Source organism: Thalia democratica, chromosome 2 (assembly GCF_965202585.1).
Source record: "Thalia democratica chromosome 2, ktThaDemo2.hap1.1, whole genome shotgun sequence".
Taxonomy (NCBI): domain Eukaryota; kingdom Metazoa; phylum Chordata; class Thaliacea; order Salpida; family Salpidae; genus Thalia; species Thalia democratica.
In genome coordinates, this window is record NC_139166.1 from 27281152 (window position 1) to 27353240 (window position 72089).

The 72089-nt window shown below is 25.1% G+C and overlaps 3 protein-coding genes across 6 annotated transcripts; 2 read left to right on the top strand and 1 right to left on the bottom strand.

Annotated features, from left to right (window-relative positions):
- Window positions 1-7558: 7558 nt before the first annotated feature.
- LOC145849810 (neurabin-1-like) lies at window positions 7559-27489 on the top strand. 2 transcript variants are annotated; one of them, XM_082954873.1, is made up of 21 exons: window positions 7559-7652; window positions 8207-8312; window positions 8384-8474; window positions 10257-10513; window positions 10795-10934; window positions 11154-11258; window positions 12072-12590; window positions 13023-13155; window positions 13737-13857; window positions 15870-16014; window positions 17052-17186; window positions 17483-17635; window positions 22268-22425; window positions 22748-22832; window positions 23398-23464; window positions 23759-23859; window positions 24438-24481; window positions 24730-24805; window positions 25071-25145; window positions 26569-26739; window positions 27144-27489. In XM_082954873.1, the coding sequence occupies exons 1-21, from the start codon at window positions 7572-7574 to the stop codon at window positions 27288-27290; spliced, it is 2910 nt and encodes a 969-aa protein (XP_082810999.1). In that variant the 5' UTR covers window positions 7559-7571; the 3' UTR covers window positions 27291-27489. The 2 variants fall into 2 exon arrangements, with proteins under 2 accessions (XP_082810999.1, XP_082811000.1); XM_082954874.1 differs by having other exon boundaries at window positions 10260-10513.
- Window positions 27490-39752: 12263 nt separating this feature from the next.
- On the bottom strand, window positions 39753-54284 carry LOC145829299 (uncharacterized). Of its 3 annotated transcripts, none has more exons than XM_082937060.1 (10): window positions 54055-54284; window positions 48667-48784; window positions 48285-48374; window positions 47884-48014; window positions 47296-47434; window positions 45113-45200; window positions 41912-42114; window positions 41316-41378; window positions 40980-41035; window positions 39753-40678 (listed from the first exon to the last, which is right to left on the bottom strand). In XM_082937060.1, exons 1-10 carry the CDS (start codon window positions 54247-54249, stop codon window positions 40628-40630), a joined length of 1134 nt encoding a protein of 377 aa, XP_082793186.1. In that variant the 5' UTR covers window positions 54250-54284; the 3' UTR covers window positions 39753-40627. The 3 variants fall into 3 exon arrangements, with proteins under 3 accessions (XP_082793186.1, XP_082793185.1, XP_082793187.1); XM_082937059.1 differs by having other exon boundaries at window positions 41912-42120; XM_082937061.1 differs by lacking the exon at window positions 41316-41378 and having other exon boundaries at window positions 41912-42120.
- Window positions 54285-64562: 10278 nt separating this feature from the next.
- LOC145829628 (uncharacterized) lies at window positions 64563-69543 on the top strand. The gene is made up of 6 exons (XM_082937476.1): window positions 64563-64745; window positions 65493-65659; window positions 66368-66571; window positions 66964-67028; window positions 67271-67437; window positions 68513-69543. The coding sequence occupies exons 1-6, from the start codon at window positions 64596-64598 to the stop codon at window positions 68654-68656; spliced, it is 897 nt and encodes a 298-aa protein (XP_082793602.1). The 5' UTR covers window positions 64563-64595; the 3' UTR covers window positions 68657-69543.
- The last annotated feature ends 2546 nt before the right edge of the window (window positions 69544-72089 follow it).

The following is a 72089-nucleotide window of genomic DNA, read 5'->3' on the forward strand; positions in this document are numbered from 1 at the left end:
TAAGAAAACAAAGTTTTTCACGTTTGAACTTAATCAAACGAAATCATCAGTGGAAAAAGTTCTGTAGTTTCTTTTTAATATAAACATGCAAGAAGGCATTAGGCTAAACTATTCATATAAAATATAAACCGTCAACCTTTGTTACAATATACTTTAACAAACTATATTTTATTGAAGTATATTAAAGGGGATAACATATACAAAGTACAATTAATACTATCTAAAAACTAAAGCTTAAATTATGTTTTTTAAAATTAAGTTCATAAAAGTCTTCACATGATAAAGATTACTCGAATGAAACTTAAACAACATTATTTAATGTATGATTCAATCTGGTACATTTACGGTGAATAAAAGTACACATTGTTGGGTCTATTTTTAGTTTTAAGTCAATTTCTTTATAAGAAACTGTGTTAAATAGTACAAAAATTTTGAAAAGATTTTTTTAAGTTACTTTAAATGTGTTTTTTAATAAATCTTTTTTTGATGATGTCAAAAATTCATTTTTATATGATAGATATTTCGTGTCAAACCGAAATTTTGCTACTGAAATTGTTAAAAGTTCCAGGTTTTTTGATATAAATTCCAGGTTTTTCCAAATTTTTTTTGCCTAAATTTTCGAATTCTAGGTTTTTCCAGGTAAAGTGGCAACCCTGTATAAATATTTTTTAATTGCAATATATCATAAAACATATGCTAAAATAGCTAGTCAACAAAATTAAAAAAATTGAATTAAATTTATATTTATTATAACAAGTCATTATTGATATTAAAAAATGTTTTCAAAATAACAATTTGACGTAAACTAATTTACGTTATTTGCTTATCAAATTTAAAATTTATGTTTAATATGCGTTGTATAATAATATTATATTGTTCGTTTCGTATTAACTTAAAGTGCAATATTGAGTTTTATTGCAATATGTTAATAGGAATACGATTATAAAACATTTGTAATTAAATATTTATTAGTTACATAATATTGTATATTTATTTTGTATATAATTATAGTGTTATTAGTATATTTTGTTTAAATTGCAACATTTTGTATAATTAATTAGATAAAAAAACTTAACTTTCGTTCTATTTAAACTGATAGAATTGAAATATGTTGTAAAAATTACGGGCATATTATTTTTTAATATAAGAACTTTGAATTGTATATTCTTTTACATGTTAATGTAATATAAAATATATTATACTAATATGTAAACTTTAACTTTAAATTTATGATTGGTATATAAATAATTTGAATATGAATTTGAAAAATTTTTGATATTGAAAAAGCGTTTTTCTCTGAAGATGGCCATAAGATAGGGGTGGGGAGAAGGCTAATTTCAGCTTGATATTGGTAAAAATCATTATTAATTCAGGAAATATTACCAATATTTTATATTTAATGTAACAAAATTGTTTTTAATACGCTAAAATCTAAATTAATAGTTTACTTTCCACATGTGATGATGTGACAAAACAGAGTGCTTGTATTCAAAAAATATTTTACACAAAAATAAGTTATGAACACAATGCAGCTTGAATTATCATGTAATAGTGTAACGGTAATCTAACTAAAAATTCCTTAGGATTAATTTTATTTTTGTACTTACAAAATATAAATTTTTATACACTTTAATTATGATTGAAAATATATCAAATATAATTTCAGCTTGATATTAGTTCAACATCATTCTAGGCAATTACTAATATTATAGTTTCTAATCAATATAATTAATTCTGGTTATGGTTGACTTTAGGTGAGCACCAATACAAAATTGAAAATATAATACATTCAATGTCTAATTGAACCATAATTTTTGACTAAAATAATGATACTTTGTTTCAAACAATTTATATAAATACATAGAATGAAAACTAAAATAAAATATTATAGACTTAAATCTTTGACCAATTTTATTTAACAATATCATAATCAATATAAATTATGTATTGATATAATCATTTTATATTGTAAAAAATAAGCAATTAAATTTTTAAGTTTATTAGTTCATGATATATAAGTTTAATTTTATTCATGTATTTCTAAAAGATTAATTTTAATGACATCAAATGTATTATAACTTCAGCTTGATATTGGTGTTCATCTAAAGTTAACCATAACCTTAACTCTTCCTATGTATTTATATAGCTTGTTTAAAACAAAGTACCTTTTAATATTAAACATCTAAGTCTAAAATTTTTAATTTTTAGCTTGAAATTATGGTAAAAAAAGATATTGATTATTATCGAATTTCAGTTTAATATTGGTGCAACATAGTACTAGGCTAGGTAAATACTGGAACATTTCCTAAAAAATTGATCTTTAACAAAACACTTTGAAAATAGTTACTCTGACCTGCAACAGTGTTACAAAAGTTTCTGTGAAAATTATTATTGATGTGTGGTCTGATGGCATAGGGGCCCTAATGACAACTTTAAAACTCTCTGAGTTGAACTGGAAAATTGAAACCTAGTGGTTGAGACATATACAATAAAAAAATTTGTAGTATCTTGTCTATTCAAAGAATTAAAGTGATTTTCAACTAACATCAAAAAAAAAAAAGTATTTAACATTTGGTTATGCTCTTCAGGTCATCACCAATATCAAACTGAAAATACTATCCATTTGATGTGTTATTTAACCATAGTTTTAGGCTAAAAAAACAATACTTTGTTTTAAACAAGCTATATAAATAAATAGAAAGAACTAGACTAATATATTATAAACTAAAATATTCAATTAATTATATTTTACAGTATCATAATCAATATAAATTATTGAATTGATATAAATTAATTGTAATAATTAATTATAATAAATTGTAAAATAAAAGCAATTAAATACTTTAGTTTATTAGTTTATGATATATAGATTAATTTTATTCATGTATTTACAAAAGATAAATTTTTATCCAAAAATTATGATTATATAAGACATCAAGTGTATTTTGGTTTCAGCTTGATATTGATAGTCTACATAAATTTTTATATTGAAATAATCATTTAATACTGTAAATTAAAAGCAATTAAACATTTAAGTTTTATTGGTTTAAGATTAATATGTTTAATTTTGTTTATTACTTTGCCTTAAATCATGCTTAGAAAACACATTGAATATAATACAATTTCAGATTGATATTGGTGAAACATCATTCTTGGTAATTACCAAACTGCAAATTAAAACCTAGTGGTTGACACATATACAAAAAATTATTTAATTGTATCCTATTTCGAATTTGAAACAATTTTGTGTATGCAAGTGATAATTTAGAACACTTACATATGACTTATAGTAATATTACTATAATATTAGTAATAGTAAACATCACCATAACAGATAAAAAATTAGTAAAAACTAAACACAATATTTAAAACTCTTGTGTATAGCTATTTGTTTCTTATTTCTGTTTTTTTGTTAATTTCTAATTATTTGAATTATGAGCACCTTTCTCTAGCTTGCATTTTTTCAACTGAAAGCGCAGTGTATTACTGACTAAAACTAAAAACAGACAGCGGGTACCCTTTAGTTGCCCGTAAATCTTTATGAAATAAGCAAATTGTTTTAAATATTTTAAAATAGCTTTCATTTTAAGTTGTTTTTTTAAAGTAAATATTATCGAATGGTTTTTATTACTTTAAACCCGCCTTATCAAGGCTTTTTTATGGTAGAAATTTATTTTGCTAAGTCTTTGCTTTGCATACAGTTTAAAAGAGGTGAGTTGAGTTCCTTAAAGTAGACTAGATATAGATGTTTTTCACTGAAAAAATGTCAATGAAATACCATTTAAAACCATACTAAAGAGTTTGAGCAAATACACTTAACAAATTAACTCAACAAATTAGTTTTATAGGCTAGATTAATCGTCAAATGAAAATGAGACATTCGCATTCCTAATCTCTGTTTTCTTTTTTTTAAATTCAGTAAAAAATAAAATAAGTTGTTAACTTTTTATCTCGTAGGTTTTTTTGTTAGTTTTTAAAGTCTTTTTTACATAAATGTTGAATTTCATACAATAATTTTTTAAACAAAACTTGCTCTCATTTATTTTAACTTTACCCAAATAAAGATTTAGTTTAATGTTGTTCTATGCTGTAGCGCTACTGTGTTTATATTACTGGTATCAAATTTTAAGAGAGCCTGAAAAACTTCATTTCTTTGAGGTTTAATTTTTTATTCAAACAAATATTTTTTACAACAAGATGTAGTGTTTTGGTAAATATACTAAAATCAGAGATTTTGCAGTTGTATTTACATCAAGAATACAATTTTTGTTTTTTTCTTAGTTTTGAATACATGGCTTTTTCTAGTTTGACCCATTTTTTTTTCTTTTACTAAGGTAGAAAAAACCTCAGTCAGACTGACTCTCCCCTCTGCAAACGTTTTCTGAAAGTCAAGCAAGTGAGTTTAAGCTCATCATGTGTTATTCTACCTACCCTATCTTTAAATTCATCAAAAAAAAAAAATTACCTTCAAATTAAAAAATAAAACTAATTTTTTCTACAAAAAAAAAAGCAAAACTTTTATTTTTAACTACCCAAAATAAAAACTTATCCTAACCCTTTATTGAAAAAAAACCGCTGGTGAAATGTCATTTGGCAAACACTCACAAGGTTAAAATCTCAACACTAAAAAACACAAAGTGTGGGAAAATCATGAAGCTCAAATCCCCAAGCAACAATGCAGACGTTCTGAACAAAACAACAATAACAACAATCCAATTATGTTATCACTGCCACCAAAGTTATTCCACAATTAGCTGTTAGAAATTAAATTAGTAAATACCATTAAGCAGTACAAAAGTTCTTATCTGCATGTTTTCAATTAGTTAGTTACAAACGTTTTATGTTTTTTTATAAATATTAAGTTGCTTAGAAATTTTGTTTAAATAAGATAAAATATGATATACTGTTCAATATAACACTGTTCATTAAAGAAAAGCTGCTAAAACTTCTATCTGTCTTTTTTTCAAAAAAGTCTATTAAAAATATAGTTTAGTTTAGCAGGCCATATTTACATGCTTCACGCTGGCTGCAGCTTTTTATTTTGCAGGCTGCATTCCATTTTAGTTTGCATTCCATCCAAGTTTAAAAAAATGCCTGATGCTTGCGGGCCACAGATTTACACTTTGAGGGCCGCAGTTTGCCAACCCCTGGATTAAATGGATTAACTTGTAGTAGAAGTGGTAGCTTTCACTTGTTTCATTATTATCAAAATGGTATTTGATTCAAAAAGAAATAAATAAGGGGAAGTGAATGTTTTGACTTGGTGGATTTTGACTCGGGTTGACTTTGATCAGGTGGATTATGACTCAGGTGGATTATGATCCGGTGAATATTGAACGCAGGTGGATTTTGATAGTATACCAAGGCCACTTACCAGATTAAAAAAGCTTCAAACCTTAAATAAGTAGGTTTAGATAATTAACTTTCTTTGTCGGAATAGCAAAATTTAGTCTGTACAATAGTGTATTTAGTTCTTTCTCATCTAAATTATAAGTGGACAAGTTTGTCACACATAGTTTGGAGCAAGATCCATTTTTCAAAGAAAAACTTAAAAAGATAAGTTAGACCAAAGTGTCTTTGTGCCAAAGTGCTCCCTCGTGCAAAAGTGACCCTTTTTGCAAAAATGTCCCTTTGTGCAAAAGTGTCTTTGTGCATATTAGACCTGTTTCCCTCAAAAGTTACTTTAAATTTTTTTAAGTGGCTAAAAATTTATGATAGCTCAGATAAAACTCTACAAAATAAGATCAACTTGTAAAATTCAAAACACCCCTATGCCCTTAAGCAATATCTGCATGTAACATAAATTAAACAATTGAAGCATTCTAAACTTACTCATTATACTGGCTCAACAAGAATATTTTGTAACTTTTTTTTAACTAATATTTATTTAGGTATTTTAAAATTTATGAAATACTACATCACAACTTAAGATCCAAATACCTGAAGGAGTTTAGGCCAATCCCTGTTCTGGGTCTTTCAAGTACTAAACACTTATTTTTTGAATGTCTGGTATGGTGTGTATGAACCATGCTTACTGGAGTAAAGCAAGTGTGGTCAAACTTAAATCCTCTGATAGTATTCAGGATCAATATACAAACTTGCAAACTAAACACCTCATTAAATTTCTGAATATTAGTTTACAGACTATAAGTCTATAATTGGTAGCAGGTTTACCTTACTCCTAACGATAAATTAGTGGCTGTTGATGCCATTGAAATTTGGCAAAGCATTAAATTTTTTTTTGGATGTTTGGCAATCACGTCAAAAGAACAAGTTTCCTGACAGTGGAAAGTCATCAGCTGCAGCATCCCTTGATGGTAAGGGATGCTTTGGCTGATGAATTTTTTCTAGTTATTTTTGTTATGTGGCATCTTTCATGCATTCTTTTTTGACATTGTACCAGACTACCCAGCCTATTGTTGCCCTATGCATGAGGACTTCTTGTGCTTGATGATCAAATTGCTGTGCATCTATGAAAAACGAGAAGGTTTCTAACCTCAGCCTTCATCAATTATCCAAGCTTGATTTGAATAATCACACTTTCCTTCAAATAAAACAGTATATATATAAACAATGCCCACAAGTAATTGTTTAATAACTACTTAGTTACGATAAAGCAAACATATAATTTGAGTTAAAGATACAACCTGACCAATAAATCACTATCAAAAGAAGTGAAAATAGAATGTAGAATGTCTTTACTACTACTAGGGGTGTGCAATATTCCTAACAATTTTATCTAATTTGCTACTTGTTTTAAGTTCGAGTTAGTAATAAAAATTTTAAAAGTTTTTAAAATTAATTACTAGTATTATAAAACAATGCTACAAACAATTAAAATGTTGGTAAACTGTGCTGTTAGTTTTATGATCATTCTGTTATAATTTGGTAGTTAAACAAATAAAATATTGTTTTTAGTATAAGATAAAAAAAAAACAAATAATGTATGTGTCTAGTAAATTTTTCCAATAATGTTTGGCATGTATGTCCTGCCTAATAAAGAAATTACCCACCATTGTCTCATTGTCTAACAAAGAGTTGCCCACTCTCTTCTAGTACATTATAAAATAAAATTTATATTAAAGTCAGCAATTAAAAAAAGAATTTATGGTAACATGTACAGAGAATAAAAAAAAAATCTGTTTACCTGTTTTAATTTTTTATTCTTATATCAATAAGTTTATTTAAGCTATTTTTATTGTTTATAAGTTAGTTGGTAATTTAATTACAGTTTAAAGTTTAGAAGAAGTAAATATGACTAAAACTAAAAGTTTTGCTTCTAACTAATTATCATTTTTAAATTACTGTTTATATCTTATTTTTAGTTATTATGGGTAATGCTAATATAGTAGAAAACATTGTACAAAACTAAATTTGACTCAATTTTTTTGCTTATGTCACTAAAGGTTTTAGACACCAACAATAAATTAGCTCTTATTTAAGAAATATTGACAGTTGTTGAAATTTTGTTATAACTAAAAAATCTTGTTATATCTCAAATCATAAAAGAAAAAAAATATTCACAATAAAGCCTAAACTAAAGTAAAACTGCAGGATTGTTTGTTTTTGTAATGGCAACAGAGTTGAGTTATACCAGGGAAAGTTCAAGACACTCCAAGAATGTTAAAGATAGATTTCTTTTCACTAAGAAGGTAGTTATGAAAGAAAAATCCTTATTATATTTCATTTGAGTTTCTTATTTAAGTTTTTCTCAAAATTTAATGAATTGTAATATTTTAAGTAATAAATAAATAAGTAAAAACAGTTTTAATTAATATGACTATAATAATTCTTACAACCATAGTTGCCATTTGCAAATCCTATTTGCAAGTGGGTTAGTTTTCAAAACAACAAATAAAGTTCTCTTAATCTGGCAGTTATAATTTTATACAACTTTGCAAGTTCTAGACTTTTGTTGAATTAAGTATAAGACATTTAGGTTTAACTAATACTGTTTTAGTTTTTAAATAAATTTTATTGATACAAGTAGTTAGATGGTTAAATGAGAAAAAAAAAAGTTAAACCGATAAATTTCTTACTAACTTGTACACGTACAATGTTTATAATTTTTTTATTAATTAAACTACTACATTTGTAGTACTAGAAAATTCTTTGTAGTTTACAAATTTTATTTAGAACATTTAATTTATTTCAAATAAATTGGCTATAAGTTATTTTTACAATAAACTAATTTTTTTAAATATAGCATTTCGAGAAGCTTGAGTCAACAAGCAGGCCTGTTCAAACAACAAACTCGAAATTGAATGCTTCTAGTCTTCTAAAAACATCTACAAAAGATTTCGCTTCTAATGGTTTAATTTTGATTTTTCATTAAAGTACTTGCAAAAATCTTAGTTTTATTTCTATTTTAATTGTGTAATAGAAAAGAAATGTGGAGTAAGTGCAATCATTAATTTGTTTGAAGCTAGATCTAACCCTGCTCTACAACCAGCTACTAACAGAATTAATCTCAGGTTATTATTATTTTAAGAATAGTTCATCAAGCTTTTTTACCCAAATGTGTACTAAAGTTAGTTTAGTTTCAAACTTAACTTTAACAAAAAATAATGATTATTTAGCAAAAACTTTACCATAAATTGTCTTTAATATTTTTTTTAGTTTCTAAGTTTTTTATATAAGTTTTATTATTTTTTTTTTATCATACAAGTTGAGTGAAAGTATGCATATTGTTTGATTCGAGTTTTTGAAGTAGAACTTTCCATGTTTTATCAAAAAAATTTATTAAATTTGTTCACCTTCACGACACATAAATTTTAAATAAAATAAATCACCTGGATTATAAATTCGGTATTTGCTAAATGATTTTTAACTTAGTCATTAATATTTTTATTTAATTACTAATTAGGTTAAAATATATTAATGCTGTTGGCTGCTCTTACTTAATTAAATTGAGCAAAGTATTTTCTGGTTATAAAAATGAATAGGTGTTTTGAATTATATTAAAAAAAGAAATTTTTTGATATTGTTTATAAAAACAAAAATGTACTAAGAAAAATCACTTAACTAAATATATAAGTTATAAGAACAAGTGTAATAAAGTAGTAAATTAAATTTTATTTTATATCAAATATGTTATTTTTATGTCTTTTTTCTAAAAGGTTAGCAAATAATAATTACAGTTAGCAAACAGAACTAGTTCTAGTTTACAATGTCAATATTTTTTTTTATAAACTTTGGTCATTTTTGAATTAATAAACTGTCAGAAGGAATAAAAAAGTCTCAGAAATAAGTTTATTGTTTTAAATTTATTTGTACATCTAAAAATATTAGCAATACATTGTATAAAAGCAGACAGTGTATAAGCTTTTTAAAGAGGTAGGTGTCAAGTATGCACAAAAGGTCACTTTTGCACAAAGAAACTTTTTGACGGGTTGAAGTTATTGTTATTATTGTTTTTTTTTAATCTTTTTAATTTTCAACATCACTGTTCTGCTAACCCTTACCCTCGATCAATAACTTTTTTTTTCTCTTATCTTTTAATTTTTTATTTCAACTATCACTGTCACCCCTTACCCTTGGTCGGTGTTTTTTATTATTATTGATATTTATTTTTGTTTTTATTTATTTCTTCTTCTTATATTTTATAAACTATCACTGTTACCCCTAACCCTTACCGTTGGTTGGTAATTAATTTTTTATAAATTTATTATTATTGATTTATTATTATTATTTTTACTTTTTTTTTTACTCTTGTGCAAAAATCACCCTAAGTGCAAAAATGTCTTTGTGTATATTTGACCTGTCCCCTTTGTTAACATAGACATAATGCACATAAAAGTAAGCTTGACATCAAATACATAACACTTTAAGTGGTTTTAAAATTTTTGTCTATTTGGCAAACTTGGTATGCACAAAATTAAATAAGTTGTTTTTGGTTTGTTCTGTATATTTTCAAATTATGCTTGTCAAAAAAAAAAATTAAAATAAGGATAAATATTTTTTTTTTAATATCTACTTTTTATTATTTTTTAATTGGGCTAATTTAATAAAAAAGACGGGGTAAACTTGGAGGTAAAGAAACAAAAGTATTCAACTTTTAGGTTTTTAATCTAAGATAAGTTAGTTAAGTTTTTTCTCTTGTTAAGGTTTTTTCATGACTGACTTGTAAAAAGTACGGTATATATTTTAAATTAAATACTAATTAGTTTTTAGTTTATAAGTATTAATTAAATTCTTGGGTGAATTATTAATAAACATGATTTAAGTGGTTTTTATTGAAAAACAATTTTTTTCAGCAGAAGGGAGAGAATTAATAGTGATAGACCAAAGTCGATGCTTACAGCAAAGCAAATAACACATTCCAGCTCACTAGATAGAGTTTCCTCTTCAGAGTCAATCAGTTCCTTGCCTAACAAAGTTCAAGATTTAACTGCAGATTTACCACAAAGTGCAAGCAAGCCTGAAAGTTGCAGAATTAATGTAACAAGAGAACAAACCTCACATGAGTCTGATGAATACCATGAACAGAAGGAAGCTTCGGAAAATGGAGAAGGTTTATAGTTGTTTAATAAAAACTTTGTTTTAAACCTCTTATAAAATTAAACTTGAAGTTGAAAAATTTAAACTACTTAATAGTTTAGTTGTTGTTTTTTTATACTTGATGAAAAATGTTTGGGTGAAAAAAATCTTTTTGTTAGATATATGTATATTTTTTCATAGTACAGTTTTTTAAGGTCTTTTGTTTTGTTAAACAATAATCTGGTAGTTTTTAATGAAATAATGTTAAAGTTTGTTTGTGTTAGTGCTATAGATATAAGTAATTGTGCAAAACAGGTGAATTAACATTCTCCTCTCTCAAGTCCATAGTTGAAAGCTGGGGAAATAAATCAGAAAGCTCTTCTCTTAGTATATCAAATCAGCTGAACTACAAGGATAAACTTCAAAACTTTAAAGAAAGTAGGAAGAAAAATAAGGTTCACTAGTTTATATATGTACCAAGTGAAATATTACTGCATTTATGAGTAGAGTTTTTTTTTTAAATTATAAACTGCAAACTTTGGCCAATTATTATTATCTAGAAAATTGAAGACTAAATAACTAAAAAAGGCATTTTTAATAGATTAGTATTAAAAAAAAGTTGTAAAATTGACTTTAAGTATAAAGCTAGATTAAAGTCGTTTTTATTTTCCAAGGTACAACAAATTTCACAATCGTTTGAGCAACTTTCTACTTCGCAAAGCTTTGAAAAAACTTTGACAGAAGACGAAAAAGAAAATTTTCATAAAATGTCTGCTTCTGTAAGTAATTTTAGTTTAAATTCACAAATTTTTGATTAACAAATATTTCGGTTGATATATATTTCTTGTTTTAATTTTCGTTCTTAAGCTTGATGCTGTAAAATCATGAAAAAAAAATGTTTTGAATAACTTTTATTTATTTATTTTAATGACATAAATCTGTGACTTAATCTTTATATGTAAAAAATTACAAGAATAACAAATTTACAATCAGCGTCATTATTACTTTTCATTAGCAGTATTTAAGTCGTTCATAATCAAATATATTTTCTTATTATAGACTTTTTGAATTTCACTTTTACCTTATAAATTTGTATGATGTTTTTTTTTTTAATCGGATTTCGTTTGTTTAGAATTAAATAAAATACATTTTAATCTTTAGTGATTAAATTTTATTTTGTTTTATATCGAAATAAATCAATTACTTTTAAATGAAATTTTTTATGAAAGCAAGTTATAACAACAAAAAAGTATTAGAAACAGAAGCATACTAAACGTTTAAGTTAAAACCAAAACAAGGTAATAAACTAATTCATTTTAATTTTTAACTATTATATTTGTTGCGTTGTTTCTAAGAGCATTTAATGGTTTACAGTTAGAAATCACTCAAACCTTTTGCTTCTTTACGAAGTTATAAATTTTGTGTAATATTCATTTGATTATAGGTTGTATATAATTTGATTATCCTTAACTGCAGTAGCGAAAAACCATATTTTAAAATAAGAGGTTCTAAGTGGTGAGTTAATGTTATAGTTATAAATTTATATATTGTAAGTGCTTGTTAGTTTTAATAATCAAAAAATAAATCAACAGGTTCCATCAAACTTAGATGACAATCAGCTGCGCATAGGAAAGCTGAACGAAGCGAAAATTTACCAACCAATGACGTCTTCAGAGTGCTTCCCAGGCAGCACCGATTACGGAGATTATGAGGGAAATTTCGATGCCAACGCGGATGCTTTCAGTGCGATGAATGACACGTATAATGCTGATCAACAGCAGGATGAAGTTGACAACCATACTTTTGAAGCCATTAATGAAACATATGATGCGAATAACGCCACGTTTGATGCCAACAACGCCACGTTTGATGGTAATAATGCAACTTTTGAAGCCCAAAATGAAACGTTTGATGCCCAGAACGGAACATTTGAGGCGCAAGAAGCTACCAAAGATAATTATCAGCTTCCAGTGATCGAAGATGAAGACTTCAGTGAACTTTTCTGGTATGAGATGCCTGGAATTCTAGAGCAATGCGAAGACGAAGACTACATAGACGATACTGAAGTTAAGAAGAACAGAATTGTTTCATTCAGCAATCAGCCAATACATGTAAATAATGTTCAACAACTTTCAAATTTTACATAAAAAGTTACATTAACTCTGGTAAATTTATACAAATGACTTTTTTTATTTTAATTTTACAAATGACTTAATTTTAATTAAATTTTTAATACTAACAAGACAACTATATGGAAATAGCCTGATTATAAAAATTGACATATATTAAACAATACGCATAGTTTAGTTTATTTGCACATTTAATTTTAAAAACTGTTACAATGTTATTTTAACGTCAATGAATAAATTTTAAAACTCAAAGTTTGATACATTTTAGCCATAACAACACTTTTTTGAAGTTAACCAATATAAGTCTTAAGTTATATAATTTTTAAGTAAAAGCTTTCTTCTTTGAAATATCTGCCTTAAATTTGTCAGTTAAATAACAATATGACAAGTGATGATGACAAAATTTTAATGAAGGTTTGTCTTACATATACCCATGATGAGTACGATAGAGTAAACGATGACACTGACCCCATTGCTGCTTCTGCCGAGTACGAGCTTGAAAAAAGACTCGACAAAATGAACATATTTGATGTGGATATTGCTAAAGGTTCGGTTTTACAAATAAATATGAGCTTAAATAGCAATAATTTGAAGTTGTTTTTTTAAACTACGTTTAATACTATTACAATTTTTTTCCATCTTGTACAAATTATTTTGCTTGTTATCGGATTTGGTTTTCTGCCATAGTTTTAACTACAAAGTTAGTTCAGTTATTGTATAAAAACGCAATTTAAATGTATTTACTTGTTTTTGCTATGATATTTTGGCAATAGTTATGAAAATATTGAACATTGCATAGTAAAGTAACAGTTTTTTGGTTAAGTGGAGCTATATGTTTTCTGTTTTTATATTTTTGTTAAAAAAATCATTTGTTTTCTATAAAAAATTTCTCATACTAAATCATATATAGCTGTTTAAATAACTTATCAAGCAATAGGTTTAACGCTCTCTAAAATTTTTGTTGTAATAGAAATAAGCATAAAAGTTCAATCAAGCTACCTTTGAATGTTTACTTATCGTTCAGCATACATAATTTTAATTTTGAAATAATAATTTTTGTATATACCATAAACATTTATATTATTTAAAATACAGCGAAATTAAAATTAACAACCTACGTTTCAACAGGCACAATGCCACTCGGGTTGTCGCTGGTCGGCATCGGTGTTGGTGCTGACTCGGGCGTGGAAAAACTCGGCATGTTTGTGAAGAACGTCGTCCCTGGCGGGTCTGTTGACATTGATGGCAGGTGAGATTGCAATGCTTGAAATTATATTGTGCTAACCATAATCGGTTTGAATGAATTAAAGACATCTAGCCTTTGGTGAAACTTTTTGTACCAATAATGCCTAGAAACATAGAAAATACAAAACTTATAAGCAGTGCAGTTTCTGTAAGGTTTGATAGTCAACATTAAATTAAAAACATTTTTTTAAATCTAAGTAATTTCATAAAAACTTAGTTTTAAACTGTATCAGGTAGCAATAAATTATTCTGTTAAGTTGTCATATTCAAACTATAATATAATTTAATAATAACAATTATTTTTGACAATATACTCATCAATTATATCTTACATCCAATAGTAAAGTTTATTAAACAAAATTATTTCAGAAAAAAATACTTACAGTTTTTTTGAATGAGTAAACAAAAATTAAAGGTTCAGAGTTGTATGTACTCTGGCTTGCTAATCTTAATATAATTGACGTTTTTTTGTAAAATGTGTTAATTTTTGATTTGAAAAACCAGAAATAGTTTCATTTCAGTAAGTATTAAGCTGAAAAAATTATGTATTTGCCTTATCTTATTTGATCTACGAATTTCAGTTAACTTTGTATGTTTTAGTCTAAATAAATACACTAAAACATGTTTGAAATGTATTTTAAATAAGTTTACATGATTTGTTGTTTTGCTAACTTAGAAATAACAAATTTGTGGTTTTTTGTTATTATCATTTTTTGCCGTAGGCAGTAATTTAATATCTACTTGATACAGTATAATTGCTGCAATTTGCACATACTCGTTTAAAACATGGCTAGATCAAAAACGAAATGTAAAAACATAATACAATTAAACGTGAAAAATTATAAACAACTTTGTTTTTATGTGCTAAAATGTTTTATTGGAAAAGATCACATAACATTTGAACTTAACAAAAGGGGTTAACATTTTTTTTATTCATTGATCTTTAGCTAGTGATCTTAGCTTAACCATAATTTACTTAAAAATAAATTTAAAGTCTCTTTTTTTTACATTACTTTTTTATAATATAACATAAATATGTATTTTAAATAATATTTTTTTAATGACGTTATTTTAGATCTTATTTAAATAAATTTTAATTTATTTTTAATGACATGAATTTGAAAGTTTATAAACTGTGAAATTAACATTTGAGTTAATTTGTTTTCAATTTAAAAGTATGATTTTTTTTGACTGTCGAAATAAATTTAGTTTTAAATATCAACTAACTGCTAATTGAAATCAACATTGAGAAATTATATTAATTGTGGGAAAGTTATTAAATTTTATATTGATTTGTGGTTACGCAATGTAACGAGATTTAATTGAAAATCGTTTCATTAAAGATTAAAGCCAAGTTTAACTTTAAACTAATGTAATGAAAGTCGTTCATAAAATTTGTTTAATTAAAACTGTTTAAGTTTTAGTTCTAAAATAAGATTTCTCTAAGTAAAGGTTTCAACGAAAAAATATCCAGGTTTATTACAGTAATAAAAATTTTTAAATAAAATTTTGTCATAAAGTTAGTTGTTTTTTAAATATGTAAAAATAGGAGTTTTTCAATAAATGGTAATTCTAGGCAATATAAAGTTATAGTTTCTAATGGAAACTGAAAACAAATAAATATTATAAAATTTACTTTATGTTTGTGCCTAGATAAGAAAGTCAACATATTACGAAAGAAGCTTAAATAGTTTGACATTGCTTATACAAAATTTTCAGTTTTTATTTGTTAAATATTCAGACTTAATTTAAGGTGTTTATAAAGTTTGTTTGTTAAAACTAAAATAAAAAAGTTACTTCATTATTGTAGTTTTTATAATGGTTTTAATTAGTGTTTTTACTTGATATGCTTAAAATAAACGATATGACGTATAAATCAATAATTTCTACCTGTTATGAGCAAATCTTTGATAAATAGGTTTGTTCTTTTTTTACCTGCATAAATTGTAAGAAAATAGTCCCCAAATATGTTGTTATAGTTAATTGTTTTCAAAAACATTTTAAAAATTTACACAGAATTAAGGTGTACGACCAGATAATAGCGGTGGATGGAGTTTCGCTCGTGGGTATTACCCAGAAATTTGCTGCAAAAGTGCTGTCGAACTCAAGTGATGTTATTAGATTTTCAGTGGGAAGGGAAATTGATCAAGAAAATAGTGAGGTACACAATAGTTTTAGCATTATTTATTTCTAATTACTATTTTTAGTAAGTGTTGTACCTCAAAAAAGAACAAAATTTTATATACTTAATGGGTATAAGGTTTGAATCTTTGAATATTGTAAATAAAATGTGGGAAAAGTTTCATAGTTGACTCAAAACCTGAATCCTGGTAAAACCTAGAATTTTGAAAATTTTGAAAGAAAAACCTCGAGTTTTGAACAAAAATCACTAAAAAACCTAAAATGTTGAATAGAAATTCTAGGTTTTTTCAGGTCTTTTAGTGATTTTTATTCAAAATTCCAGGTTTTTCCAGGTCTTTGAGTGATTTTTTTCAAAATTCCAGGTTTTTTAGTGATTTTTGTTCAAAACTCTAGGTTTTGTCATCATCAATTTTTTTATTATTAGAAAACACATATAAATTCGCTTTACAATATGTTTTCTATGTGATTATACTACTTAAAACAGTTTTTAACCTTAAGCTTAACTTTAAACTAAAAATAGACCCAATAACATGTACTTTCAAAAACCTAGAAGAAATTCAGAAACCTGGGTTAAATTTCTAAAAAACCAGTGGCAAACCTGAAGTTTTCTTAATTCGAAAAAAAGTTTGCATAATAAATAATTTTTATTATTTTTGATCTAAAAAACAATATAGATTAAGACTTTCAAATTATAGAAAAGTATGAGTTAAAACACATTTCAGTAGTGCACAAAAATTTGTTCCGTGCAAGTTATGCAGCCTTTCATGTTGATTAGAGAAACGGAGTTTAAAATATACCTAATATGAGAATTTTATCGTTTAAGATTTGATATAAGTTTGAAAATTTTCAAAATAAAACTTTTTTTAGCAGAAGCGATGCATCTTCGTTCATACAAAATCCTAGTTTGTGTATTAAGTCTTAGCTAAATTTTTTGATCATACTTAAAAAATTAAAAAAAAAAAACTAGCTAAATAAATGCACTCATTGTAAGTTGTTAATGCTAACAAGACATGATATTTCTACTTTTTATTATTAATGCTCTACAATTCTACACAGATCAAGAGGCTGATGTGTCCTCAGCCTCCGGAAGAAGAAGAGTCTCAGGAGGAAGAAGGAGATGAATATGAAGATGAGGACATAGATGATGAAAGCGTTGCGTCACAAACACAATACGATTTTCTCAACCAGGCTGTTAGTGATGATAAGTTTGAAATATTTTAAAATTATTAACAATTTCATTGATATTTAACAGTTTACGGTTCTAATTAAAGTGTTGTTTCAGCAATAAATAACGGAAAAATAAACAAAATTAAAAACTTTCAACATTTATACTTATTGAAAATTTTATGATAACTATTATTGTCCATGTACTAATGAATAATGTTATGTTGAGAGAGTTTATTACAAATAACAACCAGATACAATTTTTTTAAACCTTAAAACGTGTCTTTAATATTTTCAATGATATTATTCATTTTGCAACACAGGTGATGGAAGATGAACCGGACGATCGATACGCGTCCGATCCTGAAACTTCCGAACAGCGAACGTCTGAAGCTCCCGAAGACTCCGAAAGAGCCAAGTATCTGACGTACGAAGACACGATCGCCAGCAACGAGGATTCCGGCAGCAGCACCGAAGTTTGTGAATAGTTGCATGCGTCATTCGGTGGCATCACTAACAATTTGCTTCTATTAATTCTGCAACGTTTTAACTAATTAACACGATTGATCAAGTTAATAAACAGTTCTTTACAAAAAAAATAAAAAGATTTACTAAAACCGTTTAAATTTTTACATAAATTAGCTAGTTTGATCTTTTATACTTATACTAGAAGGTTTTTGGATCATAAATTAATTAAAATTTTAGCAACAAATTCAAAATTTCATAAAAAAAAACTATTTTTAAACTTTATGAAATATAAGGTTGTTATTTAAAAAAACCTTTTTTGCTTATTTTTGATGTTTAATGGTGTAATTTCAGCAGTAATATCGCTTTTTTCAATTATAGCTTGCAATTTGGTAGACTTAAATTTTCATTGCAGTAATTGTCGTATAGATTGCTATCAGTATCGTTAATTTAGCTTGCTATACACTTGTGACATCTAACAAATTGATCTTATCACATAAAGTTTAACTACTAGATGATTTTAGTACATTCACTGCTAACTTTTTTACTAACATTTTTGTTAACTTATAAACTTTTAGTTTAAGAAAGTTTTTTATATGGATTTCTTCAAGTTTAAATTTTCACATTATACTAAACGTGCCTTGTAATTGTGTAGTACAAAATTATTGTAATCATTTACTTTCTGAATTTTGTCATTTAACAGTTGTTTTACCAATAAGTGGTTTAAGATTAGTAAAATTATTGCAAAGTTTAGTACTTTACTGCTCTAAACTCTTACTTTTTGCACTCAATGTTATATTGTTTTAAAGCTTTGTTAAATGAATTACAAAGCTGCTGTTGTATTTATTTGTGAAATAAAGTCTATTTTAAACAATCTTTAAGTGTTTGAATATTTAAGTTTTTACAGAGATTCGAAAAATAATAATGAAAATTGCAGTTAAGAGAAATTATTACACTATTCTAAATGACTTCCGCTTTTAATTCATGCTTCAGTTCGACATATGAAAAATCAGTTTAAATTTCTTTGAGCAAAAGCTGCATTTGAATAAACTTTTAATGTTTTTTTTTTCTAATCTTTATGTAAATTAAAGTACAACCTAGAGGTCAAATTTGTTTTTAGATTGAAACACATAAATAGTTGTAGCAATGAGAAAGTAAATATTGTATGTAACGTTTTGCTTCTTTATTCTAAAAATGATAATTTAAAACTGACTCATGAATTTAAATTTAAATTTCACAAAAGTATTATATATAATTTTAAGTAGATTTTTATAAAGCTCAACGTTTTTACATGCAATCGTTAAACTCATTATAGTAAATTTTTATTTTTATTTATAGAACAATAATGAAATTAACTTCGTTTGCTTACACAACTAGGATTTTAACAATGTTGCAAACAAGATCAAACAACAAAATGTATGCATTACTATCATTATATTGTATCTGTGTATAGTCATAACCTAAATGTTTATTTTTAGTTTATTAAAAAAATATATTATTATGGTTATTTTTTAGGTCAAGTCATGGTTTTTATAATTGAAAGTGTATTGCATGACAAATCAATGTCGTTGCTAAAATGTAAATTAAGTCACTTTTAGGTAAATTTATATAGTAAGTAAAAATATAACACATTGTAATCTCAGTGCTAAGGATTAAAATCTCCCTACAACTTGCAAAATTAATTGTTTTTGTTTTTCTAATGTACAAAATAGTTTTTATAAAAAAAATTAAGCAACAATAAAGTAAAGTTTTTATCTTTTTTTAAGTTATTAGAAAAAAGCTTTGACAAGTATTTTTTATAGTTTATTTTTAGTAATTTATTTAAAAAGGTCATTGACTAATGTTATGCATATTTTCCGTGTAATTTTAGTGTACTTGTATACTACATGTGATACTAATTTCACAATAATGCTTCATGTATTTTATACGATTCATTTTAAACTTGAAATAAGTTTACTGATATATTTTATTAACTAGTTTTAGAGTTTGGGTTTTATGTAGACAACACTTTAAATAAAACGGAAATAGTAAAGGTTATATTCAAATATGAAAGGAAATCACTGTCTCAAAAAAAAATTCTGATAAACAGCACGTATAATTTAACGGGACACGTTTAAAATCAACTCAGTCAAATTCGAGAACCGCTTACCGATCGAGAGTAAGGGTTAGGGGTAACAGTGATAGTGAAAAATAAATAAAAAAAAGCAAAAAATATATAAAATAAATTAATAAGTAAGAAAGTATTAAAAAGTCGGGAGGATTTTGGTAGTTCACCAATTTAACTCAAGTCTTATTGACTAAAAAAGTTTTTGCATTTAAGAAGAAAGTTTCTTAATACAAGAATTAAGCCGTTTGATATATTTTTGTTAGTGGTGTAAATAATTTTAATTTAACTTAGAAGATGGTCTCATAGAAACACTGCAAAATTTTTATTTTTAGTTAAAAAATCTTTAGTTTCATAAACAATTAACAGGGTGGCCACTAAACATGGAATCCTGTCAAACCTGGACTTTGACAATTTAGGCTAAAAAAATTTGGATTAAAATCTGGAATTTTAGAAAAATTTTTACGTGCTTAGTAGTGAAATTTCAATTTGAAACAAAAAATATATCACATAGATAAAAATATTTTGTCATCATCAAAAAAATTTTAATTAAAAAACACATTTAAAGTGGCTTTGCAGTATCTTTTCAATGTTTTTATACTATTTAACACAGTTTTTTAACTTTAAAGTAAAAATAGACCCAAAAACGTGTATTTTGAAAAGCCTAAAATTTAGAAAACCTGGATGCAATTTTTATGAAACCAGTGGCCACCCTGAAGTATAACTGAGCCATAGATAAACCTTATAAGTAAATATTTTTATGTTTTTTTTTAATGACACAAGAGTCTTTAGTTTAAAAAATGATAAGCAGTAAATAGTTTAAATCTAGCATAGCGAAATGTTTATATAATGAAAGTTTTTATTTTTTTCTATTTTTTATAGGTAGTTCATAATTTAGTTGTTTTTATAAATTTTAAAAGTTTAGGCGTTGAAATTCCAGCAGTACTAGCCTTGTATTCAAAAAAAAAAAAACACTTAACTACATTTAAAAAAGTTTACTATGCATTAGCTTATAGATTTAACTATAAAACTTCTTATTAAATGAGGAGTTACTAGCACAAAAAACAAAGTTTTAACTAAAGGTATAACGAAAATGTTTTATAAAAGTTAGTTGAAATTTATTCAGGGTTGCCAATTTACCTGGAAAAACCTTGAAAAACCTGGTATTTTACAATTTAGGTAAAAAAAACCTGGAACTTGAGAAATTTTGCAAAAAACATGGAATTTCGAACAAATATCACTAAAAAACTTTGAAAAACCTGGAATTTTAACAATTTTCTCATGTTCAGTAGTAAAATTTTGATTTGACTCAAAATATCTATCATATAAATAAAAAAATTAGGTCATCATCAAAAATTTTTTTCTAGTAAAAAATATATGTTTAGTAGCTATACAGTATCTTTTCAATGTTTTTATATTATTAAACACAGCTTCTTACCTTAAACTTAACTTTAAACTAAAAATAGACCTAAAAATGTTTACTTATAAAAACCAGGAAGAAATTTGGAAAACCTGGAAATTTTTTTGAAGAAACGAGTGGCAACCCTGATTTATTACTTGTATTATTTTCATACAAGGTTTTTCAAAATCGTTTTCACAAAAGCCCAGTTAGAAAAAATTTAAAAAAATAAATATTGCTTTTATTAAATATCGCCCCTAATTTTTTATCGCCCACTTTGGACCCTTTTATAATATACACATTGGGGTGCTTATAAAAACGGCGACCTTTGAGTTTTCAGCTATTTCTTTACATTTGGCAAGTATCACAAAAACACACTGAGCAAAATTGGAAATGATTTGAAAAAAATTTCACCTTGGAAATATTCGGTTTTCAGAAACCTGATAAAAATGTTATTTATCAAACAAGCTCCTTTAATATCTTAAACAAGTGTTTGTTGTATTCATATTTTAGTTTGTGTTTTATTAATAATAAACAATTTTAAAATTTCAAGAAGTATGTTAATGTTTAATCTTTAAATGACTCGATAATGAAAGGCTCCTTCGTACACCAGGTCCTTTGACCAAACTTTTTGAGCGCTTTTTTTTTACTTGATAAACAATTAAAATTTATAAACTACAAACGAATCTCTTAAACAAACTAAATTAAAGGTTAATAAAAGATAACAACAGCTAATAAAACTGTTGATATAACTAAGGATGATTTTTTTTTGTTTATACCACTATTTATTTTGTAAGTTAATAACCTAAAACTGATTAAATTCAATTTTTATACTGTACAGTTATAATGGAAAAAAATAATTTTGTATATAGTTTATTGAACAAAAAGAAAAACGCTCAAAATGTTTGTTCCTAAGACCTTGTGCACAAAGAACCGTTCGGTTATCGAGTCGTACACCACATATACCTTTTAACGTCTTGTCCAGGACATATATACAACTCCAAAGTAAATAAAAAGTTGTAACCATACAAAACTAATTAACAAAAGCATTAGACTTATTAGCCAGCATTGTGTTATAATTTATTTTATAACTGGTTCATAGTTTTATTGATTTTTAAAGAAATTTATTTTGTCACGCAGAGTACAACCAGCATTGATAGTGAAGAAAACGTGATCAGGCAGCTAACTAGCAAAATTGAAAGAGCTCAAAACAAGTTAGATGAATCTTTCAACCAAGTAACAAACTTGGAAAGAAAATACAACAAAGCCAAAATACTTATCAAGCAGTTTCAGTCTAGGTAAAATCTACTACACTTATATGAACTGTTTACAAATAAAGATAAAAAAAAGCTGTTTTGAACTTAATTATTATTGAATAAGTACTATTAAAACTGTGATAAAAATGTTTTTTAATTGCTCGTTTTTTGTATTGTTTGAATTTATCTTTTCACTTTTTTTACAGAAATATAACGAAACATTTTATAAGTAAACTAAAAAAAAGTTTTTCTAAATACATCGAGTTAGTTTATTGAACAAGAATAAAAATGACTTTAAAATATTTTGGCCGAAAAACTTAGTGTATAGAATAATGTTGAAAATAAACCTATTACAACCTTTCAGAGAAGATGAATTTTTGAGAAGAGAAGAAAAGTTTAAAACTCACATAAACAAGTTAGAAGAGGACTTAAACATGATAAAACTAAAAGTAAGAAAAATTTAAAGATCTATAAGAATATAATCCGTTTCGAATTATACAAAAGACTTACTGAAAATTTACTTTCTAAAATGTTTACTCAAATACCTCCTTTTTTGATATTGTTATGTTTAACAAAGAAGAATTCGTTTAAATTTTGTATAAATTAAATGTCAAAAACTACTTAACAACTCTTATGACTTCAAGATTCATGCTTCGATTCAAAATCTGAAGACATTTTTTCGATAGATTTAAATAACCGTTATATTAACCAAAACATATGGAAAGTAAACAAAAACTGTTCAAATAAATACTTTTAATTTTCTACTGTGATAAATTATTAACTTTGGGTTTCTGATACAACTTAGTTAAAGCTTTCATTCAAACATATGATATTAATTTAAGTTTATTAATCTTTAAAGTCTACTTAACCTTTGATTTTAAACTTTACTTTGCAAAAATAAATTCTGAATATAAACAAAATTCAAATAATATACAACACTTAATATAAAGTTTTTTCATAAATGAATATTCATACTAGCTATTTCAATATAACTGAATATTAAATATTATTTAGAAAGCACAAGAAAATCCTGCAGTTGAGAAAATTATGACGTTTATCAACGAAAGTAAAAATTTACCAGGTTTTTTTCTTTTCTAACTATATAAATATATAAAAAACATTTATCACCTTTATTATTCATTAAAAATAAAGATTTAAAAAAAAATTAATAATAAAAACTAAAAAACTAAAATCTAAAATTTAATTTTGTTTTCAGAATTATATACTATGTTATTGTGTATAAAATCTTAATTAATGGTTGATAAGATGTAACAAAAAGTCACAACCAAGTCGTTTGCAATGAAAAAATCCAGAAAACAAATTTTTTCACATGCTTATAAAAACGCTGTTTATGCAAACTATATGTATGTTACAGACCCAGCTGACATGAAAATGCAAAATGAAAATTTAACAAGTAGCATTTTACACGAGCTAGATGATGTTCTTGCTGTCAATAATGAACGTGAAAATCAAGATGTTAGTGAAGTTATTTAATACTTTTTAATCCATACGGTTTGAAATCAGCGATGATTTTAAAGTTTAACTAGCTGTAATTCTTTTTTATATTTAGATTTTTTCGAGATGTGTATAAATGAGTTTTAATTTGTCTTAATTTTTCAATTCAGAATAAGAATAACTGTATTTTTGTACCTTCTAACTGAATAATCAAATGTTGTTTTGACAAAGCCTCTTTCTTTTACACTTGAAAATTCCATTCTATTATCCAATTGTTTTGTTCACAAATTTTTTTACCATTGAATTTTCTTTTCTAATTTTAGCTTTGTTAGTTTGAGACTTGATAATTTTTTTACTTATATAAACTTTTTTATTTTATTTTAATTACTCTAAAGTCAAATATATTTAGAAACATGAATGAAATTTAAATTATTCGTTTAAAAATAGTTTTTAGTCTCTTAATCGATATACAAACTTTTTTTCTACTTAATTTTTTTTAATAATTTGTTTACTAAATGTTTTGTTTTCAGAATTTTTGATATTACCAATTCATTTTGTATAATGCAGTTCGTATAAAAACACTCATAAATAATTTACAGAATGGAGAAACTTCAATTACAAAAGAAAAAGCATCACTTAAATCGTTAGAAATTTCTCTAGTGTTTTATTTTTTTCCAGTTTAAACTTATGTAACCAATATAACAATATGTTTTATAAATAATTAGTTTAAGTAGTGCTTAAATGTTGAACAAGGTCTTGAACCTAATATAAAGTACTTCAGTTTTTCTATTATATATTTGAATTATTCTATTTCGGATGTAACAAAGTTTTCTAAAGAAAACTAGGTAAAAAGTTTGTTAAGTATTTTAATAAAAAACAACTTAATGCAAGTGTCTCAAACGTGAGCAAAAATGAAGCATCAAAGATTTCTGACATGACTGCTTCTATGGATGAAACTTACACTGAGGTTAAATAAACTATTATTTGGTGATTTTTTATAAATTTTATTTTTTTTATATACAAATGTTGTGCAAGTTATTCAATTTTGGGTATACACTGTTGTTATAAAGTTTTTCTTAATTTTCCCACACCTGGTAAAACAAAAAAGTTACTTTTTTTATAACACTTTTTCATAATCAAGTAAAGTTATCAAACATACTGTAAATGTTTCCTTTAATTCTTAACGCTGTATATCACAAAACACAAAGTTTATCTTAGTATTTTGTTTTCAGTCGTTGAAAATAGACAGCTTTAAATTTCGTCCCAATTCAATGACATCCACAACAAACTCAACTTTGTCGTCGGAGGTTTGTTTAAAAAAAGTATGAAAGTAATTTCAAAAACTAACTGCAGTTTTAGTTTAGGAAAATGAAGAAAAAGTTGTTTTAATTCTCCACTTCTTGTTTTGATATCAATAAAAATTTCTTATAACTTTTCTTTTCAGTTTGTTAGTGTTATATTTAAGCTCTGTGAAATTATGAAAATAAAACTATAAGTTAAATGGCTGAAATATTTGCCTTGTTTTAACATTAAAATTAATCAATAAGCTTTATTTGTTTTGTTTTTAGAAACACTTTCACTAAAAATCCGGTACTCTACAAAGACATTTTAATTTTTTTAAAAATTATAGATTTTTTACAAAACGTAAGGTAATCAATAAAAAAAAAAACTTTTTGTTTTAGTAAAGTATACAAGTGATTTCTTTACTTTTTTCAGGTACAAGTTAATACTGTAATTTTTGATAAAATAAGATGATAATTTATTTAGTAGATGCTTGTTTTTTTTTGTTTGTTTAAAGTTCAAAACAGATTGTTTGTCGTACAAACAACATAGATTGACACAACTAACCATATTCACACACGTTTTGATTGCTTCTAATCAAAACAGATTTTGAAAAATTTGAAAATTTTTTAGTGATTTTTAAAGTTTTTTTACAAATGATTTAACATTTTATTAAGTTTTGTAAACCTATAGTTCTAAATGATTTAAGATATAAAACAAAGTTTATGCTGAAGGTTTTAATTGTTGTTTATGTTTAAACGAAAAATTAATGCAACCTTAAGTTTTAGAAACTCAGTTTTAGTAGCCTTAGTTTTATTAAGATAGCTTAGATTAAAAAACATTTCAATTCGTAATTAATTTGTCATTGTACAGAAATTTAAAGACAAATTTATATATTAATATTTTTTTTTCTTAATAGTATCATGTTTAAAACTCATGTTATGTTTAAATTTAATTACAGCAATTGAAACACAATTGAAATATTAAGCTTAACAATTTTTATTCACTAAGATAAAAACGTAAAGTTCTCTTATTACTTTTCTAACAAATAGTTTAAAATATATAAAACTCGGACCAAAATATGTTGAACCAAATAAAAGTTACATTAATAAAAAGTTTTAAATACTACCTATATATATATATATGAATTTTAAAAAGTTTATAAAAACATAGTATTACAAACATATGCCTTACTTTTTTAACTGTAACATTTTCTTAGTTTTTTTAGTATAAATAATCAATATAAAATTCTATTTTATCTAAGTACATTGTACTTGGTTTAACATAGCATGAAAAAATTGAACTGAAACATTAACTTGTTTGAAGTAAATTGCTATACTGTATGATAGATTTATTATTGTAATATTTTAAATTAATTTTTAAGACATTTTAAATAAGTCTTAAAACATAAAAAGTAAACAGTTCATCAATATTCAAGTTATTTGGCAGCTTCCAGCAAACGAATCAGAAGATCCAAACGAAATATTGAAGCTTGCCGATTGGTCGACAATGCAGCTTTGTGATTGGTTGAGATCTTGCAAGCTGGGAGTTCACACTGATGTGTTCAAGCAACACAACATTAGAGGGGAAAATGTAATAAGTATGAATATCAATTTCAAAGTGAGTGTTACTTAGCTATTTAATAATAATTTAGAACAATTTACTTTCAACAAGTTATTTTCAATTATCAATTCAAGTTTAATATTTTAATAACAAACTTTATTTTGTCTCAACAAAATGTATAAAACGCTCTCTGAAATTAATTAGTATAGCGTTTTAAAGTTATTTGATAAAAAAAAAACCCTAAACGTTAAGTTTGAATAAAAAGTTAATGATATAAAAGTTAACTTAGTAAATAATGCAAAAATCATTACTTTTAACAACTAATTTAAGCTCTATGGTGGAGAACTTATTGTAGATATGTTATTTGACTACGATTTCATTTTAAAACACCAAACATTTTTCAACTAGATCATGCTAACTAGAATAAATTAACGCATATCAAAAAAATGTATATATTATAGGAAATGGGAATAACTAATAAACAAGCGAAATCTGAACTTAAGAAAAAGCTGAAAGAACTAAGAACTACACATGAAAAAAGAAAGAAACAAGCTGGAAAAAAGAACAAAAAAATAAGAAGACTAAAGCTTGGAAGAAAATCAGCGTAACATTTTAATAAATTAACAGTTAAAAAAAATTAGATTTGTTCTTAAAATTATCTTTTAAGTAAGTATTACATAGTTTGTTATCTAAGTTAGTATGTTTAATATTTTAAAACACATGCAGATTACAAAAACAATCTTAGTTGAAGTTTTAAACGTAAGACTAATTGCAATTAGTCATTATTTATTCAACAAGTCTCTAAAATCTAAACAATTATAAATTTAAGTTATTAGAATTTAAAGTTAATACTTTTATATAAGTTTTCTATAAATAATATATTATTAGTATTGTATGATTGAATATAGGTTGCTTTGTTTATGATTATATATATATTTTTTAATTTGTCTACTAAATTGACCATAAGTATTATAATACTGTTTTCGGTATAAGAAAAAGTTCCTAACAAAAAACTGTTTTTTAAGTTCAAAAACTAAAGTTAAGAAGTAATAATATTTAAACATAGTTATATTAAAACAACATTTTTATGTTGAAATATTTTGTAAGTTTTTTTATTATACAAGTTTCAAAACTTAAACTATTTTAACACTTAGATTTAGTTTTCTAAAACTTGCCTATTGAAACTAGTTTCAAAACAAATTTTCTTTAAATTTAATTTTTTCGTTTAGTTAATTTTAAGCTTTTAGAAAATTAAATCTTAAATACTTTCCAAATAAATTACTAAACTTTGTTTTAAAATCTATAAAATTTTCATATAAAGTATGTTTGGCCTTAAATTTTGGTGCAGTATAAACTGTTTTTATTCTATGAGTTTTTATAAACTGCCTCAATTTTTACTTTTATTTGTTTGATATTTTTTATTCTAAATTATATTGATGTAACTTAAAAACTTTTCTTAATTTTAAATGTAAAAGTTTTAAAAGCTGCACTACAAGTTGTTTTTCAAGCAAGAAAAACAATATTTATGTTGATGTATATTTTTTTCTCCTTATACTAAATTTATAGTTTGAGTAAATTTAAACAGGATTATTAAATATTAATGCATTTAAGGGCACACAATGTCTTTTTTTAATCTTTTATTTCAACTTTGTCGATAATACTGTAATAAAGTATTTTTAATACTTTTTTTTATGATCTATTTAGGTTTAAAAAAAAGTTTACAGGTGATTCCAATTAATTTTTACTTAAAAATAATCAGCTTAATTCAGTAATATTATAGATAAAAAATAGTTAATGTTTTTTCATACAGAACTGATTCAAGTTTTCCAAGCAGTTTAATTAAGTTAAAATGTGGTTTATCGAATAACGAATAAAATTGTAATCAAAAACTTTTATTTTTTTTCAAGCATCGTTCCTTCAAAAATTATTCACCTTAAAATAGTGGTTAAAGTAAAGTACATAGTTATTCAACACTAACAAACTTTTAAGAATTAAGAATTCTCTGGCTGTAAGATAATTAATTTTTTTGTTTAGGTAGCTAAAACTGACTATTTTCATTTTAATTTAAAAATATATATATTTTAGTTTAAATTGTTTTATTAAACTGAAAAAGCACAAAATAAAAGTATTGTTAAGAGTAAGAAATTACAATTTTTTGCACTATATATAAGTTGTCTAAAAACTTTATTTAGCATGAGTAGCTGTTTTAATTGTTTTATTTCAAAGTATTAATACTATAAATGTATGTAGCAAAGTAAGGTATTCTTTTAAATTTAATAAAGTAACTTTTTACTTGTACCAAATCTGATTTTTTTCACTTAATTGAGAAATTATTTAAGTATCTTAATACGTACGCATCTTGATTTGTTTCAGTTTTTTACTTAAAGTTTTGTTTCAAATCATTATTTTAGTAAAATTGGTCTTTCTTAAACTTTTTAGAATTAGATTAGTATTTTATAATTTTTACGAAGTACTTAACAGCTTATAACTTTTTGAGACATACAGAACATTTAAATTTATTAAGTCAATATCTTTAACTAAAATGTTAGTTGCACATACTTTTATCTATAGTTTATTAAAACAAAATTAGGAAAAAAATCAAAACGCCGTTATAGAATAAGTGATGATTCACAAAAAAATTTATTTTAAAGTTGAAAAAACTAATAACAAAATAATTGCAAATTAGGTTGCATCAGGTTTTTGTTAAGTATTATGAATTTCACACCAGTATCAAAAAACGATAACAGAAAACTTTGTCAAACAAGTCTCGCGACAGTTTTGAAGGAAAACAAATAAATTTTAGAAAGAAGTAGTCGAATGCCTGTTCTAAACATTAATACTCGCAGACATAAAAATACTTTTCTCCTTTATTTTGAATTTTTGTCACTGGATAGGTCCTTCCTTCATAACCATAGCCTTGACGATCAACTTCCACTACTACATAGTTAGGACGGTGGTGCCCTCCTCCTCTTTTAACTCTTTCCAAATTGCTCAGCTTTTCAACCAAGCTTCTCTTGCGACGATGAATTTCACCAACTATGCTCCCATCGACGACTCTTCTCCAGGTATGACCGTCTCCTTCTCTAGTGTGGCCGATCCAGTACCTTTCGTTTGCGAGAAAGTCATAAATATGGTCTTCAATTCTTTCTCTGCAAAGTTATGAACAATTAAAGACGGTTATTTTCTATAAACTTTTAAGCTAGAAGACTTTCTAAGATACTATTAATAATAAAATATATTAACTCTCTGTCTTCCTTAGTTTTCCATTCTCCACGTCCCCACAAGTCACCGTCGGTATCCTTAAATTCTTCTTGGCATTTTCTACGTGCTTCATCAAAAGTTTCTTTTTGGTTTACAACTTTTAAGTTCCAGAAATCCCCTGTTAAAAAAATACTAAAAAAATTAAGAACATTAGTTTTTTTTTTGAGTATCCTTAATTACGTTAAATTATTACGTTTTAAGCGTATAATGGGTTACTTAAGTAAGCAATTTAGTAGTTTATATCATCCTTAAAGTTGGAACTTTAAAATAAAAACGAAAAAGCAATAGGTTTTAAACAAAGTAATTGAATATAATAATTGTACTTATAAAAGAAAAGTTTTGTTCTTTTTATTTTAAAGGTTGATTTTTTTAATGGATAATTCTTAACTAAACTAAGAGTATACTTTTGTATCTGACTAATTTTGGCCAAATTAATAGCCGTAATATAAGTGTCGAAGTTTATGTCAAACGAACTTTTGCAATAAATGTTTTCTTTTTCATCTATTTCTCCGTCGTCACACTTAGTTATGAGTTCGAGTTTGCCACCATACTTGAAACCTTTTTTGCAAGCGAGTTTGATTGTCTGACCGTGATCGAAGTACATCTTATCAACGGCTATTTCCAAATATCTACTTTTTTCAAAGTCTACTTTTTTGCATTCTGCAGTGCAAATTTAATTATCATTGTAAAATACTTGTGATATTTTGTTACTAAATTAAAGTTTAAGGCATTGCTGAAGAAAAAAAAAAAAAAAGGTTTTCATACAACAATTAAAATTAAACTAAAATATTGTTACTTTTTATTTAACTTTGAAGTAAAAGTTTATTTAAAAGTGATTACTATAAATAAAAAGTTTGAACTTTGAAACGAGTCTACATACGTTCTTTTTAAGAAGGCTTTCAACTTAAACTTGTTTAAAATAAAAACCATAAGTAAAACAAATTACTAGTTTAGAAGAAAAGTATTTCCTAACAGTTAAACTAAAATACATTTATATTATTAAATTTATGTATAGCATTATTTAAAAAAAAACACTTTGTTTCTTAATACAATTTTTTTGTGTCATATCCCGATTAGCGAAACTTTTTTAGTTATAGACTTTTACAATGTTAAATATTCAAAGTAACTCTGATTTACTAATTTTGCAGTTACTAACTACTTACTTTTAAAGCATTTTAACGGCTTAAAATTTTTCGAAGGATTCAACATTCCGTTGTTGCATGTTCTTGTAGTGTATTTGCTTGAATAGCCGTCATCACAAGTATACATCAACTTTTCTCCGTGTTCGACAGTCGTTTGAGACGTTTTTCCATTTTCTACAATACCTACCTCGCAAGCTGTATTAGATTTAGATGTATTGGATTATTAAAGCTTATGTAAATATTATTTTATAATCTACTTTATTTTTTATAAATAGTTTTTTTGCGAGTAATATCATAAATAGTACGAAACTGTTTTAGCAAAAAAAAAATCGAAAACGTTAAGTTTTGGAAGTAACTTTGATTAATTTTTTAGTATTATATATAGTTTATTGAACGACAAAAATACGCTCAAAATATTTGGTCCTGGGACTTGGTGCACGAAAAAACCTTTCGGTTATCGAGTCGCACACAACGGATACCTTTTAACGTCTTGTCCAGGACAGGACGTTTTGACTAAATACATGGTAAAATTTATAACTTTTAAAGCATTTTAGAGGTTCCGAAGGATTCAGCATTCCGTTGTCGCATGTTCTTGTAGTGTATTTGCTTGAATAGCCGTCATCACAAGAATACATCAACTTTTCTCCGTGTTCGACAGTCGTTTGAGACGTTTTTCCATATTCTACAATACCTACCTCGCAAGCTACAGGTGTAAAAATTGGTATATTTAAAAACTACATGTTACAAAAAAAAAAATAAAGCGCTTCATTTAATAAAAAGTTATATACTCCCAATGTTTTTGGCTTTAAACTTTACATTCAGTATGACAAACCTGGAATAAAAACTCCGACGGCCCAAAGAACTATGAACAGTATTGCCAGCACTAAAATAAATACTATGATGAATATGACGCAACAGATGGGTCTTATTACGTCGCAGCAACAGAGACCCTGAGGCATGTACCAAACCACGTCTCTCTTTTTCACGTTGTTGCAATCGTCTTCTCCCATTGAAACTTTTTTAATAAATTCAAAAATAGATGGTTCTACGCTTATCAGTATATTTTTAAGTTTAGTAAAAACAAAAATTGACTTTGAATACCTATTATAAGATAAAAATAGAAATAGCGTAGTAGAAAACTGATCTAGTGACTATAACTACTTTTGTTGACTATTTACATATATCTAATGAGGTTGTCAATAAACAAAAAAAAATATCATATTGATCATACAGAAGTTTAAAACAAATTGCACAATGGTAGGTTATCGATATTTTTCATATTTTCCAAAAAATGGTATAAATTATAAAGTGTATCTACTCTAAAAAAAAATTAGTTAGTCAATATACAATACACATACTGAAATTATTTTCATGTTTGTTTTATTTCTAGTTTAATAACTGAATAATTTTTACTGATTAGCCTTTTATGGTTCATATATAATAAGCTATATTTATATTGATTTAGTATAAACTAGAGTTAGTAATTAGGTATAGTTTAAAATAACTTTTATTTATTTAATTTAGTTGCTAAACTATTGAAAGTATTGTTAACAACAGTAACTAGTCAATCAATAAGTTTAATTGCTTACAATAATGACAATAGACGTTTCTAAGTCTTTATATATAAAAATCAATAAATATACATATAGAAACATTTCCTTATTCCGTGTTTAAAGGTAAATAATCTTAATATTGACATTTTGTTTACATACTGACGTAATTTAAACGAATAGGAATTCTATAAAAAATAAAAAAACTTATACAAGCATATGATATTAGCTAATACTAAAAAGCGTACAAACCAAAGTACTTAAAAATTTATACAAACATTTGTCTAAAAACAGATTGTTTAAAATATTTATAGAAGCTTTCGGTAATGATCAAAACTAGATCTTACCTTATTAACTTGACGTAGCTTAAAAAATTACATGCATAGACATAACTTATTATTATTATCATTGTTATCATTATTACATCATTAGTATTATTATTATAATTATTATTATTATTATTATTGTTATTATTATTATTATCAAAAATTAAAAAATATTTCAGGTCAATGTTTAGTTCCATTAGTAGTAGAAATATACTTGTTTGCAAATTTTCAAAACTTATTTGATGATGTGAATCCTTTAACTGAAATATTAATTGCTGATAACAATTAAATATTTGTTTTTGACAGGTTTTTAGTGCGTTTAACAAAATATATAAACTATTTAATTAACTAACACTTTTACATAACAACAAGTTAAATTTTAATGATAACATACTATTTGCGTAAAATATACTATAAACAATTTTATATTTTTAAATATATTATGTTTTTACTTAGAAAAAGTAAAGTTACTTAAAAGTCTTCAACTTAAGTTTTTAGTATAGTTTTTTTAACTAAACAATTTTTAAACTATTGATTTAGATTAAGCTTATACTTGGTCAAGCTACTTCTTTATAATGTTATATACTTGAACAAAACTATGCTAAAGCTCCACAACAAGTGTTATAAAAAAAGTACTTTATACATTTTTAAACTGTTGATAGTTTTATATCTATTCAAGTTGCCCTGTTAGAATCAATAAACAAAATTATGATTTATTAGTAGTTTTATCAGTGTTATATGTTTCTTTATAATGTTATTTACCTTTTTAATAGCTTAGTCTTTAAATTCAATTAGAACACTTCAGAATCAGGATAATTTTTTTTTTCAATATAATTTATTTATTGCAAAAATATATTTAGTTAGAAACCTTTATTTAGACATTTGTTCAATTTTGTAAAAACTAAAAGTTTTAAATAAAAGGATACAATATTTTATACTTTTTATCTAGTTCAAGCAAAATTTTTATTTTTTATTTTGTTTTTATTGGATACAGCTTTATTTTACTATCTTTTTGAATATTGCGGCTTTATTTTATTTATCTTTTATTTATTTGTTTACTTATTTATTTAATGTTGTAGCTTTATTTTATTTTTACTTATTTTTTAATAAGTTAAAATAAGTTGATAGTAAAATCTAAATTCTTAAATTTTTTTTTTTAAACCTTCAAATTTATTTGTTTATTTAACTTTTTATCTTTTTTTTAAATCATATAAAAAGTTAAATTATTTGCTTAAATTTTTGATATATTCTATAATTAAAAACATTTCAGATTGAAACTTTACCATTTAACATAGAGTTCAATATATATTTTATGCGTGTATAATGTTAGATACTATGATACGAAAATTATTTTTAATTTTTTATATATTTTTTTAGGAAAACATTTTATGTTTTAAAATTTAAAGTCTCACTTTTATAAAATTTTTCGTTTTAGAGTTTAAAGTTTGACTTTAAAGTTTTTTTTTTACGTTTTTAGCTCATTATAAGGTTGATTAAGTTGGGTATGCAACTCGATGACCGAAAGGTCTTTTTGTGTATCCAGGTCCTTAAACCAAAAAACTTTGAGCAAATTTTCGTTTTTGTTCAATAAACCACTATAAGTTTATTTAGTTAAACCATTTTGTTTTATTCTTCAGCTTTTAGTTCTTAAACTTTTAAACACATGTAGTCATATGATTTTTGTAAACAAGTAGCTGAAATAGATTTATCTAAAGAAAAATTTCAATAAATTTGACAAATGTTTGTTTAGTAGATGAATTCAAAACTTATACATGTATATATACATATATTAATAAGGTTGCTTAAACAAGAGAAGTAAATTTATATCGTCCTGTCGACATACGAAAAAGCTCCTCTTAAAATACAATAAATTTTTAAGTATTTTATAGTCACTTAGTTGTAGTTTTGTGAATTTTAGTTGTTTGTTCGGAAATAAGATTAATTTTTGCACTGAATATTTGTACTGTATAATATTTAATAATTACGTTTTTTGTTTTTTTGTATAACTTTTGTGTCATTTTTTAGCAATGTGCTATTTATTTCAAACCGTACTAGCTGAAGATTAAAGCATTTAACTTTATAAAACGTATATTCTGGTTTTTTAAAAATCTACTTTTCTAAAAAGAATTTTTAAAGCCCTTCAAGCGGGCTCTGTGGAAAGTGTTTAAGTTTATTTAATCACATCATTTTCTATATATATATATATATATATACATGTAGAAAATAAGGTGACTATTTAAACTCAATCTTTCTCTACAGAGCCTACTTGAAGGGCTTTTTAAGAACTTATAAGGAAAATGCGATTTTAAAAATTCCAGAACATACGTTTCATAAAGACAAAAAAAGATTGTCTTTAATCTTCAGCTGGTCCAATAAAATTATACATATATATATACATATGCTATAAAATTATATGGATTAAAGCGCTCAATATTATTATTATCATTGGAGTTTATTGTGCGAAGATGGACTCGGGCATTAAAACCTGAGCCGCTTAAACAATACACACAAAAAAAGAAACAACAAATTACGTTCAATGAAAATTAAAAAAACTAAACATAGCATAGTAAAGAAAATTACAAACAAATAGCCCTGTATGATCAAATATAGATTAGTATGCACAAAAAACAAAGTAAAATAAATTTCCATGTATAAACTTATGTCTTGACTATAAAAGGTTACACATTTACAAAAACTATATACAACAATTTATAATCAGTAGGAGGAAAGCGTAGGGAATAAAAATTATTCTTAGTCATACTAATACTTAAAAATAAGTAAATAAAAATTACTTCAAACCATCATTGTAATGAATTTTTAATCGATATTCACTGTATTTTACTGGTGTTTATATTATTTAAATCTTCTTTTTTTTTAGTTTCAATCGAAAAGGTTCCACCCTCCCACACGAAAGCACATCCTGTAATTTATTCCACATATTTATTGTTCTGTATAAAAAAGAACTTTGCCACTGACTGGTATTAAAATTATAATGACATTTTACTTTTTTAATCATTTCCTCTCAAATTATAATTGGTCTGAGAAAAAACAAAAAACTGATTGAAAAGTTCTTTATATTTACCATTAATAAATTTAAAAAGTGTTATCAAATCAAACTGCCATCTTCTATATTCTAGAGACTTCAATCTGAGCTTTACCAACCTATCTTTGTATGAGGTATTTGAAATGTTGCATCTATTACAAACAAAACAGGTAACATTTCTCTGCACAGACTCAATTTTAATAATGTCTTTTTTAAATAGGGGGAGCGTATTGGGGTATTGTATTCAAGTTTAGGGCGAACGTAGATTTTAAATAATTTAGTAAGAATTTAAAGAACTAAGAATACGTAAGAAACGTAAGAATACTAGCAGAACTGGTTTTAAAACTTTTAAGTATTTGATAAGATGAATTTTAAGCAACTTTATATAAATAACTTACATGTTCATTTCTTGGGAATGATTTGCTTGTGTTGCTGCCACCTTCTTTTGAATGAGTTTCCTGTAGAACCAATATATTCCTTATCTCTAACTTTTGCTTTATATACATCTTTAAAGAGGCACTTACCGTTAAATGGGCAGTTTGTCTTTTTTCTACAGTTGCAAGTTTTATTCGTTTTGTTTTCAGTATCTAAAATTTTTTTGTTGTGTGAATTAATGATACTTCTTATATTGGGCAAACAGCTATAAGAGATTTTAATTGTGTTCTTGTTGAAAATCTTATGGAACTTATGGTTTTTTGGAAAATGTAGACGAATAAGGTCCAAGAAGTTCTTACCTACATTAGTTTTTACAGAATTGCAAAACGGAGGGTTGAAATATATTATTTTTATTAGTCTTTTGTTTTTCTTACTGTTACAATTCAGATAATTTTTGTCATAGTCTTTTAGCTTATCATGTCCGCTTGAAATTAGTGCTTCATTGTAACCTTTTTTGAATTTTCATTAAATATCTTCTTGTTAGTAGAGAGTTTCATTACTTTGTTGTTATTCATCGGACTTATGCCTTTTCTTATTATTTTAGGGTGATTAGACCCATTATTTATGTATTTTACGTTTGAACTTTCCTTTTTTTTTGGTACAAAAGTATTACTATTTAAATTTATGTTAATATCCAAAAAATCTGTTTGAATTAGATTCCACTCAATGGAAATCTTGAATCCGTTATATTTGAATATATTTCTGAATGCTTATTATGCTCTTTCGCTTTCGCACTTAGATCTAGTGAACATATATATATATATATAATTTTATAGGAAAATGCGTTTTCAAAAGTTCCACAACATATGTTTCATAAAAACAAAAAAAAAAGTCTTTAATTTTTAGCTGGTTCAATTAAAAAAAAATAGTGCAAAAGTTTTACATTAAAACAAAAAACAGTAAGACGTAATTATTGAATATTGTACAGTACAAACATTCAATTACAGTACAAGTATTATTAAATGAAAAGTACATTGTGGGCCGCAGTTTGCTGATCCCTGTTTTAAATCATTAGTTTTTTAACTATATAAGCGCTTGGCAACGTTTATAGTCGACGGGCTAGATGTTGAATAATGTAGTCCTTGACGAGTGGGATCACTTCTATGATGAAAATTACGCAGTTATCATTTTAGTTTAGACAAATTAATAATTTTACGTGAACTTTTCTAGTGTAAGTTTAAAATCTTCCGTCAGCTATACCTAACTTGCTTTTCATTTCAAATCCAAAAGTATATTGTGTATTTTCAACTTTTGGTTTAGCTATGTAGTTTTACACGCTCCTTTACGTGCCAGATTCCACTAATTTTTGTACACATTGGTGGGCAGGTCATTTTCTTTCAGAGGGCTGCACGATACCCACCCCTAAACTAGATGGTAGGTATCGCCTACATTGCCATTAAAAGTGTGACTTTTATAGCATATATTTTTTGTATTGAACATTAAACTTTTAATGTTTTATATTTAAAATTTTATTTTAAAGGATTAGTATGAAAAAACTAAAATATTTTATCAAAAAAAATTACAATTCTCTTTTAGCAGTTCTTCATAGCGTAATTTTTTCAGACAAAAGTTTACATCAAGTAAACAAAAAAATCCAGTTTTACGCGTCTTTAAGTTTAAATTAGTTTTTATTAGTACTGATAAATTTAAGTAAAACAACTTAATTTGTTATATAAGTTTTATTGATTTTGCTACCTAGTTGGAAAGACAACTATATTGATATCTGCACTATACCTAAAACATAGTTTTTTATAGAAATACACATTGTTTTCCGTCTCATAAAAGAATAATATAGCTAAGTTGTTATATGAAATACAACATTAAAACTTTGTAGTGTAATTAAATACTATTATATATATGTACAACTTCTATTAAAACCTCAAGCATTTAGACAGTAAAACTTTCTATTTTGCAATTATTTCTTTAATATCATGAAATTTGAATATTATATCTAAGATAAACGCTTAATAATATGAATTGAATAGTTTTTCAGTATAGCTTAATTAGTCTTAAAGCTTAATTATAAATTAGTGTTTGTGAATTCTTCAACAATAAATCAACAACTTTAACAGTATAAAGACTAAAACAGGGTTTCCTTAGGGTGCGGTTTAGTTTATCGGGGGGTGACAGCTGAAAAAGAGACGATGTTTAATAAAAGGCGGCAATTTTTCTCTGCCAAGTCGGCTAGTTTCAAAATGAGTTTAGGAAGGCTTAGAAGTAAAGTTTAATGAATTTTCAAAATAAAAAAACGTTTATGTAAAATGAACAGAAACTAATTTAATTGAAAACTTGTCATCGGTAGATATTTTATTGCAACCTGTGTCATTAATATAAGTAAATAACTTTTAATTAAATTGAATAAAAAAGATTAAGTCAATATAATGCTGTTGATAAAACTTGAACACAATTTTAGTAAAAATAATTTTCAATAAGTACTTGATTTTTTCTCCAAGTTAAAAAGCAGTAAAAATAAAGGGTTTCTTATATCAAAATTATATAAAAAAACTTTTTGATGGAAACAGAACAGTCTTTTATATTTTATTCTGACAAGATACATATGGTCTGTCATTATTAGAATTGCTGGTTTAGAATTAATTTTGAAACACTCAATTCAGAAAAGTGCTTTGACAAAAAGGCTTTCTTACATTTTTTTAACTTACAACTGTTACATCCATTATAAAAACTGTAAACTAAAGAACGCTAAAAATAATCTAAAACTGATTTTACTTACATAAAAAAGCCTGAGTTTGACTTTTGTTTCGAACACTTTAAAATACATTTTTAACTTAAATCATTTTCTTTTAACCGTATACTTATTTTTAAACAGATTTTGAAATTTCTAACTTCAAAACTTAAACATGTCAACAACGTAAATTCAGATTGATACCAAATATAGAACGTGTAACGACGTCATAATCGTGGTTTGACTACAGCTGTTACTGTTACGTCATAAGAGATACTTTCAAGTATTAGTCGAGCTAACATCCATATTAACACTGGAATGTTAACAAAAAACAGACGACTAAAGTTTGGAAATACACAACATTAGTCATAACAAATTTTTAATCCATGAGTTAAAAAACTAAGCAACTAAAATGCATTCTAACAATATTTACAATTAAACATATATTTTCTAATAAAAATAGAGTACAAATATGGTTCATATATTTTTAAAATAATATCGTAAGGCACATATTAAAAGAAAGCATTTAACATACTGGCGATATACAAAACAAAGCAGTTTGTTTGATAGCTAAACAAGAGAGCGATAAAAGTACAAAATAAATTTTGATGCTACTACACTTTTTTTACAAACTAATTGTTAAAAAAATTAGATGTCAAAATTTCAACAACAATATATTTTAAAGTTCTAAAAAGACACCAACTCTATTTAATCTAAACAAAAACTGTAAGTTGATTTAAAATTTGATTTTGTTTAACTCGACATAAACTATATAAACAATTGAGACTCCATTGAAGTGAAAAATCTACTTAATTCTTTAGAAATTAAACTCCTAACTAATTTTTAGTATAGTAATGTAATGTATTAGTAAAGATAACAATAAATTAAAAATTTAAGTTGTGATTTGATTTCCTACATAGTTTAATTTTAAAGACTTCCTAAAGGGTATTTAAAATTTAAGTATATCAACTTACACATATATTTTAAGAATTGAAAGTATTTTTTAAGTTACCTCCACACTGCATTTCTAAAATGATTCAGTATAAATATTTGTAGTACTTATTAAACTACTTATTACATTTTTTCTCTAGAAATTTAAAAGAGCAGTCTTTTCAAAAACTACTTAATTAAATGCAATTTAGTTGCAAAAATTTATTAAATAATAAAAATAAAATTAATCAAACTTAAGCAAAAAATAGTTATAATAGATATTTAAAAAGTAACCAAATGGCTTGAATATTTTACTTCAATGGAACTAGTTTATTGAAAGTGTTTTTTACAACCGTATAACTTTGTATTGTAAACTAGTAAGCTCAAATTTACTGGCTAGTAATAAAATTAAAAATAACTTTATTTAGAAAAATAGAATAATAGGACCAAGTTAAACCAGAAACGAACTAGACAAAAACTTATTTAAAACAAACTATTTTTAAAATTTACTAAAACCAACTAAATCAACTTTTCATTAGTCGATATTTAACACTATTTTTTGTTTGTATACTTAATTATCTTCTCATAACTTTCCTATGTGGTTCTCCATCTAGCTGTGGCAAATCCTTAAAAAAAGTATTTTTGACTAAGTTCTAAACAGCTTTAAGCTTACGTTAAAATACTTAAAGAATAGGTTTCATTTATTTTTTTTTCTTTGTTCATAACGTTAATTTGGCTAGAAAACCTTTGTAAAATCTTCAATCAGCTATGGTTACAAAAAAATTTAAAACTAAACGCTTACAAAATAAAAACATTAATTGATCTAAACTTTTAATAAATCTATTTAAAAACAAAAATTTTACACGATCAAAAAAAAAACATGCTAACTCTTAAAAATTAGTTTTAAACTAAATTAAAAAAACTTACTTGTGAAACAGGATGGGACGACACTACTGACATTTCTGAAGTTGCTGGCAAACAATCTAAAAATTTAAAATTATGATAAAAAGTAACACAACTATACTTTGTTCGGCTTGAGATAAATATTAGAAGCTTTGATTTTGACCACATAAAAAATGAACAGACAGTTATAGTTTGATGTTTTCATAAAGTATTCAAGTAAAAAAAGAAGAAATATAAGAAAAACCATGATATTAAGAAAAAAAATGAAGCAGTCATCAGCTCAGAGTTTATACGGAAACACAAGTAAAACAAAAAGCAATCCGAAGCAAGAAAAAGAAAGAAACAGTCATCAAATCTTACTTTGCAGGAAGCGGGCAAGTTTTAGTTGGTTGTAAGAGTTTATTATTGAAATTCTGGTGCGGTCTGAATAACAAGTTCGTCAATGAGAAAAAAAAGTAAAGAAAATACGAATAGATAATAAAAGTGGAAAGAAAGTTTTAAATAATAATTTATTTTATACGATATTGCTAAAAATAATTAAATAATACTTATTAATGTTATTTTCTAACAAAAGGCCTGAACAAAACATGTTATTTGGAATACAATAACAACAACTTTTAAAGTACAGTGGTGAATAAAACTAAACTTGACTTTATCACAATATCTAATAAAAAATCAGTTTTAAGTGGAATAAAAAATTAAATACTATAACTGATATAATTTACCTCCTATCTAAATGCTATGGTAAAAGTATAATATATTATTAATAACTTATATTCAGATATATTTTTTTTAAATTTACTAAACTCTAAAGTACTTATAGTAAAGTTCTAAACCTGTCTTAAGTTTACTTGAGTTTTCAAAAAGTTTAAAACTACAAAACATCTAATTGACAGATCAGCCAGTATCATTAATCAAATGAAACAACAAACATATACATATTCGTGTAAAAGTACCTGGAGTATTTCTTCCATAATGATAATTGCCAAGACTACCAGAACTGTTGTTAGGGGACGCTGTTGCCGAACAAGGGTTGTCAGGCGACCTACCGTGGCTGGTTGGTGATTCTGGTTTAACAACAGCGTTGCTAGGAGATGCGTGGTTGCTAGGAGAACTGCTGTGCACCAATGCCCGCTTGTTTGGTTGATGATTTGCTGGTCTAAAACTGGTTTTATAATTAAAGTTTAAGAAACTTTACAAAATTTTATACTACAATTAAAATGTTTAAACCTTGGTGGTATAACTTATGCTACTTATAAATGTTATAATTATTATCTAAAACAATTTTTTCATTTCTCGACGAATTTTATTTGGGTTTTTAGAACTTACAGTTATATTACCTAAATTCTGATAAAATTTTATATAAATACCATGACTTTTAAGGACAATAAAACTATTTTATTTTTTAATTTTTTTTTTAAATAAAAGACATTTAAAATAGTAAAATACTTAAAAAACATAAAAGAGAGAATTAAACATAAATGTATGTCTTTAAAAAACATTTAGTATCATACTGTAAAAATTATATCAATCCGTTTAATGCTTTATTACTTACTTTTTATTTTATAACCAAGACTTATCGAAGGATTCTTACTAAAATTTTGTAAAAATTAGACTGATACTTTTCTAACCCTTGTTGGTCGGCGCTAACTTGGGCTTATAACAAAAAGAAACTAAGCACTCTTTTAGTTTGGTTTTAATAGCGTAGCATATAAATAAAGGTAATTTTTCATATTTTTTTATTTTTTCAGTTTTAAATTATCTTATTAGCTATGGTCGCTATTTATCACCAGAAAAAAAATCATGAGAATTTGAGTTGCCTAAACTTTACTTGTCATGTAACCGCTTTAGACATATTTAAGGTTCTACTTTTAAAGTGGTAGCTAACAGAATGATGGGCTACAATAAAAAATGATTATTTATTTAGACAGAAAATCACAATTTAACAACATATTCAAAGTAGAACAAACTTATTCTCATATTTCTTTTTGGAAATTCAGAAATTCTATAACACTTGTGCTAACAAATCCTGATATTTTGCCAATTACGCGTTGACTTTAGCAAAATTAAGCTTATACAGACAAAACGCTTGTTTAGAAATAAATTCACAATTTGATAATCTATTTAAAAACTAACTGATTCTCGAGTTTCTATTAAAATCTTAAAAAATTCCAAGCATTTGTTCTTGCAAATCCTGCCAATATTGTCTTAGTTTAAAAATAAAGCTAAAACGTTTCTAAATCGTTTAAACGTTAGAAATTCACAGTTTATTAATTTACTCTAAAATATCTTTCAGATTCCTTTAGTAATTTACAATTTTATTAAGCATTTCAACGTAAAAAACTGACGTTCTGTCAGTATTTCAAAAGAGAAAATTGATTTGTCCTGAAGCCCTGTGCCATGGTTGCCACTGATCAAGCTTAGAAAAATTTCATGACTTTTCCTGACTTTTCACAAAAATTTTCCTGACTTTTCTAAATCAAACTCTTAAATTTAACTTATTCTAAAATACAAAATCTAACACTTGAAACTATATAAAGCTTTCAAACTAATTTTAATACAGGTTAAAAACAAGTTTTTTGCTGAATTCTATCATCAAACTTCCAGTACATCACTTAAACCATCTGTGTATGATTGATGTTTGTAATTAACAGCTCTATCAGCAAAATACTTGTACTATTACCTTATAAACACAGCTTGTCTGAAAAAAGACACAATTTTTTAGCAGTTCCTAGCATAAATGTATCTAGATAAACAAACGACATATAAGGAACTTTACAATTAAAACCTTGAATTAATAACGAACTTTCACAACTAAAATCTTTAAACAATAACAAATGTTTACAGTTGAACCCTTAAAACAATAAAAGTAACAATTTTTTTAGAATTTCCTAGCATAAATGTATCTAAATAAACGAAACGACATATTAGGAACTTTTACAACTAAAACCTTAAATCAATAAGGAACTTTAACAACTCAAACCTTAAAACAATAACGAGCTTTCACAGCTAAAACATTAAAACAATAAAGAACTTAACCAAATACTGTTTTTTTAAATGTATGTAGTAAAATTTATTTTCTCCGTTTTTTTATTAGCACTTCAACCCCTTCATCTAATGAAATACGGTTTCCTTCATCTGAACTGCATTCCGCTTCATTTTCTTGGCAGTTAAAATCATTTGCCTGATTTTATTTAAATCGCTCTCATCTGCTGCCCCTACACTTGTTGAAGAGAATCTTTTCTCTAAATCAAGTGACAACTTGTGGGCTTCATTTATTTTCTTTTGGCACTCATTTATTTTTACTTTCATTTATAAAATATTTCCTCTTTTAATTTAGTATAAAATTTGTAACAAATAAATATACTCTTATTTACTTTAAAAACTTAAGTTACTCTACAAAAAATACAAATAATAAGTAAACTTAATCTTGGCATATACCTCTCTTATAACTTATTTTATAAATTTAAACAACTTTGAAAATATTATAAAGAGGTAAATTATACACATTAACTTGTTACATAAAGTACTAAATTCAGTACTTTATTATTAAGAACTTAATTATTTACTTCAACAAAAAACACTTTGATTCTAAAATTATGCTAGATAAACTTTTGTGTATATATCACAGTTTCACTATGGAAATGTCCTTGCTACAGATCATCAATACTAAAAAGCTTACAAAATCTGCTTGTTCAAGTAGGGTACTTGCTAAATATGTTAATAAAATTTTTTTGCAGTTTTGTAAAGAATATTTTATTAATTTATACCAAATGAGGGCATTGGAAATAAAATCAATTTTTTTTGAAAATTTCTAGGAAAATTTTAGAATTTTTTTCTGACTTTAAAGGACTTTTAATTAATTTTTACCATTTGAAGGCTTTGGAAAACAAAGAACTTTGTAAATTTAAACTGACAAAATCTGATTTTTTTTTAATTTTATCAAATTTCCTGACTTTTTTTTAAAACCCCCCATTTTTTCCTGACTTTTGTCATATTTTTAAATTTTTCCTGACTTTTCCTGATTTTCTGACCGAGTGGCAACCCTGCCTGTCTCAATAAAAGTTAAATCATTATCTGTTTAATAAAATAATTAGAAATAATGATAAAAAATTACATTAAACTCAAAACATATGAAAAACTTTAAAGTCAACCACCTGAAGTTATTTAGTATATGTTGTCTTTGTTGCAACTTGTTGAATATCTGTTGTGTTGGAAATTGCAGTGATTGTTGACTTATTGCATCTAGTTTTATAAAAAAATTAGTCGGCATTTAAAACTTTTTATCAAAAAATCAAAATTTAAGAAGTTATTATTGCTCATGGAAATAGACATAATTCTTATATGTAATTTTGAGCGTTAGTTAATCTCATTTAAGTAGCATCCTCTTACAGAATTAAAATTTAATATAATAAAATGTATAAATACAACATTAAATATAACAATTTAGTGAAAAATATAGAAACTGTTTGTTAATCTGAACTCTAAAAGACTTTATAAGAGTGACATAGCATTTTTGTAGTATTAATTGTAAAAATATTTTAACCTTCTGATATGCATAACAATTACAACAATTAAACTGAAAATCAGTACGTAATACAAGAAAAAACTTTTAGAATTAAATAAAATCATAAGGTTGGAGATTTTATTACCTTTAATTTTTTACTACCTTATCCATCATGCTATATTAATTAGTACTTTTGTGAAAATCAAAACAATCAACACAAATTTGGGAACGGGTCGAAATTGCACGAGGGTACTAAATTGCACGAAGAAAATTTGCAAGAGGGGAAAAATTGCACGAAGACAATTTTGCACCAGGGGTCAATTTTGCACGAGTTACAATTTTGCACGGAGGTTCATTTATGTACGAGATTAAAAAAAAATACATATATAACAAGAGAAACAGAAAAAAAAAACTAAAAAATAAATTCATTAAAAAAAAAAGTTACTGACCGAGGGTAAGGGGTAACAGTGATAGTAAAAATGAAAATAAAGTAAGAACCAATAATAATAATTTTCAAAAAAATAAGAAAAAATTATAAATATAAATAAATTAATTAAAAAGAAAAAAAAAGCTGACCGAGGGTTAGGGGCAACAGTGATAGTATAAATAAATAAAAAAAACTAAAATTAAATAAAATTAATAAAAAACATAAATAAAATAAGTTACCGACCGAGGGTAAGGGTTAGGGGTAACAATGATAGTAAAATAAAATAAACAAATAAACTAAATTAATAAAACAAAAAATAGAAATAAATAAAAAAATCAACTCGTGCAAAAATTTCCCCTCGTGCAATTTTGTCCGCTCGTGCAAATTTGACACCTACCCAAATAATTTATCAAAAAAAAAAACTTTTTAATAAATTTTAAACGCTACTAAAAGTAATTATTTAGTTTATATGCATTAATAGATAATTTTTTATCTCAAAGTATTTTTATTTTTGTCAAATACTGTTTTTTACTAATTAAACAGGGTTGCCAAAGGTTTTTCGTAAATTTTTTCTAGGTTTTCTAAATCTCTTCCAGGTTTAAAAAAAAACAACTTTTTCGGTCCATTTTAGTATAAAAATATTGAAAAGCTACTATAAAGCTACTCTAAATGTGTTTTTTATTTTAAAAAAATAAAAAATACAAAGTTTTTTTTTGATAGACTTTTTGTATATAATCAAAATTTTGCTACCTTACATGTAAAAATAGTTTAAAATTTCTGTTTTTTTTAAGTGGTTTTGTTCATAACTCGAGGTTATTTTTTCAAAATTTCTCAAACTCTAAGTTTTTCTAGGATTCCAGAACTTTTGGCAATCCTGAACAAATGTTTACAATATTTATAAACTGAAAAATATACGGAAATTTTTAGATAAACTTTTTCATTATAAACATTTTATTTTTACAGTTTATCTGAGTATAACTTACGATATTTTTGTTTGATATAATATATATATATATATCAGTTTAAAAAAAAAAAGCGCAATAATTGAGTTCAAACTATAAAACTTAAATTATTGTTTAAAGTCTCTGGTTGCGTAAACAAAATAGTAAATTAATTATACAAACGACTTTTAAGTTCTGTGGAACATATCAAGTTTTTAGTAGAAAATCACAACTTTTCTATAATCAATTAATTATTTCAAAAATAAAAAGAAAGAGTACAACTTAACCATCTAAAACAATATCTTATTGAATCTACTAAAAAATTACTTAAGAGTTCAATGGTAAATTAACTGTTTTTATACCTAGCAAATCATGCATTTAGTCATAGCTAGTTTAGTAAAAAAAATATCCTTAATACCACGAACTAAAAAACAGCAAATTACAAAAAAAATATTTTTTTCTTACCTTGAAATAAACCGACAGTCTTCATATTTTGAAAAATTTTAGGACCTTCTTCATAATTTACTCTAGCTTCTTCAGCTTCATGAGCTCTACACTTTTGTACGAGATCTATGGGGTGGTTTGCACTGGTTGATGACTGTTGCTATTGTATAAGCATTTAAATTATTTTGATATTTTAAAATTTGCTCAAAACAAATGACAATGAGTTTGATTATATGAGATGGACACTTAAAACCAACGAAGTAATTAATACTTAGCAAAGATTTTATGAGAAAAGCAATCTTTATGCAACTATAGTTTAAAACATGTTTTATAACTTGCTAAAAAATAGAACACACATGCTACTAAAGTACAGAAAATGTTAATACATTTCAAATAAACAAAATACATAACAGACAAACTATTTTTGTTAATATTACTTTTTTTACTCAAAACTAGATATGCCATATTATTTGTAAACAAACGAAGCATAAAAGGCTTAAACTTTAGACTCATACCTAAAAGTTTAGTTTCAAAACAATTTAAAACATTTAGTAACTAAAAGTACTAATGAAAATAATCAAATTATATACACCAACAATATATAAACACCTGGTGATTAGTATTCTTATTCATAGCAGCAATTAAATCTGGATTCATTTTGAAATCTTTATTCATAACTTCGCCTTTTGTCAGTGAGTCTTCATCTGCACTTCCAAACATAAGTTCTGTCTCCTCACAGCCTAGTTTAAATTCAAACCAATTAAACGGCTGATTAATAAAACATTATCAATTACTTTTAGTTTAGTGAGCAACAAAAGAATTCAGTATGTGGGTAATAGAGTAATTAAATGGTTAAATTAGGGTAAAATCATCAGTTATACGAACAAGTAAATTATTAACTTGTGTAGCCCTTTTAATATGACACATTACCATCAAAGGGTCACTTAGAATATCGAACTCATTTCGATACTACTCAATACAAGGTATCTACATCAAAATGAACAACTTACCTTGAGCAGACATTCTCTGTCGATCAGTTGCTGAATCGTCGTTACCATGTCTATCTGGAGCGTTCAAACAAGTTTGAATCAGCTGCTTGCCTGTTTAGAGTTGATTTCTTGTTAATTTCGATTTTAAAATATTGAGTTACTAAAAGAAAACGGATTTGTACGCATAGCAATTTTATTAATACAAATAAAAAATTGTAATAAATGTATATTACTAGACTATAAATTTGTACTCAAATTTATTTAATAAGCGCATGAAAAATATTAATGTGAATACAAAATACTTCAGTACATAATTAAAGCATATTTAGATTAAGAATTAGAAGATGAAACAAGATACACATTTTACTAATTTAATTAGGTATGATATTAAGTGCAAAAAAACCTCTATCAGTGGATAACATGGGTTGTAGTTTTTTTGTAGCAAATGTGTATACATGGCCAGTTTCACTAGCTACTAGCAACATTACCTGGGTACCAGTTAAAGTAGCCAACTCATGTGCCTGTTTATAAAAAAATTTAAACTTTTATTGTTAAATATGGAAGAGTTAATTAAATAATATTTTTAAATTTAATCTTAACAATCTAATTGAATTAAGTCAACAACTGTACATTTGAAACTTGTTTTAAATTCCAACCGACAGTTTTATGTTTAAAAAATAAACATTATGTTATCAAATGCATATTGACATACTAAAAGTCGAAAGAAATATATATATAACTATTGCCAAGTCAAACTTTCAGTGTTAGCACTTAAAAATTTATGTTAAGATTAATAAATAGATTATACTTTGATACAAAAAAAAGTTGTTTTTAAATTGTGACTAATTCAGTACGTCTTTTAAAAATTTATACAGGATTTAATATTTAATTACGCTATACAGGGTTGCCACTGACTTTTCTACAGCTTTTTAAAATTTCTTACAGGTTTTTAAAAGTACTTGTTTTTGGGTCTATTCTTAGTTTTAACTTAAGTTTAAGGTAAAATACTGTGTTAAATACTATAAAAAGATAGAAATAATGTGATGACAAATTTTTTTATCTATATGGTAGATTTTTTAAGTCAAATCAAAAATTTTCTACTTAAAATGTAAAAATTCTTTAAAATTTTAGGTTTTTCTAGGTTTTTAAGTGATTTTTGTTCAAAATTCCAAATTTTTTTTTTCAAAATTTCTCAAAATGCAGGTAAAAAGGCAACCCTGTCTATAATAAGAATTATTTTCTTATAAATCATTGGCAACAGCTTATTACTTATATTCTAAATTACTTTTTTAAAAATAGTTTAAAATTTAAAGTTTAGAAGCATTACATTTCTTAAGCCTGGTCCAAAAATAAATGGATAAACATTATGTCAAATTACAATTAAAAACTTGTAGATCTTTATTTACAAAAATATCTTTCAGAATTTTTTTTTCAATTAAACAAAAAAAAACAGTTTTTAAGAAAATAAGAGTGAATTTTTGCGTTTTAACTTATTTTTTGTTGTATGAACAATGTCCTTTTTTTCAGTTTACTAAAAACTGATTTTCTGTATAGTGCTTGCAGCGACTCTAAGATAAGAAGACTAAAAAAAATTCTATATTAAAAAAATATAATTTAATTTTTTATATCTAATGACTCTTCTCAACTTACATACAAATGATATATAAAAAATTCCAATGCAAATACTTAATGAAAATATCACCAATTATAAATTAAATTAATTTTTGTTTTCACTTTTGTATATGACATGTTATATAAGCCTATACAAAACTTATATGATTAACATGAGAAAATATTTAAAAAGTGGTTTCTAAGCATAAAAATTTAATATTAAAATAACTTTACTGAAAATTATAAACTATTGCTACTTTCACATAGGTTTAAAATTAAGAATTACTTTTGAATAAAAATTATTTTCCTTATTTATTAGAATGTTAATTCAAATTTCTATTCAGAACTACACATCTAAAAGTGTTTAAAAGTGGTTTAAATAATGGGGTAAGTTGTTTTTGCAAACTTTAAGATATTAAATAGAATTATGACAATGTTAAAATTAAATACAGTAAAATTGTTTACTTTTTATCATATTTCCAAGGAGATTATGTTAAAAGATTACCCATAGTAGATCAAATAAAAATATGTGTTTATTTTTTAATAGGTAAAACTAAAACTTGAATTAAAAAACAACAGCTGTTTTACAAGTTTAATAAATACAGTAGACTACCGCTTAAGTACGCACTTTTTTGGTACGCACCCCGCCTTAAGCACGCACTTATCCAGAAAGACAAAAGACAAAAGTTTTTTTGCCAAAATTTTCAATCATCACGTTTTTCCAGATTATTTTATGTTTCCAGGTAGAATGGCCAACCTGCTGAGTTACCATGAGACTTTCACAACTTTTAAACTAGGGTGAGTAATCCTGAGTAGTCTAAGTGGCCTGAGATTGTGACAGTCCTGTTATTAAATGTTAATAAACTAAATACTTATGTAGTGGTTGCAGAAAAGTGAAAAGAATAATGATATTTGAGCTGTAATTCTATAAAATAAATAAATCTAGATGACAAAGTTAAAAAAAACCTACAAATACAACATAGTTAAGTCATAATTCAATTTAAATGTACACACATTGATGTTTTTAAAATGTTTGGTAAACACAATGTAGTTTGGTACTTTCCCTCTAACAAAACAAAATATGGAAAATATGGCTTAATATTCTCTTTTATATCATTGATTTTCTATATTAAGTGTATGTATTAATTATGTAGAAACTTTTTATAGAAAAAAAAATCATTTTGAAATCTAATAAAAAAAATTGCAGACTAGAATTATGTATTAAATGTTATCTAAAAAAAAGACTTGTTTATTTGGCTTAATTATTTGGTGGCTAGTTGTAAGAAAGAAAACAAACAGCTAAATTTCATATTATACTATGTCGTCAAAAAGTACGCACTACCCGTGCTAAGTACGCACTTTTTGGTCGGGTTCAATTTGCGTACTTAAGCGGTAGTCTACTGTATGTTCAAACCTAATTCTATTGAACTTACTGTTAATACTTTTAAGAATTGTCAATAGTTAGTTTATTAACATACTATATAAATTAAAATTCAAATTATCCTAAGTTTAATAGCAAAAAGATGAAGAAATATATGTACATATATAACTTTTATTTTAATAACTAAAATTAAATATTTATCTAGTATTTAGTTACACTATAAACTGTTTATCATTTAAGTTAAGGCCATAGGGGGGGGTCCACTTTGTTTTTTACAACCTGATCTTATTCTGTAGAATTTAATCTGAGCTATCAGACACTTTTAACCGCTTAAAAAAACTCAAAGTAATTTTTGAGATATAAGCGATCAAAGAAAGGGCGTTCAATAGGTTCCTTATGGAAGGCGAAAACTAAAAATGCGAAAAAAGACTATTTCACTAAAAATCTATCTCCTCCTTCATTTTTTGAGTAATCTTTCTCAAATTTTTACAGAATGTGTATCATTAAACTTTAAAGAGATCTATTGTAGGAATTTTTTTAATTTTGAGTAAAAAAAAAATTATTGTCAAAAAACTACCCTTTTTTTTAGTTTTTTGTGGATAAAATTTTTATTTTTCAAAACTTTAAAAATTCCAACATTCAGATTCTTCAAAATATTAAAAGGAACATTTCCTGAAAATTTGAAGTTTCTAGGTCAAAAAATGAAGGAGGAGATAGGTTTTTAGTGAATTTTAAAATTTCCGAGGAAATTGACCCCAAAAAATTTGCGGTCCATACGTTTATATTGGAAAATTTTTACAAAAAGTTAAATATCTCAAAAGTTAAATGATATTTTTGAATTCTATAAAAACTGGCTTATAGTTTGTACTTTAAGCTTTCATATAAAAGCCAAAGTTAATTTTAGTAAAAAAAAATGTTGGACCCCCCCCTATGGCCTTAATAATTTTAGTCAATTTAGTTTTAGACATGTGACAATTTTTAACTACAATTTTCAATATACTTGATCTTGAATTTTTTTTTAATCATTTCTACATATAATTTAATGAAAATATTTGTTGATCACTAAACTAACTTATGTTGAAATAGATTATTAAAACTTTTTTTTGATAAAATTCAAAAGTTGTACCATTTTGAATCTTTAATTTATTATAAAAAGTAGTTTATATCACATTTTGTCTCTAAAGATGAAAGATTTATAGGTAAAAGAGGTAAAGCTACTTTGGGTTGGAGTCAAATATGCACCAAGGAGCACTGTTGCACGAAAATGCTTTTGCACTAAGGGTCACTTACACAAAAAGGTACATTTTTACATAAAGTCACTTTTGCACAGCGTCAATTTTACACAATGGGTCACTTTTGCACAAAAACACTTTTGTACAAAGGGTTGTTTTTGCACAGTTTGAAAATTTTATTTATTTTATTATTAGTATTTTATTCTTTTACTTTTACTATCACTGTTACCCCTAATCCTTACCCTCAGTTGTAAGTTAATTAAACCTTGAACCTTAATTTTTAACTCTATTTTATTGTTTTTTTTTTAATAATTTTTTAGTTATTTTTTGTTTTTTATTTCTACTATAACTGTTATCCATAACCCTTACCCTCTGTCACTAGCTTTTTTTTTTCTTTTTTTATTTTTTATTAATCTATCTTTTAGTTTTTATTTTTCTGCTTTTTTTTTTACTGTTGTGCCAAAATGACCCTCCGTGCAAAAGTTTCTTTGTGCAAAAATGACCCTTTGAGCAAAAATGTCCTTTTGTGCAAAAGCATCCTTTCCTGCATATTTGACCCTTTGTGCAAAAGTGTCTTTCTGCAAATTTGACCCAGCTAGTTTAAGGGTTAATCTTATTTAGTATAGATTTATCCTAGTAACCTGATACTTTTTACATAAAAATAAAAAACAGTCAAATAAAGTCCCTTAAGAAACTAGAAACTAATAACCATAATCAATATTAATACATTATAAATACAAGGACGGGTCAAATATGAACTAAGACTTTTTTGCATGAAGGGCTAATAATGCACAAAGAAACTTTTCCACAAAGAGTCAATTTTATATGAAGGGTCAACTTTGAACAACAGTAAAAGTTGAAATAAAAAAAAATCAATTAAAACAATAATTAATAAAAAAATACCGACCAGGGGTAAGGGGTAACAGTGATAGTAAAAACAAAAATAACTACTAAGAAAAAACTGACCAAGGGTAAGGGTCAGGGGTAACTGTGATTTAAAAACTAATAATAAACAAATAAATATCTAAGAAAATAATTTACTGACCAATGGTAAGGCATAACAGTGATAGTAAAAAAAAACAATATTAACAATTATTAAATAAAATATAAAACAAGTTTCAACCCGTGCAAAAGTGACCAGTTGTGAAAAAATGACCCTTTGTGCATATTTGACACTTACCCTATTAATACAGCTCAAACCATTTCTTTTTTGAAGTTCATTTATTTTAAAATTTTAATGCATATTTTAACACTTAATTTTAGACAATTTAATATAGTTTAGTAATAGTTAAGTAAAATATTTATCATTTAAAAATCTAGAATAAGTAGTGAATCAATTTTAAAGGCGATACTAAAAATATATCAAACACTAGTTTTATCTTTGAATAGTTTCAAACATTTTTACTTAGTAAAAAAAAAAAAAATTAATGCTTAATTAAAACATCAAGAATAACTTTTATTACATAAAACCACAAAAAATAGAATAAAATATGTATACACGAGCAATCTTTAATAACAAACTTTAAGTAAACTGCAGGCAAAACTATAAAACTCCAACAGAACCAACTTTTTTCATAATTCCAGACTTTCGCTTACTGAAAGTAGTGTATCTTCTGAGCTTGTTTTCAATAAACTGCATCTCAATTTTTACTCTTCCCCTAGTCTTTTTTCCTTGTTTTGGTTGTGGGGCCTCTTCATTTGAATCTGAATCCCTTCCATCATACTCTTTAAAGTTTGCAAGCTCATACTTCACTTGTTCCATTGTTAATTGTATCAAACTCAAAAAACCATAGACTTTTATACTGTTTAAAAAATATACAACAACATCAGAGAAAACTTTTATTTCAATTTTTTAATGTAAGCATTTTACACAACTAACCAAAGTATAAAGCTAGTAACCATTTATATTTAACTATAAAAAATTGTGTAAATTTGGTCTTACTAAAGCAAGTTATTAAATTATGGAGTTATGATTGAATTATTTAGTACATTCTGATTCTAAATCTTATTTTAAAAGTTGTGTTATCACTTAAATTTTCTTTCTATTATTAGTATAAACTACAAATTTTGCTAAAGAAACAACTCTTTATTTAAACCAACTTAGTTCCATCAAATTTTAACTACATTAGTATCTTCTCAAAGTTTGATTTAATTCTTTACACATATTTATGCAATATGATAAAATATGTAAGAAGTTTTAAGGTCTTAAGGGGAGGGTAAATACTTATTTGATCATTTTTACACAAATAATTAAGCTACAAGGTGCTTTTACTTTTTTTTAAACTTAAATTAATTTTGAAATAAAAGTTGAAAAGTATAGGTTTCACATGGAGGGTATAAACTAAAATATAAATTCACAAAAAATTGGTATCCTCATACAATTTTTGAGCTACTGTTTTAAAACTTTTTTATTCTAATCCAGTGTTTCCTAAACTCATTTTAATAATTGCGCCTTAGCAGAAAATCAAAAATAATCGCCTGTTTTTTTCAAGCTCAAAAACATCTTGTGTAAATTTTTTAATGGTTGATAAATTATTTTTTGAGTTAACTTTTCCTAAATTCTTGTTATAGAATTGCTTTATAGTCATAACCAGATATGAAATAAAACCTTAATATCTAGTTACATTATAGAGTTTAATTTTTTTTTTTAACAAATACAACCTCACTAAATGCCTACTTTAAAAAAAAAATTTTGATGAACAATTTTTAATTATTTGTTTAAACAGTAATTGTATTTCAAAAATTACTGTACTTAAAATTGTTATAGTGAAAAACTAAAAAAAAAACAGGTACTACATCTAAAAAAACTTAATAATAAATATTTTTTTATATATCATTTTGTTCGGAATTTTATAAGAGTTGCCACTATTTAGTATTCACCTACTATATGTTTTTTTTTTGATAATGTATATAGTTAGTAAGATTGGTTTTTTAAATACTTTTAATGTACTACTTTCTACTACTTTACAATATATATAAATTCATATCAATATCAAATTAAAAAAATTTTTATTTAGCTTCTGTAAAATTACAAAGTATAAACAAAAAATAAAATATTTAGTATGTTTAAGTTAGTATAATGTTCACAGATAAATTTTTCTATTCATTAAAGTACTTAACTTCATAGTTTACAACTATAAATTAAAAAATAACTAATATTCTTAGATACATAAAAAAATTTGTAAAGTATAACAGAGTTATTGAAAGAATATTGTTTAAAATTTGATTTTTTCCAGTATTTATCTAAAATGCTAAAGTAATAAAAAGTTAAAGGTTTTTATATCTAAACATTTTAGTTTTATTATTTTCCAGGTTTAATGACAATCCTGTAATAAACAATATTGACAATTGACATATAATTAACTGAAAGTCTAAAAACATCATTTTTAATAACAGAACTTAATGAGAACAACAAAACTTTATGGGAGTATACAGGTTGACTGTATCTTATTTGTTGCTAAACCTTTTTTTATTATGTGTATTTTATAGAGGATATATAAATTTTATTCGGTTTTCTTTAAGTAGTATATTTAAGTGCAAATTTGAGATGAGTTTCTGGTTAAACTTAAATAAAGCAGTACTTTTTGAAAAATTTTGTTAAAATATTTTTGAAACATAATAACAGTTTTTTACTAATATGAGATTTAGAACGGTTTTCTTAAAGTTGTTTAGAGTTTTTTGTTGAAAACCTAAAAAACCTTAGTTTAATAGTAATAGTTTAATAATAACCTTAGAACTTTGACAAAAAAAAAACTCTACTTATAAGCCAATTGTAAATGTTAAGATGAACAAGTTAAATAATTTTAGTGAAAGCTGAGGAGGATTTTTTTATAGTTCCTTTTTTTATTGTCTCTTTTACTTCTCTTCAATTATTGAACTCAGGAATTTTAGGTCTCAGGTCTTGTGAGTGCTTTTATAAAGCTTATCTTTTTTGTAGTTAGTCACCTTCTTTTTAAAATTTATCATAATCTATTATTTATTTAATTAAATTTAATCTACTGATGACTTTTAAAGTATTTACTAAATTAGATTTCTTATGAATTTAAAAGCTTTAAATTTTTAAATAAATAATAAGTAAAATTTATGCAGTAAAAATCAGACTTAGAACTTCAAAAAAAATGTAGTGTGCAATAATTATTTTCAAAACTTTTAAGCATAGAAGCTAATATATCTAACTTGTTACAACTTGATCTTATGATACTATAAACTAAAGAGTCGCTACTTTTTGAGACAAAAAAGGCCAGCTCAAGTGATCCAGAACTAGCCTAAAGTTTAGGAAAATATGCAAACCAAAAGGTTTTGAAATAAAAAGTCAAAAAAGCCTTAAGTATACAAAAAATTTCAAACTAGCTTGAGTTAGTGGTAACCCTGAAACTGTTTTTACTTATTTCTAATTATTAGACTGGAGTTTTTTATTCTATAGTATAAAAAATTGAAGAAAATTAGTTGTAAGAAAGAAAAATTAGTCAACTAATGACAAAAAAAGTTGAAACATTTTCAAGAACTGTACAAAAAACAATCTTCTAAAGCATATTTAATATATTCAATTGTTAATAAGAATTAAATTTACAAATAGAAAACGACGTTTCACCCAAAATTAGTATCCTCAGCTTTTATACAAATAGACCTGAGGATCCCATGCCTGCGTGAAACCTCTATTTGTAAATAAAATTATTATTTGTATAGTCTCTTGAAATAATTTTTGTAGACCTCTTGTGTTAATAGAATACACTTCACTCATACCTATACATATATATATATATTTATTTATTATTTATTTTTAAATAAAAGTTTTCGAAACTTTATTTATTTAAAAATTTTATTTATATTTAAAATTTTCACTTTTAATTGATAAAACTTTCATGATCATACCATATAAGGTATGGAAAACAATGACCTGAGAAAAAAAAATCATCTACCGGATACTCAAATCATAACAGCTTCTTTACATCTAGCTAAATGAACGGACGGTCAGAAAATGTAGACAAGAGACATGGTTTGTAAAAGACTTTTCGGTCATTGAACTACACAAGTCTTTTACATTAACTATTTTGGACAATAAACAAATTGTTTTTTTTATATAGAATCAAAAATCGCTAAGTCTTTACTAGGGGAACCGCTCAGTTCAAACCCGCACACAATTCCAACCAGGGGCGTCGCGTGGGGTGGAACGCTGGAGCTGTAGCTCCACCTAAAAAATTGAGAAATTATGCTATTCTTTTTTTAATTTTTGACTTTAAGCCTTTAAACACGCTACTTTTTATGGGCCCCTGCTTCAGCTGTACAACCCCAAGCTACGTCAAAGTAACTTTTTTTAAAGTTAAAGAATCAAGCTTTACAACTTTATAATTTGTTTATATTAGCTTAAAAAAAATAAAGTTATGTTATCATGAAGTTGTACGAAAAATACAGTCAAATGTGTACATGAACGTCGTTAATTTCCCTGCTTTTTTTTTTTTCAAATTTTTATATTTGATGTTCGAAATGTTCGTAAAATTGGAGCTGCAAGCTCAATCTGTGTCAGCTGCATCTTAAATGTTTACAAGTTTTTAATACAAAAATATTGAAAAGTTGAATTCTGGAGCTGCATGAACTTGCAGCTCTATGTGAATTAAATCATGATTGTTGTAAAATTTACTACAATGCGAGAAAAATAAGACAAGTTGGAGGGGACAACTCGAGGAGGGAATACTCAATCAGAGGCAACCCGAGCATGGAAAATTGTGCATGAGCAACTCGAGCAGGGAAAGTTCGAGCAGGGAAAACTCAAGCAGGAACAACTCGAGAAGGAATAAACTTGAGCAGGAACAACTCGAGAAGGAATAAACTCGAGCTGGAAAAACTCAAGCAGGAAAAACTCGAGCAGGGAAAAATTGAGCAGGGGCAACTCGAGCAGGAACAACTCGGGCAGGAGCAACTCGAGCAGATAAAACTCGAACAGGGGCAACTCGAGCAGGGAAAACTCGAGCAGGAAAAACTCGAGCAGGGATAACTCGAGCAGGAAAAACTCGAGCAGTAAAAACTCGAGCAGGGGAAACCTCTTTTTTTAAGTTACTTGCATGTTTTTTTGTATCTCATAACTAGTTAGACAAGTCATAAAACTAAGTTAGTCAGTTTATATTTGTGCAAATACAGAAACTTACATGAACATAAATAAAATAAAAGTAGCTCTAGTTGTTAAGAAATGGTGATGATATACAAAGGTATGAGTTTTGTTTTTTATATTCAACTGTTTTAAATAATTTATTATTTAATTAAACAAATATGTTTAGCTTTTTTATCTAAAAAAATTGCTACTTTTTCATATTACTATTATGATTTTAATCTAAGTGTTTCAAACTAGGGGATTTTTTAATTTGACAGTGTCAACCTACAGCACCCCCTAACAAAAAGACCACGCGACGCCACTAATTCCAACCCGTACAATTCCCACCCGATCAAATCTGAGAATGCCTTACCGACTAAAGTAAGGGAATGGGTAATAGTGATGATAAAAAAAACAAAGTCAAATAAATTAAGAAAGTAAAAAAAAATACTTTTTGGGTAGGAATTGTGCGGGTAGAAATTGTTAGTATACCATTTACTATATACAAAACCTATTTTTAAACGTTATAATTTCCGTTTTGCTTATTTTTATTTTGAACGTTTACCGAAGAAAACATTTGAAAAAAAATTCTACTTATTTAATTTCCATTTTGTATTTAAAAAAAAATTTGAAACTCCTTACTTTTTGTTTCTCTCAAAATCAATGTAAATTAAAAACTTTATTTATTAATTTCTAAAAAATGTAGTAATTTGGTAGAAATCAAATTTATACTAAGATTAATATTTTATAGTTTTTTACATAAAATCTTAATAACTTGAAAAGAACAAAACACTAACTAGTAGCGACTCTAACTTGTTGTGATTGTTTATTTAATCATTAGGTTCGTACTTATAAACAACTTAATTTTTATTAATTTTTAGTGTAAAGTATTTATCAAGTTTTTTTTAATAATGTTATTATGTAGATAATTTTTGGTTATAGCTTAAGCATTTTTGCTTAACGAAACCAGTTAGTTTGTATTTTTTTTATAATATAATATAATATAACGTTAAGAACAAATATTTATTTGGTACTACTGAGGTTTCACTGCTAAGCAGCTCTTCAAGTACAATAATAAAACGACAATTCATGGCACTTTATTTATATAGAGACAGTGAGGTAATGAGGGGTGATTAATAGTACTTTAATAAGTATTTATAAGTACTAGTATTTTTAGAACCTAAATTACGCATTTACGAGGAAATTAAACTTCAAATGAAATAGTTAGTTAAATTTAAAGAATAATTCATAAAATATAAACTATCAATAAATAAAGGTTAAAATAAATTAAAAATAGCACGATCTTAAGTTGGGGCACAGGGCAACGAGCTCTGTTCGCTAATTCAAAAATCTTCCTCTGCTAGACTGTTCGATGGAAATTCTTTTCGAGTTGCATATAGTACACGCTTCTGGTTTATAAGGGGGTTTTTGCATGTTGTTTTATACGTTATAGCCCATGATATGTTAGTATGAATTAGGTTGTTTTCTTTAAATATGCCGACAACGTTGTTGTGTGGATTTGTTAGGTTTCAAGCTAGATTTGTGCTGGTTATATCTGGTCTTAAAAGATACACCATTGAAACCTGTGTATTATTTAGTTATATTCTGGGATAAAATTTCGGCTTTATATATTCCTTTCTTTAGACATTGAGCGTTGAACGGACACTGAGTGGCGTTTTTGTAGTTACAGAGTTTGTCAGCTGGGCTTGGTACCGATAGCACTTTTTTATTGTGTGCTTTGATAATTTATTCGAGGTTTGTAGAACAGCTGTAGGTGATCTTGACTGTGATTTTGTTGAATATCTTGTGCAGCTTGGAACGTGTGGAAAATGCAAGAAAATGTGTGTTTATGAGGTAGAAGAATTGATTTTTAACGGTTGTTTTGACTAAGTTGCAGTAAGGAAGTATATGATGTTTCGTTTGCTACACTTTTCCTTACACTTTTTTGTCCGTAAGCGAGACATTTCAATTCATCTAATGGGTTGGAGTCGCTTTTTAATAGGGTGTCATTGTATGGATGTTTAGCAGTTAAAAAGTGTTTTTATTAGCAGATAATTTGCAAAGGCGGTCATGAACCATGGAGCTAATCGAATTTTATATGGATGGTTCGATTGACTGTGGATGTATAGAATTGTGCTGTTTGGTTGTCTAAAGGGTTTGTTTGTGGCTTCTCTTAAAGACATTGAGATGTCGAGAGAATCGGTTTTAAACATAAATTTATTTTATAATGGATATTTAAATACTGAATCAAAAAGTAAATTAAAAACTTTTTCTGTACAAATTTAGTATTTTTAAAAGCTATAGGTTTTCTTGTTAAAATACACAAAAAAAATTTGTTTATTTAACTTTTATTTTACAAAATGACTATTTTACTGTACATACAAGAACAAAGGCAGTAAAAATTACTTTTTATTCGTTGCCTTCCTTTGATATTTTTTATAAGGTTATACGTTTAGTTTGTTAATATTGCCTTGGATTTTATCATAAATTAATGATAAAGTATTAAAAAACTTACTTAAATTGGCCGTTGTTAAGTATGCAAAAAAATTATAGCGAACACGTTTAAAATTTTTCTTAACTTAAAAACAATCAAATAAAAGTAGTTAAAGTACATCAAAAACTATTTAGATTACTTTAATTTAAAATATGTGCAAAACTAATTAGAAAAACTAAACTTTTGATTGTTATTGTAGAAGTTACTTAAAAAAGCTTAAAAAAATGTTCTTAACTCTAAGATCATTTTAATAGAATAATAGCACAAATTTTTAAACTTTTGATTTTTTTTGTAAATAATTCAAATTTTCTCTATGTAACTTAATAGTTCTACATAAGCCTGCCTGTGAATAGCTAGAATATTTTATATGATCTAATTTTTTTAATGTACGATAATATATTTTAAACAATGCAGCTATTTTTAAAAGTTTTTCGTTGCATGACGTAAAAATAAAGCTGAAAAACAAAGAATGAAAGTTTAAAATATAAACGTTTTGTTATAATTTCTATTGTTTAAATGTACACAACATATAGATGTAAGCTATAAATAGAAATCACTATAATTTTGAAAAGCTTTTTTTTTGTCATAAAAAGCTCTTATTTATGTAACAAAATATATTAGTCAATAGTAGTTTTGTACGAATAGAAAAGTCTTAGAAGTTTTTGTAAAACTAATGATTTGTACTTATCGTATTATGTTGTTATATTATTGTATTGTATTGTACGTATTATATTGTACGTATGCTAACTTTAATTTCAACTCAAAAAATATTTCTGTTAAATTTTTTTTACTAAAAGTAAAAACATAAAATAAATTACCTTACATTTATGGTTTTGGTAATCAAAGTATATAATTTAAAACTTTAACTTTTTAAAGCTGAGTTATTTTAACTTTACGAGAAGTTTTTTATTACAATCTAGTAATTCTAAATTACTGAACGTCAATGCTTTTTGATAAATAGAGATTTTAATTTTAACTAAAAGTAAATAACTAAATTTATAATATTTATAATTAACAATTATTATTGAAAATTTAGTTAATTTAAATTATTTCCACTAATCTAAGCTTTAATAACAGTTTTTGGTGTAAAGCTAAGTAAGAAAATATTTTTTGTAAGACTGACATTTCTTAATATATTATATTTTATCTAAGATTAATTTTTTATAAGTTAAGTTTAAGATCCGTAAGCAAAAACCTACAGATTTAGAGATAATGATTAAGTACTAATCAAAAACTATTAAAAACAAAGTATAATACACTTCATTTATACTTTTGTATATACTTTTGCTAGTAAAATCTATAACACTTTGAATAATTTTTTTTCAGATTTGTTTCCAACAGAATGTATATTTCTTAATCGTAAGTGGCATGTTTACTTTTTCAGGTTTAAGATGTTGCTATTTCCTAAATGTGCAAGTTACTTTTTATTTTAAGTACACTTTAAATCAAAATAATTTCTAACTTATTCATTAATGTAGTTTTAAACTGATGATATCTAATTTAAATTATACTGATACAATTTTTTTTTGTGAATACTAAAAGTTTATAAATGCAAAATTTGTATCTAGTTTTTCTAGATTAAATAAGTATCAGTAGATGTACAAAATAATACAGTTGCTTAATGACAATAATCAAAAACTACTTTTGCTCCGAACTATACTATTATATTATCAGGTCTTAATTTTTTAAAGATTTATTCAAATAGTTCTTACGAATAAATTTAAAAAATCAAAACTAGTCGTGACTTTGTTAATAAATCTCTTATTTAATCTATATCATCTTTTAAGATGTTTTTAACAATAATCCTAGATTATATTGATAATGAAATCTGACACTAACAAATTTAATGTACAAATGAACAATGAATGCCTTAAACATTTGATAAAAAATTAATTTTTTTTTTGGAAATACAGTTTAAAAAGAATGAGTATTTTGAACCTTTTTTAACAAAAAATTGTTAGAATTTAATCACACAGTAAAATATTTGTTTAATATAGTTCACTGAAATAGACTTTAACTTTAAAAAGCTTAACATCAATGCTGTTAACAAACTTTATTATTAAGTGTTGACACATATTGATTCCTCACAACAGTTGTTTTAACCTATTAACAGCTATAAATGCTATTTAAGTCTGTTAATGATTTTTAATATCTATGTATTAAGTTGGTATAATAAGCTATTGTATCTTAGATTAGAGTTTTGGTTTAAAAAAACAATCAGATTACTTAACGTAGTGTTTTTTTGTACTAGCTTAATCTTTACAATCATTATAAACATTATACTTTTGTTAAACAAAAATATTTGTCTATAGTAGTTAAAAATGTTTTTTCTTTTAGTTTTGATCTATTTATTAATACTTTCATCAGTTTTAAGTAACTATATGAAAAAAGACTAAATTTTAGAACCTTGTAGTTTCGAGCTATATATACTTTTCTGAAAAATTTATTGCACTTTTAATTATTAAAAAAAAATTGAAAAACTTGTTAAGAATAATTTTACTTTAAGATTTCAGAGTTACAAAATAGTTTTCTTTTAGTAATAAGTTAAGTAAAATTTAAGTTTTAGGAAAAATAATGGTAACTAAAAAAATATAGTTTCCAAAAAATTTTGAATAACTATTACAAAAAACCTTTGTAGTAAAAAAGCAAACAAAGCTTTAAGTTAAAGTGAGCAGCTGATTTTTTTTAATAAATGCAGAAAAACCGTGTATCTTTACGTTATACGTTATAATTATATTTTGTATGTTTATAAAAATAGTGTAGATAAGATTCGTTTTTTTTCGACTTCATAAATTTTAAGGCTACAAATAAAAAACCTATGTTATTTTGTTTTTATGAGTTTTAACTTTTGTTTTCTTATTGCAATATTTTATAATAGTAAAAAAATAGCTGATAATACAAGTTCATGTTACGTAATATAAAATATTGAACTTTTATAATAACAAATTTCGTCAAAGAAAATATTGCCATTCGTATAAAAGTTTAAACATATTTTCAAATTTACTAAATCTGAAACAAATTGTTTAGTTTACGATTAATGAAAATTATTGCTAACCATTTCATATAGTTCAATAGGTTTTAATTGTACTATGTTATACAACTATGTGTAAAGTTCTTCAAAAATTTTGACGCTTGATAAAATGTAGAAAAGATAAATTGTGAAAACTTAATGTTTACTTTAATATGTTTTACTATTTGTTTTACATATATTAAAGCTACAAAACACTTTAATGCTTATTTCGCTGTACCAGTGACACAGCTCTACTGTTAAAGCTAGTGAAAAAGTATAAACGAGAGAAAGTAAAAAAACACAGTATACAAAACAGATCACATTCTTAAGTATCTGTTGAATCTTGTTTTAATTATTTAAAGGAACAAATGTAAAAAAATTAAAAAAATATAATAAAAAAATGTATGTTTATTTAAAAATGCTTTTCAATCGTATCAGAATTTATGTTTTTGTTTTTGTAACATAGTATTTAACTTTTTAGGCAAGTTTGTATTATTGTAACATTACCGTAGGACTAAAATGGTAACAAAACTGAGTGATAATTTGTGTGCACCGAAGAACCAAATAGCAAGGTCTTTGCCCGGTAAGCTCACTCCTTCGATAATTTACAAAAACAACAACTGGATAGGTGACAGACCGAGAAAAACTTCGTTAATAGAAAAACAAGTCGTGAGTTATTTATTTCCCCATTATAAAATTTTTTTTTTAGTTTTATTTAGTTTGGATTCAAAATAAATTTTTGTAAAGTTTAACTTTTTTTTGATGATTAAAAAAAAAACTAAGCTGCTTCTTAATAGAACAAAAATTATAAAAAAAATAGTTAATACTTTTTAGAATAGTTTATTTTTAAAGTTAAACTTAGCTAGTATAACAGATTTTAAAGTAGTTTATATTTTTTGATTACTTTTAAGATTATAATAAAACTTTAGCAATATACTACTTAACTATGTAGGATTATCAAATAAAAACCAAATAAATAGATCAATTTTATCTGTGTAAAAAATACTACTGTTCAAAATTTTTATTGAGTAACCATTTTTTTCTATCCGGTGTCATGAACTATTGAGATATACTTGGTCAGACAGAAAATATACTTTTATTTAAGCAACGAATAAGTGGCATATACATTATATTAGAATAAGCCGTTTTTTACTAAAAAATTTTTGATTAATATACGGAAGCGTTTGTAATAAAATACTTTTTGATTATCAGAGACAGTGAAATTATATAATATATACAATTTGTTGCCAATCTAAATTATATGTTTTACTTAAAACAAAATTTTTATTTATTTTGTTATGTCATTTGAATAAAATTTTACAACAATTTTTCTCCAAAAACTACTGATATATCTAACTTATTAACATAATGAGCTATATTTTCAAAAAAATAATAACAATCTCTTAAACATTCCAGGTAAAAATTCGAGCTTCAATAAGAAATAGCATCGAAAAACGCGAAGAAAAAAACAAAAAGGAGAAATTAGAAAGCAACAAAGAAAATGATAACTTTAACGACTTAAAATGCAATAACTACTTGAAAAACTGCTATGATGCTACCTTAAAAGTCCCGAAAAGATGCAGGTAAAAAATAACATAAATTTCTTCAAAGTTTTGTTTGTATTAACTTTTTCATTGTTATATTCATTAAAATTTTGAGTTTTGCTTTAAAAATGTATTAAAAATGTTAAATAAATTTTTATCAATTAGTTTATAGTTTTCGATTTAAATTCTTTTTAACAGTATTATCAGTAAAAATACATAGTTTTTTAAAATTTGAAATGATTCTATATAGTTGTTTATTCAATTTCACAAAAAAAAATTAACTAAGAGTGATAAAAAAATAAACTGAAAAAAGTTGATAAAAACTAGATTGATTAATAACATAATTGAAAGTAGAGATTTTAAACTTAGTTTTTTGGAAACAAATTGAGCAAAAACTAACTCACTTATTTTTGTATAAAAAACTCAACAAATCAAACTTATAAAATAAATATTTATTTTGTAAAAACTAACTAAGTAAAATTTGGTCAATTTTTACTTTAAAAACAAAGTTTTTCTGAAAAATTAAGTTTAGCCATGTAATCACAAGAGTTTTTTCTCGCAATTACAACAGTTTTTGAAAACTTATTTACGTCATACAAAACAGAGAAAAATTAAATTTTCTTAAAAATATGCATTATCACCATGCTATCGATTCCTTTGCATATGCCAATCCATTAATTCAAAAACAAACGATGGTTTCTGTTAATATGTCATTAATATATTATAATTACAAGTATAATGCTGCAGATCATTGTCAACTCCTGCGGTTTATCTAAGCGAGTCAACTGATAGAAGTTCAATGGTATCAAATAAAAGATCCAGAAATAGCTTGCAAGCTCTTGCCAAGTTTTTTAATAGGATAAAATCTCCGAGAAGAAAATCGTTATGTGTGGTCAACAATTCATCGAAACAACAAAAAGCTTGTCAGCAAAGTATTGAGCTTGCTAAACAGTTAGTTTAATTGCAATGTACTAATTAAACCAGTGAGAGACTTTTAAACATTACAACAATAGTTTTTTTTTTTGATTACAATAAAATAATAACCTTGTTTTGGAGATAGTAATTGTTAAAGTTTAACAGACTCACCTTCTATGTAAATATTAAAATTTGTGTAAAACCCATTAGATTTCATGAAATAAATTATAGATTAGGCAAAAATAGGGTAGTATATAGTTTTATCAATTTTCTAAAAGTTTTAATTATAAATATTCTAAAAGTTATTTCGCTGAGATACGCGACAATAATATTAAGACGTGCTGCTAAATATGAAAACTTTAGAAGTTAATCCAGCTGCGAGTAAAACTAATTATTACGTCATAATAAAGTATAATTATTTGTAACAGCCTGAGAAGTTTGGCGTGTGAAGATGGAACGAAGCCGCAGTTAATAAATGTGCTAAACGATGAAAGTTTGTTCCTTTTATATTGTGTTCTGCTATATATATTTGATGTTGTTTTTTATTTTTGTAAAAAAAATTTATGATGGTATAAATTCACTTCAACTAACGCATCACTTGGATATTTGACTATTTCAATCACAAATCACAAAAAACACAATTGTGAAACTATATTGTCTTTATAAAAGTTGACCTGTAATATTACATTACTTGTAATTTTAGCTTAAATAACCCACTAGTTTTTTATTCTACAGAAGCATATTCTGCATTTAAAAACTTCTTGCAAAAAGAATTCAGTGTTGAAAATATACTTTTTTGGAGCGCAGTAGAAAAGTATAAGGCGATAGATTTAGTAGAAAAAAGAAAAGAAACTGCGGACATTATATTTGAAACTTTTTTGATGGCTGATGCTCAATATGAAGTTAGTTTCATGTTGTAGACAATTATTGAAAATTGTAACAAACATAATACAATAATAATAAAAAAATTAATTAGTTAAATTAGATAATCTTCATAGAAGACTAAAATGAACTTGTTTTATAAAATTAAACAGCTTCAATATCTAACTACACAAACATATTTTAGTTATCCCCTAATACGTTTTCTCTTTTTTAATAAATTGAGACTTATGTAAACCTTATTTTTTTAATTTTAAACAAATTAGTTTAATCGGATTCAATCAAGTTCTATATGCTATTTAAAAGCCTATATGTTTTATAAACATGTTATTAAAGTAAAAGAACACTACTTTTCTTATAACTAATAGTTAATAAATTTGTATAAAATTTATGTTATAGTACTTTAAAAATCAAGTAAGTTTAAGTCATATGGTGTTCTAGTTAGATATTAAACAAAATAGAACTATTAAATATTTTTTCTTTTGATTTTTTCAAAGTTAATTGTTAAATACCAAAAAAAAAAATATAGTACATTAATACGACTCTTAAGCTGTTAGCTTAGAATTATGTACTAGTATTTTGGAGATTTTTTTAAGTTTAAATTTAATTTATCTAATGTAGTTGAAAGGAAATGTTAACTCGTAAATAGCTTACTATCATCTTCATAAATACGTATAAAACAAAAAAAAAGAAGTCTAGCTATAATTAAATCTTAAAATAAAATATTTTGTTCAGTATTTTTCATTTGTTTTATAAGATACCACAATCGATAATAATCAAAGAATCTGATGACACTACTTAATTATTCACTTGTTTACATAATTCTAACTACTTAAAGTATATAAAAACATATTATATGTCTAAACTTAATAACATTTAAAAATTAAAACAATCAATTAAAATTACAAAACATGAGTTTTTGCCCGGATTAACTAAACTAACGGTTAAAAAAGTGCTTAGAATAATGAGCTACGTCGTGTCAACTTATTTTGTAAAAACAGTTTAACATTGTGTTGCAAAAATAAGTCTAAGAAAAAGTTTGTAAATTTCTTAATTCTCAAATCAAAGTTCAAAAATAACACACGAAACCACCGACAGATTAATTTGTCACATTGTACAAGGGAAGAGACAGTTGAATCGATGAAGGAAGCAAGCAGGAGCAATTTCGACGAAGCGCAGAACGAAATATTTTTCCTCATGAAGTCCGACGCCTTCAAAAGATTTTTATCTACGGTTTTGTAAAGCAGAGCGACGTGGAACGGACGGTAATTTGAAAATGTCAGAGAGATATTGTGTATGTGTTTGAGAAGGGAACATTTCAAAAGTCTTTTATTTGCGACCTTTTTATGGCTTTTGTAAACTGTTAGAATGTTGCTGGAATTTATCGTCAATGAAACATTAATCGATTTCGAAAACAAACATTCCATTTTATTTTTAGAAGAAATATTGATTTTTTTATTGATGTTTTTACGACATATTTGTTCAAGGTTATCATAAATTTTAATGATTTACTATAAACTTAAAGTTTTTCTTGAAGTGCTTTCTTTCAGTGCTTAAATTATAAAAAAGAAAAGAAAAAACATTCATAAAGCACAAAATGTTTTTGTTTGAAATACGTAAATTAGATCACTTTGTTTATAATAAGATGTAAGAACTTGTGTGGTGGCCGCAAAAAGAAATAGTTTTAAACTTTATAGCTTACTATTAAATAATTTAAGTTTTTGTCTGTGCCTCTATCTATTTTTTATTAACTAAGCACTAACAACAAAATCTTATTTATTAATTTCATCTCAAAGTTCCATGGAAACATAAATCATAAAACCTTAAGTATAACAGTTATTTTTAGCTATAGGTTGTAAATTAATTTATCCTGTGGAAGTAGAACTAAGTTACAATTTTCTTATTAATGTATACACAATGTTTATAAACTTAATTTGACTTTCTTACTTTACAGCTTAATCTAATGTTTGCTTGATGTTTAAGTTTATAAAATATAAGTTTAAGTCAAATGTTTTTTTTTCTAATAAACACCGAAAAATTGTCAAACGTTATTCTTTTTTTTTTGAAAAGACCTTGTATGTAATGAAATATAATTAAGTAAAAATATATCTAAATTTTTATAGAAAAGTTATTCGGTATTAAATAAGAATATTTTTTAGAAAAAAATACCTAAAATCCTTTTTAATTTCTAGGTTTAAAAGAATATGATAAGTTTTTTTAAATGAAAAAAATCTTGTATGATATACTTATTATTTTAAAGTTGATTTTATACATTATTATAAAGTAAAATAACTATTTATTTATATTTTTTGGTAATTATTTATGAAGAATGTTATCTTATACTTTGCACAAATTTAGTTTTTCTTGCATGTGAAACATTAAAAAAAGTTTAAAATAAAACAAAAACTCAGTCGTTAACATTCTAATAGCTAGCCAACTACACGCACAATTATAAAGTGTTAAGAAGCTTACTACTATGATATTAATAACAACATTACAATTGCTAACAGATACTTTAGAAACATTACAAAAAATGTAATTATAGTAAATTAAAGTCTTTAGTCTTTTCTTCTAATATAACTTTTAAGTTTTTTAGCAAATGTTTAAAAAAAACAATTTGTGTTTTTATTTAATTTTCAACACTATACCTTACGTTTGTAATTAATTTTAAAAAGGTTGTAATGCGAATCCATTCTTAAAAATGTTCAGGTATAAAAGTAAAAGGTTTATAAATAACTAGTAGAGCAAAGTTTACTAGCTAAATATACACAAAACAAAAATAAAGTCGTAGTAGAATAGATGACAAATAAACCCGCAAAAGTCAAGGTTACTAGGATGGTCAATTAAGTACAAAACTTCAAATTATAGTTCATATATGCCTTATAAAACGGCATTCAAGATCCAGTTACGCAACCAAACTAGCTGACGTTGTTTGCTCTATGGTTTTTATATGCAACGTTTTATTGAAATTTAAACACAAATTTACGTGTGTTTCATTTTTAGTGTTTTTTTAACAATACGTGTTGTAGTTTCAAGTTGTAACAATTTATAGCTTTTATTTTCAAAATCTTGAAATGTGTACGTACAGTAATGTACATGTATACACAAAGACATGTTTTTACTAAGCTTATGGCACTTTTTGGGTTGTAAAAACGTTTTGTAGTTAGTTATAGATTTAAGTTTATAACTTTTTTTTCTTACTTAGTTATACACTTACCAACTAGATACTATAAATACCTTTAATTAAAAATTAGCTTAAGTTTTTTAATAAGCTAAAATGCTACGAAGTACAGTGTTTAAAAATATCTAGTTGATAATTTTTATAACTTCAATATTATTGTATTAAACTTTTATAAATACTTATGTATTATATTAATCGAAAGTTTTTTTTTTTTTTGATTTTATTGCTTTTGCTATTCAACTAATTTTTTTGTAGTGGAACACAAACATAGCATTTTTTATTCTAAATTTGAAGCAAATTTTCTAGTAGATTTATTTAAGCACTGGCGAGGTCTTTGACCGAAACTTAGTTTGTAAAATAAATTTTTGAAAGAATAAATTTAATGAAAATTTTCTAGTTATGAACCTGTTAATTTATTTTTATAACAATTGAAATTTGACTAGTGTATAAATATTTACTACAGCATAATAAACTTCCAGAATTTTTAAACATTAAAGTAAAATATTTTATTAATAAAAATTATTGTTATGCAACACTTTGAAATATTTCTCAGTAGAATGTGTATAGATAGTTAAAAATTATTCATGACGACACTTTAAAACAAAATCTATGACTTATTTTATATTGTATTAATTTATTACAAAATAAAATTTGGTTTAGTTTTTAAATGTATTAAACTTGCTTTAGTTTATTTTGAATTTTTTTTAATTACTTTTGTTTATTTTTTTAATTTAAATTTATTCAAGTATTTATATTTGTGCAACCGTAACAATTCTAGTTGTTTTTTTATACTATGAATATTTGTACTTGTATTCAGTTTTTCTAATCAGGTGTAAACACTTAAAGTTTTAATTTGAATAAAACTATTAAAAAAAAACTACTTCATTAACATATTTCAAGTTTATGTCGTAAAATTTTTTGTTACTAACGAAAGTTCCAATATAAAAAGAATAAAAGAATATTTGAAGTAAAAATTTTTTCTGTAAATAAAATTTTTTGTCCAAGTGTTTATTTAAACTTTTTATTAGCTTTTTGTGGTAACAAAGAAACGTTATCATCGTTTATAGTAAATTACATTATTATACAATATACTAGATTGAGCTTTCTTTTTTAGTAGTAATTTTAGTTTATAGTGTTTTTTTATAAATTGCATTAAGTAATTGTTTTTACAGTATATTGTTTTTGTTAAAATTATCTTTCTTACCTAAAAAAACCTGCTTAAAATCATTCATAACTATAAAATTAGAGATTTTCTGATCACTTAACAAAAAAACTAAAAGTATTATCTATTTAAGTTTAAATGTTAGTAAAATATATTTATTTTTTGTTCTACAAAATAATTTGCAAAAATAATTGTTCGAAGCTTAACCTTTTGGTTGTGAGTAATTTACAAAAACTTATGCATTTATAAAAAGTTTTCATCAAGCGTGTATTGGATCACAGCTAATTTAACTATATGAGTTAAAATTGAAGTTTTGAATAAATAATAAATAG

Coding starts and splice junctions, on each gene's coding strand:
- LOC145849810 (XM_082954873.1), top strand. CDS start 7,572: ATGGCAACAGAGTTGAGTTATACCAGGGAAAGTTCAAGACACTCCAAG. Junction 8,313..8,383: donor AAAAGATTTCGCTTCTAATG/GTTTAATTTTGA, acceptor ATTGTGTAATAG/AAAAGAAATGTGGAGTAAGT. Junction 22,426..22,747: donor ATCAAGCAGTTTCAGTCTAG/GTAAAATCTACT, acceptor ACAACCTTTCAG/AGAAGATGAATTTTTGAGAA.
- LOC145829299 (XM_082937059.1), bottom strand. CDS start 54,249: ATGGAACAAGTGAAGTATGAGCTTGCAAACTTTAAAGAGTATGATGGA. Junction 48,785..54,054: donor AGTCTGGAATTATGAAAAAA/GTTGGTTCTGTT, acceptor TTTTATAAACAG/GCACATGAGTTGGCTACTTT. Junction 41,379..41,911: donor TTATGGAAGAAATACTCCAG/GTACTTTTACAC, acceptor CTTGTTATTCAG/ACCGCACCAGAATTTCAATA.
- LOC145829628 (XM_082937476.1), top strand. CDS start 64,596: ATGGTAACAAAACTGAGTGATAATTTGTGTGCACCGAAGAACCAAATA. Junction 65,660..66,367: donor AAAGTCCCGAAAAGATGCAG/GTAAAAAATAAC, acceptor ATAATGCTGCAG/ATCATTGTCAACTCCTGCGG. Junction 66,572..66,963: donor AGTATTGAGCTTGCTAAACA/GTTAGTTTAATT, acceptor TATTTGTAACAG/CCTGAGAAGTTTGGCGTGTG.